This window comes from Miscanthus floridulus, chromosome 8, assembly GCF_019320115.1.
Source record: "Miscanthus floridulus cultivar M001 chromosome 8, ASM1932011v1, whole genome shotgun sequence".
Classification (NCBI taxonomy): domain Eukaryota; kingdom Viridiplantae; phylum Streptophyta; class Magnoliopsida; order Poales; family Poaceae; genus Miscanthus; species Miscanthus floridulus.
The window spans coordinates 27,048,313-27,109,260 of NC_089587.1; the positions used below are offsets into that span (position 1 = coordinate 27,048,313).

At 45.2% G+C, this 60,948-nt stretch overlaps 1 long non-coding RNA gene across 1 annotated transcript; it reads left to right on the top strand.

The window, feature by feature from the left end:
- The first annotated feature begins 51,158 nt into the window (after positions 1-51,158).
- On the top strand, positions 51,159-56,896 carry LOC136471400 (uncharacterized). The gene is made up of 3 exons (XR_010762018.1): positions 51,159-51,534; positions 51,624-51,707; positions 56,809-56,896. It is a non-coding gene; the product is annotated as an uncharacterized lncRNA (long non-coding RNA).
- The last annotated feature ends 4,052 nt before the right edge of the window (positions 56,897-60,948 follow it).

The window sequence follows — 60,948 nt, forward strand, 5'->3', positions numbered from 1 at the left end:
GTTGATGACATTACCGAGCCTCTAACAAAATGTGAGCTGCACATTCCAGATGGTAATGCATCAATCATGGTGGCTGGCGGGGTTGTATCTCCAATAGACCGAACGAAGACACCAAGAATCCATGGGTCAGTTATTCAACCTGGATATGCTAGCGTCTCGGTCGATAGAGTGCTCAAAGGTTACAGCAATGTTCCTCTTGACATTGAAGGCGGTGATGGGGAGAAGACACTAGGAGAAACAGAGAAGACATTTATTCAATGGCGCAAACGCTTCATCATCATTCCTGGGGCGCCACCGCTTCCCCTACCTCACCCTAGGTATGAATGAAAGTGAATGAAATATTATTTTCCATTAATTTTCTATTGGCTTCAAAAATAATTGACACACAAATTGTTTTTATAGCAGGGTCTCTCCCCAGCCTAGCCTAATCATTCATTCCCCATCTCATCACAGCGTCGCAGGGGGCGAGACGACTTCATCCCCACGGCGATCGCCAACTCCTACACCGGCCCCATCGCCTTCACAACGATCTCCAACTCCTACACTGGCCCCATCGCCTCCACAACGATCTCCAACTCCTACACCGGCCCCACCGCCTCCACAACGATCTCCAACGTCTCCACGCCGGTCTCCACCAACACTGGCCTCATCGCCTCCACGCCGATCTCCAACACCGCCCCCACCCCCTCCACAGCGACGCATTACAAAGACGTCTAAGGTCCCGGCGGCAAAGAAGACCCCAAGAAAAAGAGTTATTTCTCAAGAAATACTTCCTGAAAAGACTGATGAGCAAATAGCAGCTGAAGAAGACAAAAAAGTAAAAGATTTTTTTATAGATATCAAAAACAAGAGTCAAGCAAAGCTTAAGGAGAAGCCGTACTTTTACATACCACGAGATGTGCTGAGGCAGAAGGTCGATGCTCACAAGAAAAAGATGATTGAACTTCGTAAGCCTTCGCCACTATTAGACTATGACCGCTCCCTCGTGAAGTCACATGATACAGATAAGAAAAGGAAAAGAGCATCAGGGAAGGATGTCCCACAGCTCGGACAACAGAAGCAACCAATGCAAAATCTTGTTGTTGCTAATGAATATGGTTCCAACATGGAAGTCTATCGACCAGACAACTCTGGAGAAGTGTCGGTTCAAGCCCTTAATGCTTTTTTTAAAGATACTGGTTTAACCTTGGATCAATTGACGGGCAAAGCTCCAATCCAGAACCTGGAAGTTGATACCTGGAAGACTTATAAATATGGCAAAAGTCTATACAACCCTGCGGCTCTGAATGAATTGGGTACGCAAATGTACTTGCTCAACAAGTGGTACATGCAGGCGTGTGGCAGGGGTGAGCAGTGGATCTTTGTCAGATTTAGAGACCATCATTACTTCCGTGGCGATGACATCTTACATATTAGTTTCGAAGAATTGCATCAACTATTCCACTTGGACGCTCTGGACAAATCAATCATGAGCTCCTTTTGTTTGTAAGTGATTCTTACTTTTATTTAATAAACTCACTTCCATGCGTACGTGTATATAATTATCCTCACATGTAACTTATATTTATATATAGATTCCAGATGTCAGAGCTCCAAAGAATACAAGACACCAGTGTTGGCTTCATTGATCCTTATATCGTATTCAAAACCGATATTATTGTCAAGGACCACTGGGTATCTGAAGCACAGACGAATATCATGAAGTTTTTCGTGAAGCAGCACGACAAGACAACAATACTTTTCCCGTACAACTTTGAGTAAGTGTTAATAATAATGTAGTCTACACATTTTATGTAATATCAATACAACTTATATGCATGTACGTGTGTGTATAAACCAATGCAGTTTTCACTGGATACTCATTGTCATTGAGTTAAACTCAAGTCGGTTACTAATCTTTGACTCGTTGAGAAAAGAACGGGCACTATACCAAGATATGATAGACATTATCCAGGGGTAATTTCGATCTCTCGCGCACAACTATTATTGAATAGACTTTGCCATAATTTATTAACGATCGTACATTATTGGTCGCACAGGGTTTGGAAAGAGTTTATTCGGCAACATCGCAAGGATTGCAAGGCACCACTTAATGTAGTTGAAATACCAGTAAGTTGTACTATATACACTTCCCCACGTGTTTAATTACTATATCGTACTTCAATTTACGTGTGAGATGATGAGAATAATCTTCTTCTCGTACAGTGGTGTTTGCGGCAGGAACCAGGTAATAACTTGTGTGGATACTACGTTTGTGAATTTATCACTGCGCACATAAGAAGAACTCCTGAAGATGTCCTCAGAGTACGTATATATCAATTTTTATTTATTTTTAAATGAATATATATACATATATGTGTATTAATACTTTTCCTTTTATTTCAAATGCAAGACTGAATGGTTGAAACGAAGGGTCATGCAAAAAGACCATCTGAAAGCAGTTCAAGAGTCAATAGCAGGATATCTTCTAGAAAAAGTGCTAAATCCCAACGGCGAGTTCTACTTTGATCTTAAGGAATAAATGATGTAAATTAAATGTTTATTGATATCGTTATTTTCGAGAACAAGATTATGAAAGTGTTGTATATATACATATATATATATATATCTATAATATATATAGTTTCATACTTTATTCGAATATAATAATGCTCAAGATGAGAATTAGATGTAATTATATGCATGCGTGTATTTATATTAGCAACGTAGAATACGTACATAAAAACATATTATATATTAAACAAATACGTGTAACTGAACTGAAAACAAATTAAACAAAAAAAAAGAAAAAGAAAAGGAACCTTTAGTCCCGGTTGGGGTTACCAACCGGGACTAAAGGGTGAACCATTAGTCCCGGTTGGTAACCCCAACCGGGACTAAAGGGTGCGCCAGGTTCGCTCGGCTGGAGGGCCTTTAGTCCCGGTTGGTGTTACCAACCGGGACTAAAGGTCCCTCTTTAATCCCGGCTCGATGACCTGGGACTGAAGGTTCCACCTTTAGTCCCGGGATCGTTGTCCCGGCGCGGTAACCGGGACTAAAGGCTGTTACCGCCCGGGACAACAGGTCCATTCTGTAGTAGTGACTACTGCTGATCACATGCTGCACGCGTGTCGAGTTAACAGTAGAGAGGTCGTAAATGACACTGTTAATATTGACTTTCTTCCCCTTAAAATGCTGATGCGTGTATGTGTTCTCTCAATCCCTATATATATATGTGCAAAAGGTTTAGTTAGTAGTCACGGAGAAGATAGACGTTACATTGTGCCACATGCATGTATGTTCATTCCGTGCATAATGGCATAGCTACTGCTTCTGGTACGCACGTACTATCTCTATCCGAAATTATAAGTCATTTTAAGTTTGACTAAAATTATAGAGAAAATTATAAAGATTTATGACATCAAACAAGTATACTACATACTTCATCTGTCCCTGAATAAATAGATTTCTAGGGTTGTCTTAAGTCAAAGTTTTTAAACTTTGACCAAATTTCTTGAAAAAAAACATTAAGACTTATAATATCAAATTTGTATCATTAGATTTACCATAGAATATATTTTCATAAGATGCTCATTTTATGACATAGATGTTGTTAATTTTTTTCTATAAAGTTAGTTGAACTTAAAAATATTTGACTAGCACGGATTCTTGAAATTGATTTATTTAAGGACAGAGGGAGTATAAAAATATAATGAACGAAGAATCTAATGATACCTATTTGGTATCATGAATGTTAGTATTGCCTTATTGGATACATGGGGACAAGAGTTTATGTATATAATAAGAAGCTTCATTATCATGCATCGTTGGACGATCATAACAGTGGACCAAACAAACTAAGTCCACTGGCTACTGTCTTGTTGAGAGAGAACGCCAAAGGACCTCTAACCAGACGGGTTAGATGGCTCCGGCGGCCCACGAGGATGAATTTTAGGTTTGAGGGTAAAAAAATCCCCTCGTCCATCCCACATCAAAGTACAGGTCTATGGCCGTTCCGTCTCACGGGGATACATGTGACGCTGTATATGGGTTGGGCCGGGGTTCGAGGATTTTCTCAAGCTGTTTGAAAAGTTCATCTTCTTAATGAAACATCATGGGGACGTCTCTCCCTATGGCTCGAGAGTTGAGAGAGAACGTGTACTTGGTTCTTAAGAACGAATATCATATCAGCGCATAGCTTAAACTAAACAATACTCCCTACATTACAAATTGTAAGTTGTTCTGGCTTTTAATTCTAGTACATAGTTTTTACTACATATCTAGATATACATTATGTATAGATACATAGTAATAGATACTCCCTTCATCCTGTAATATAATGCATTCTAATATTCAAAATTTATTCTCAAATATAATACATTTTAGAGAACAAAAACCAATTTTACATTAAATACTTTCCATTTATCAACCAATCACCATTAATCATATTGATGATAGCGTCTGATTAGAAAATAAAATAGGGTACATGCGGCTTTTATGTTCTCTCTTAATTTGTCTTAAAATTACTAGAAATGCACTATATTACAGGACATGGAGAGTATGTATGTAAAAAGGTCAAAACAACTTACAACTGAACGAATGGAGTATTGGAGTATATTATTGCGTGATTACATTGTTTGCTTGCTTCAGTAATTATGTTGGGCATATAACATATATGCATATGCATACATGCTTGCAATTAAAGTTGATGATGCAGGCGCTAGCTCAAAACTTGATGCCGCCGGAATGAAAATTCAAATGGTTTCAAGCCTCTATTTACACGAATTACCTAGTTTTGTCGCCGTCGCCTTCAGGATTTGAAGTCGTGATGTGCCGGTATAGCTCAACTGCCTTCCATGCATCCAGTGGGTGCAATAGAACATTAAAGACAGCTAGCAGCTCCGTCCATATGCCTTCCATGGTCTCTATCTTGACTAGAGAGATAATGTTGGGTGATGAAGCAACAGCAATAGGTAATTAATCCCCTTTGCGCCGCACGACACACAAGTGCAAGTGTCCAACGGTTATGTTCCCACATTCCCACTCCATGGATGATATCGAGAATAAACCATGGAAGCAAGCTCGCGCGTGTGTGTGTCTATATATATATATATATATATATATATATATATATATATATATATATATATATATATATATATATATATATGAGTGTGGATTTTCTAGGACAGGGTGCAGCTATGCAGCCTTTTCAACATCCAGACGAAACAATTGCAACATCCATTAGGAATACCTAAAACACTTAAAACATGCAGATGAAATACCTATAACATCCGCTTGAAACACCATTTGCAACATCTCGCTTGAAACACTCAACATTTAGATAAAACAATTATAATATCCGCTGTGAAATACCTTTAAAACATATCAAACACTTGAAACATAGACTTATTACTGTTGAAACATGTTCGAATTACTATTGAAACATAGGGTGCGTAGCTACACCCCGTTGCACGCCAATATTTCCATGGATCTATATCTATATCTCTTTAGATATAGATAAATACACCTAGACATGGTTATTGGTTGCTTGCATATATACATACCTTTGAATTATATATGGTACTGGTAACAGAAAATTTCCAATCGGAGCGGCTTCAACGGCGAGCGAAGACCAGTCCTTGTATGTGGAACGCGCGCGCATGCATGCGACCCGGCAAGGAGCTCAGTGTGGAAGTATGCATTTCATTACTTGGATCGGAGCTTCTTGAAGACGCTCGATGTTCGCTTCGCTGAAAAATAAGTTGAAATACTGTTCTGACTAATTTGTTGTGGGAGAAAAACACTGTTTCGACTGAAAAAGACGGATGAAAAAACAAGCCTGCTTATTGTGGCTTGCTGGTCACTGACTCACTGTGGAGCAGCACAGAGGAAAGGAAAAGGAAGCTTGGTTCCTGTGTGTGCGCCTTCGCTGCGCTTTGCCACATCTCGATCGATCGCAGTCGATCGCGTCCAGGCCGGCCGACGCGGTTCTCGCTTAATTGCTCGTCACATGGATAAGCTCGATCGTGCCTCCGCTCCACCATCCGATAGATCCGCCTGCAAAGCCACGTAGAAACCTGGAAAAATTCAAGAATAGGACAACATGCACAATGTTTGTGTGGAAAAAGTGCACAGCGCAAGTACGACAGCGTGTACTGCGGCTAATAACAGTTGGTGGATGTATGACAGATAGCGAGGTCTGTCAAAACAGCCGCTTACACAGATGGTTCTAGGAAAGATGGGCAAACCACGTGTTATTGTATACAGTCTGTATAGTACAGGATGTTCTTAGCTACGGATGGAAACGGTCAAAAATCATATCATTGTTTCTCAATAGAATAATTATTGTGGCGATTGGAATATACAATACTGAAAGAAAATAGAGAAAGCCAGATTTTATATATTGATAATAAGGGATGAGAAAGGGTCATAAAATGCATCACTTTTACGTGAAAACAAATTGTAATAAACGGGGTTTTCCGATTCTTCTTTCTCATCCCTATTTTTAGAAAACATTCTGTAAGGTTTAGTCCCACCTTTAATTGATGGTGGTGGAGCACAATATATAAGGCGGGAGCAACCCTCACATGGGTGCTGCCTTGTGGGTAGAGCGGGCCGGGCCGGATCCACTGCGCACTCTAACGAGTGGTATCGAAGCCCATGGTCAAAAAAACCTAGAAAATCTTAGGAATCTCAGGGGTCACATGGTGATGGAGAGCCACGCCTTGGAGGTCATACGGGTTGGTGATGGGGAGCCCGTTAATGCCTCGGAGATCATCCGGGTTATGTGTGATATGGAGCACGCACGGGGTTGTGTGATGTGAAGAGTTAGGCTCGATGTGTGATTAGGGAGATTGTTAGGTTTAGTCACACATCAGTAATTGATGGTGCGGAGCACAATATTATATAAATAAGGCGAGGGCAGGGCATTCCTCACCTGACTAGTCTTTTGGGTTGAGTTATCAGGCCTAAAGCCTTAGTATGTTGTGGGCTCTGTTGAACCTGGGCCAGAGAGACGCCGGTTCGTGGATATATCGAGCTGGGCTGATCCGTTGTGCACAACACATTTTTTCAACATGGAAGCAGAAGAAGAAGCTGTCCCTCTGGCTAGCCACCCTAGCTGGGTGTTTACATTAGGTAAATCCAGCTCTGGACAATCTATTTGATCCAATGCAATTTGTAGTTACTGGTTCATCATTCCGTGTTTCTATATATCCAACCAATTTTTCAAAAGACAAGTTGTTAGAAATTTATGAATAAGAAGCTGAGCACCTATTTTGGTTACACACTGTTCACCACTGTTCGGTAACTGTCCATCCACTTTTTTTTAACTAAAGTTCACTGGGTTTTTCTACTCTCTAGCACAGCTCACGAGCTTTCTTCTACTTCTCACGCCATGTTTTGCACTTCATCCAGCTCTTTAACAAGCCCGCTCGGCGGAAGCGCGCGTGTCAGGCTAGTATTACAAACCTGTCATAATCCTGCTCAGTCGACCTAGCTCCCATGCACCTTCTATTTCTTCAGTCTTCAAGAATGGCTAGCTTGAGACGACTTGCGAGGGAGACCAAGAAGCAGCAGGTCAGCATGACAATTGAATTTGGCTGCAGCTTGAATAATTCTAGCACAGCGTTCTTGACGTTCTTTTTCAAGAATCAGGCGATCGAATTGAAGAGGTCCTGTCCTAGATTGGGTGTGCAGTGTGTTAGAGCAGTTCTGGCATGGTGTTCTCCGATCCCATTGACATTGTGCGCTCCTGGCTCTCTCACTCTCTTCGGCTCCCAAAGTTTCAACATGTCATCCTCAACTCATCATCTTCCTTCGGTCACGCACGCCAAGTTGGCGTTGCCTAGTAACCACAAGCTGGGGTGGGCCATGTGCCGGTGCCACTACCTTCCGGTTAATTTGTCAGAAGGAGTGACTGAAACCAGAGCAACAAAAAACAAGTGAATTTTCATATTCTAGCTCAAGTTTCACGTTTGTAGTGGGAGAGGAAGTGATATTATATGTTGTCACACTCTTTTGGACCACTGAAAAATCAAACAAGAATTCTTACTGCCACACACTAGTTTTTTCCGGCTATCATCAACTTTCAACAAGGGCGTCCGAATGAGTTGTACTACGAAGGTACAATGCAGGTACATTATTGTCATTATTCTAGTTTCGTGTTTCTCATGATTGACCAAGCATACGAGACCACCATCAGCCACTAATTTCGTAGATTTCGACATATACAGTAAACACCAGCAAGCGCAGGTTGTTGACCTGCTCCTGGACCAGAGCCTGTTGCCGCCCTGTTGGACTAGCTTGGTGCAACATGTCGTGGGGCCCTAATCCAGTAATCACCAAGATTATTTCCGCTCCACAAGTGCACGTACTCGTGGTCATCTTAGGCCTCTTTGGCACGGCTTATGTCAGCTTCGGCTTCATCTATTTTGCGCAAATCGAGGCACTGTAGCGTGAAGCCGTTTTTTAAGCCGGGGTTAAAATAAACTAGAATTCGAAAAAAGCTAGTTTTTCTGGTTTCATCGGCTTTGTCTTCACCGGTGAAGCCATTTTAGATGAGCCGTGCCAAAGAGGTCTTTAGACTTGCATTTCTTTTTTTCCCCTTTTTTTCATTCTTGCGAGACTTATTAGGCCGTTCGGTACTGCATGTGTCTATAGTGATGCTAAAAAAAGAGAGAAGATTTTGGAACCATTTTTCCCATTACAGCTGCAGACTAGTGAAGCCAAGAAAACACGGGGCGGTACAAGTCCTCGTACTGATGCCTACCGGTGCCCAACCAATAAAAACTAAATTTGTTTTTGTCTCTCGCGCGTGGAACCATAAAGGGAATACGACGTACCTCGTCGTATATGGATCCATGGACCTGATAATCTCACAAAGGACACGATCTTAGAATCTAGGTGTAGTTGTAGGATTTGTTTGTATACTTATGGTGTGAGTGAGTATGGTGTGTGTGGCGTTGGTGTGTGTCTTCACGAACAGATACTACAGTTGTACCTAGATGAGAGGCGCACAAAAAAAAAACTAAATTTGTTGGTCGTTCCTTGTTCACGCACGAGCGCTGCGACAGAGGTAGTGTTTATTTTTATTTCATGTGGGTCCCGATGTTTCATATAGCTTGGATACCATGTTTTCCTCAACTTGCAACTTTGGTACCATGAGGCCCAATTTCATCATGGCCCTGTTTTTTAAGGGCACCGCTAGTATATTGTGGAGGGCCTTCTTGGAGTTGTCTTCTTTGAAAGATACTCCCTTCGTCCCGGTTTATTTGCACCTCTGAAGTTTAAAACTTTTCCTAAATTAATCGATCACGTTTGGAGTAGTAGAGCGTAGCAGTGGCATGAACCATCATAGCAGTGCAGCACTAGACAGTCATCCGTACATGACAGCCACATAGCGCCAGCGTATCCGACCAAAAAATAAATAAAAAATACTCAAAAACAAAAAGACAAATAAACGGAGGCTCCGTCGTCGCGGCCCATCCAGAAGTTACCCGTGGCCGCTGACCCATCCTTGCCGTAATAAAATAGTAAAAAAAGGCTGCTGTCCTCAACATGTGAAATGACGCTTCCTGTAACTCTCTTCCGCCTCCCCCACAGCCATCGGTTCACCACTGCAACCGGCTGACATCTATAGGGGTATTTTGGTAATTTCCCATCTATCTTGGTTGTCTTGCCCCGTTCTAGAAATGCAAATATTTTAAGACGGAGGGAGTATATAGCTAGTATTCTTGATTCTTTGTTAGTGCTATAGAAAGCTTCTTTGATTTATCACAAGTAATTCATAAGAAATACACGTTAGAGAGAAAAGAAAAGAGAGAGGGAGAGAACATGAGATATTTTGGTCACGAGGACCACACTCTGGGTCATAAGGAATACACGTTAGAGTACGTGAAAGTGTTTTCATGAATTTTGGTGAAATAATTATGTCATTCCTCTTGTATATAGTAATTTTAGATGTGTAGTCAATGATCATCAATACATTTTATCTCTTAAGCAAAAAGAAAAAGAAACTATCCGTGCTACTTACAATTTTGGTTATTGGAGATGGGCAAAAACCTTTTACCGAGACGTACGGTTGGGACAGACCGCCTCAAGATTGTAGACGGGTCAACTGCACCAAGCCACACACTGGCGCTAGATCTCTACCTCTCCTTCGGAGGGAAGGGGAGATAAAACCAAACTTCGTGCCTGTGCCTGACTTGACCTGCGTGCGCTCAAAGTCCAGGTCGCCTTCCTAGGGCTACTACTAACCTGAGGGTCATATCTCAATGTACTAGCAGCTTCCATGTTAATGCTAACCACTAACCCTAATTCTAAGCTGATATTTTCCGACACTTCCACTCTATGTCTAAAAGCCTATAGCCTATAGCCTATAACAGGTACGACTTAATTGTCGTGTTTCAAACCACCGGCTAGTAAATTTATATCTGCGCGTCTAGCCCAGATGGTGTGCTCGGAGGACACGTACAAAGATTTATACTAGTTCGGGTGAAATGTCCCTACGTCCAGTCTGCTGCTGCTCGTGTTACCGGCACTAGTTTATAGTAAGGGTTACAAACAGACGAGAGAGGGAGAATGTCCCAAATCTCTGGTGAATAGATCGAACGGAGTTAAGTCTTGTTGAGCTCGTTTAGCTGTGTGCTCATGCCCCATCTCTATCCATGGGGCGTCCTGCTTCCCCTTTTATAGGTGAAGGGGAAGGCGCAAGTTACAGAGAGAAAAAGAAAGAGAAAAGGTGAAAAACGTGGGAGAAGAAGGCCTCCAGGGTCGCGGTGCCCTGTAGATGATGACGGGGACGGCTCCACGTCGCGGACCTGTTCGTCACTGGCGCTATACGCAGGCGTCGTCAGCCGGTCGCGACGCTCCACTCCATTCCGGTGGGCGGCATGGTCAACAGGTACTCCTGTCAGAAGCCATAAGGGGATTAGGTAGTACAGCGTCAGCACGCCCGACACTATTGACGACGTGAGTCCCCAGGTATGGTCCGACGTGGCCACGGGTCACGTCGAGACGTGCCCGCTTCCCTACTGGTGTCAGAAGTTTGACCCTGGGGTCGTACTCTTAGACCCGCAGTGGTTGTAGGCGGTATGGATCCCGTCGGACAAGACGGAGCCCACGCCCTCGGGGTCGGGCGAGACCTTAAATATGTTTTGGACCATCCGGCCGAATTAACGTTCATGGCCGTTAACTTCCTTCCTCCGGGTATCCCTAATATCGATACCCGTCATTAATTGTTTGGAAATTCTATAATTAATGCATGAAATATACCAGCCAACTTATTAGGTCCAAAATATCATTGCATAGCTTGTGGTTCCAAATCCACATACAGCAAAAACTGCATGGCAACAGTTACGCATAACCTTTTTTTACAGCTCCAGTTTCATGGCAGGAAGTAGACCCAATCAGATTTGCATCAACATGTGGCTCATTTTATTTGATACATGGTTCTTCAAACTACATCATAAAAATTTGCCTTGATGCAGAAAATATTTTTTTCAAAAAAAAAGGCATTATACATAAGGCCTTGTTTTGATGCACACGCATACATCTCAATCAATGTGTGTTGGAGTGGGTTGAGGTGGAATTGAAACTAAATTCCACCTTAACTCACTCCAACACACATGACTCGAGATAAATATATGTGCATCTGAACAAGCCCTAAGGTGGAATAAGTATTGTATGACATGAGTCCACGCGTTGCAATGGATCTTCACTAAATAAAACTAAAATGAACCAAATCATACATCACTCACAAATTTATAGTTTTGTAACTAATTATATTATTATGATGGTTAAAACCATATATGAGCACAGTTGACTAAGAAAGATATACTAGCTCCTACACAGAAATGGACGGACATTCAGTGCAAAAAAATTCCACAAATATACAACCAACACTACCAACTCACTCTTTTAAATCAAATAAATAAAAAAGCATAGAAGCATCTCACACCACTTCTCAAACACTGTGTGGTTGCCCATCCTCTCATCCACTGCCTCCTAATTCCCACCTGACCTCCTACCGTCCTACTCCTACGTCCCATGGACCTCCCACACCTAGCTATATATGTCTTTGTCTATCACCCTTCACACCACCAACCAATTTTTTATTAGATACATAGTGTAGCGTATATTGCAACATGTGTAGCAAAAGCTGTATAGCATGGGACATGTCACGACCCAAACACGTTCCAACTAAAACCTTTTATTAGAACCTCCTTGATAACCTTGCACAATCCCTCAAACACCCAAGGATCACCTCATCACTCTCGTTAAATAAATTCCTAGTGTTCTCTACTAGGACAAGGACTCCAAATTCGCAACTTCCTCATTCCCCACTCCCTCATTCCCTATCTCTCTCAATCTCTAATTCCCCCACTCCCCCCCCCTCAGCAGATTCAGCTCAGCTACCTCTTCACTCTCTCATTCCCCACTCCCTCCCTCTCCCTCTAGAAAGGATGAACAAGATGAACTAGAGTGAGAAAGTGAAGGAGAAAAAATGAAGGAAGGGAAAGAAAGAAAGAAAGGAGAAGAAGGATCAGCACCACCTCAAGCTCATGAGCATCCCCATCTCTCTCAATCCATGGTTAGCTCATGAACACTCTCTCTTCTCATTCTCTTGAGATCAATCCCCAAACCCTAACTCTTGATTCTCTCTATGCATGAATGAAGTGTGAAGTTTGGAAGTTGCTTCATCATCTCAAGAGTAAGCTCAAGATTGTCTCTAGCTCAATCCTCTCATGCATCTCTCTAATATCTCTCTAATGCATTTCTATGAAATTTTGCAAGAAATCTCATGGATGTCAAAATCCATCTCTTTTGCTTGGAGACAAGGTTGAGCAAGACCCCATTTCTGATCTTGGTGGCCTAAGGATCAAGATTTCTCAAAATGAGTTGACATCCTCACTTTCATGAATTAATCCCTCTTTTCTCATGATTTAGTCGATTCTCAAATCATTAGTTGCACTTGATAACTAGAGCTCAAAACTTAACTATCCCTTGCCCAACATGTCACCTAAACACCCCTACTAGAAACTTTTTGCACATGAATGGTGAAGATCACTCATAACTTAGGTTTGAACCAAACTTTAGCAACATGAACAATGAAGAACATAGGTTCTATCAATGTGTTTATGGAGCGTCCGTCACATTTCACGGACCATCCCTCAACACAGCACTTCGCCAAAAATCCATAGCCCAGCACTTAGTCTTCACTATAACTAGATTTAAGAATCGTCCATCAAAACACACGGATCGTGCATCAAGTTCTAAAATTAATTTTATAGAGAACCTAAGAACACAGAGTTCACCATAGAGTGTTCGTCAAATTATACGAAGCGTCCATGAGCTTAAACCTCCCCAAAATGACTAAGTCCTAACACCATGGATCATTCCGTGCAACCACCCATCAAACCACGTAGCGTCCGTCAAATCCACCAGAGCCTTCGTCACTTCACTTAGAGCCCAAAATGAATTTGTTAGAGCCTCCATTGATGTCCACGGACAGTCCGTCAAATATTTTATAACGTTAAAAGGTTTAACCCTTAACAATAGGACCTAACCGCCCTATCACATGCTTAGATGCAAATTAGTACAACACTAATCCATTGTTAGATATCTCTTCCCAAGATCCTAATCTCATATCACTCTCATATGCTCTTTATCTCTCAATCCAGACAATGAACTCGTCTCCAACTCATCCGATGTCTTCTTTCAAGTTAATCTAGGATGTGAGGAATGTGAGTGAGTAGTCATGATCGCCCTCAGTCATCGGGACTTCATGATAGGCAGGCAACCCACTATTAGTACCCTATTTTGGATGCTTATGTACTATTGCATTACGAGTTTGCATTTCATCTAAAATGGTGAACTACTAATCTTGATCCACTAAATTAGATCAAACCACCTAATATAATCATAGCCTTTATTTAACCAATGGGGTTGAATCGCTTAATTGCTTAGATGACTAGAGGCGATAGAGGTCGAGTGTGAGAAGGGAACTCACTCTCGCGCGTCTAGGAGCTACACCAGGATAATTAAACATGAAAAACTTGCAAGGGTGTCAACTTGACTCAATTTGCTCAATGTGACTAAGGACCAACCTTAACTTAAAGTGCTTAGGTGATTATCAACTTTGGTAATCTCTACTCAAGTGAGGGGTAAGGTCACTATGAGTGTTGGATCTCAAGTGACGTAGCTTGTGGAGTAGCTAAGGACCATTCATGGGATAGAAAGTCTGGAAAACCACCCATACAGACCACATATCGCAAATCGGGGTGGTAAGCGAAGTAGTTGGTGGTGACTCGCTCATCACGTGAATTCGGCATGAGGGTGATGCGGTGTAGATGCGATGGCATTACACATCGGTACCCAGTCAAACCATTCATTGATTTGAGAGCCACATTGAGGAAAGGTTAGAACCATGAGGCAATCCTTATCTGGGCATGGGTATGGTGGTTCGTCCTTGGTGTCCTTGTGGGTATAGTTGTACACCTCTACAGAGATCCTTTCAAATACCTAAAGTCCTTTAGGACAGAACCATCTTGGTTGTTCATACTTCTAGATTTAGTGTAGCATTGATGATGAAAACTTGATAATGAGATGGATTATAATGTTGATCACTTATTAACCATGTTCTTCATATTACTTGTCAACTTTACCATACTTGATAGTAATTAAATTATGAATCATCCACATGTCATCTCTTTAATAAACTTCATGCTCTTTATGCAATGTTACAAATGCCTATTAATCCCCTGCATCCATCAAATATGTATGTGATGGATTAAGCCCTATGAGTATGCAATATACTCATGGTATTGCCGATAAGTTGTTTTGCAGGTACTTCGGCTTGATGACAACTGAGCCAAGTTCAATGAAGTCAAAGTGTAGTAGATCTCAGGATGGGCATCCCCAAAAGTGAGCCATAGTTACTCTAAAGTTAGTGTCAAAGAGACCAAGAGTAAACTTAGTATAACAATGGGTTACTAATTGAACTTGTAGAGGTTAATGTTAAGATCAAACATCAAAGTATTTTCTTTTATGGTCAATGATGTTTCAACTATTAAGGGCTTATTTGGTTCGCATAGCAATAGAGCCTAACTCATATATGAGAGCCAGGCTCACATGGGACAAGCTGAGGGCATGCAACGCTGCCATGTTTGGTTGATTGTATCTACTCAACCTAGCTGAGAAGAGATGTTTTTGGTTGCTTGCACGAAGACATGTTGCATGGAATAAAAACATTATAAGGTCATGATTATGATTTTTTTTCCAAATACTACACCCTTAAAGTTCCGGAGAAGAAAAGCGAGGGAGAGAGAAAAGGAAAAAGTGAGGGAGAAGAAGGCCTCTAGGGTCGTGGCATCCTTCATCTCCTTTATGCGGGTCCCACTGGCCCTATAGATGATGATGGGGACGGCTCCATGTCATGGCCCTATTCATCACGGGTGCTATACGTAGGCGTCGTCAGCCGGTCGTGGTGCTCCACTCTGTTCCGACGGGCGACGTGGTCAACAGGTACTCCTGTCAGAAGCCGTACGAGGATTAGACAGCATAGTGCTAGCATGCCCCACACTATTGGTGACATGAGCCCCTAGGTATGGTCCATCATGGCCATGGGTCACGTCGAGACGTGCCCACTTCCCTCCTAGTGTTAGAAGTTTGACCCTAGGGTTGTACTCTTAGACCCGTAGTGGTTGAAGGTGGTATGGATCCCCGTCGAGCGAGACGGAGCCCACACCCGAGGGGTCTAGCGAGATGAAGCCTGCACCCTCAGGGTCGGGCGAGATAGAGCCCACGCCCTCAGGGTCAGGCGAGACAAAGCCCACGCCCGAGGGGTCCAGCGAGATGGGCCCCACGGCCTCAGGGTCGGGCGAGACAGAGCCCACACCCTCGGGATCGGGCGAGACCTTAAATACATGTTGAACCATCCAGGCGAATTAACGTTCATGGTCGTTTACTTCCTTCCTCCGGGTATCCCTAATATCGATACCCGATAGTAGCCCCCGAGCCTGCGAATGAGTAGAATACTCCTTTGGAGTCTTTTTTCAGGTGGGAGAACTCTGAGGGCCTTGGTCTCCCATTGTAGCCCATGGGGTGTCTTGGTAGGGTTGTGATTCCTTTTTGTTGTGATTAGACTCCTTGGGAACATGTAGCTATAGGATTCAGAGGGTCAGAAAAGATTCCTCTTGATTCCAATCCCTCCCTAGGATCCAATCTATCCGCCATCGTCATGCGACCATGTATTCGGTCTTCTTATGAGTCCAACTTCCCTCGAGTCCCCGCACGTAGCAGGGGTCTAGTTGTGGGGTTAGCTCATCTTGTGATCGTCCTCCCTCAAACGTTTTTCTGATAAAATAGAGGGGCTAAGCCGTGTGATGTTTTCCTCGATGGATGAATCATGATGCTTGGTGAGCTGTTAACGGGCTAGTCCAAGTGGGGCACTAGCTTCCCGTTCGTGGGGGTCCGACATGGGTTAGCTGGTAACCGACTCCAGATTCTTGGCGGCTAATCCATATAGTTCTTGGGTCCATTCGACCAGTCCTAAGGGCTCGCTGCCTTTCTTCGAGAAAAAACCATGGATTGTGAACCGACCAAGATTCAAACGTTGGTCGAGATGCCTGCAGCATTTGTGCGCCTGGGTACTAGCCGCTAGCGGGCCCATCCCTTTCCACCCCTCACTCTAAAGGCACCCCAGAGCGGTTGTGAACCCGTCGGTGGGCCAACCTTAGAACTCCTGGGCCTAAATGGGCCGTGGGAGTATTTTTAGCTTCATATCCCTCCTTACCTATGGTGGTTCTCAGCCCATCGAATGGGGTGAACCGGCATCCGGTGCATCCTTCGAGAGAGTGGCCAGGGCTTTGCGCCCGGTTACTCTAAGGCTGAGCTAGAGGATATCGAGGAGACGGTGGCCCCTGGCACAGGACCTATCTATCAAGATCGAGGATGAGGTCATCCCCCTAAGGGGTTAGTTAGATAGGCCAGGCAGCGAACTTGTAATAAGTGGACAAGTTCTTAGTTCTTTTGTGTTATAAAAAGGTTACTGCATTTTGACCCTTTTCCGTTATTAAGGCTACAAAGCTTAAGGCGCGGGTGAAAGAACCCTGATCATGGTGGTGAGCAAGAATGCCATAGCCACTAGGGCGTAGGTTCCTTGCAGTCCGACCAACTTACTCAGTGTTCTTTTCCATAGCTCTCGCTTTTAGATCTTAACGTGAGAAGGGGTTAGGCACAACGATTGTTTATGAATAGGTATGCTCTTATCAGCCTCTGAGTGAGGCCTGGCCCTATGCCGTTGCAAGGGTCGGGTGTCACTAAGGATCGAGGATGAGATAGCAAAAAAGAAAGCATTTTTGTATTTTAGAAACACTATTATTAGTTTTCATGGGTATACGCATATGCTAAGGGTAAAAAAGACATAGTTGTTTGGTGTTCCATATATTGACGAAGACCTTGCCGTCGATGGTCTTGAGCTTGTAGGTGCCGGGTCGGAACACTTCTACGACAGCATACGGTCCCTCCTACGGCGGAGAGAGCTTGTGATAGTTTTTGTTGCTCTGGACAAGGCAGAGCACCAGGTCCCTGATGTTGAAGGCCTGACCCTGCACCCGACGGCTGTGGTACCGGCATAATGCTTGCTGGTACTTGGCTGAGTGGAGGGGGGCAATGTCACGCACTTCATCGAGCTGATCCGTGGCATCCTCAAGGGATGCCTCAGCTCCCTACTCGTTGTATGCCCTGACTCTTGGCGCTCCATAGATGAGGTCGGTCGAGAGGATAGCCTCAAAACCATAGACCATAAAGAAGGGTGTGTAGCCAGTGGCCTAGCTGGGGGTTGTCCTCAGGCTCTAGAGCACCGTGGGGAGCTCCGTGACCCATCATCCACCAAGTTGTTTCAACCAATTGAAGATCCTAGGCTTGAGGCCTTGTCGGACCATGCCGTTCACACGCTCGACCTGCCCATTCATGCAGCGGTGCGCCACGACGGCCCAACCGATGCGGATGTGGTATTCATCGAAGAATTGGAGGAACTTTTTCCTAGTGAATTGTGTGCCATTGTCCATGGTAATGGAGTTTGGGACTTCAAAGCGATGGATGATGTCAAAGGGAGAACAACATGGCTTGCTTGGACTTGATCATGGAGATCGAATGAGCCTCTATCCACTTTGTAAACTTGTCTACGGTGATAAGCAAGTGCGTATAGCCCCCGGGCGCTCTCTTGAGAGGTCTAACCATATTGAGCCCCTAGTCCCTGAACGGCCACGTGATGGGGATCATTTAGAGTGCTTGGGCCGATAGGTGGGTCTGCCAAGCGTAGTATTGACACCCTTCATAAGTGCGCACAATATGTTCAGCGTCGGCTACTGTGGTTGGCCAGTAGAAGCCCTGTCGGAACGCATTTTTGACCAGTGTCCTAGGTGTGGCATGGTGCATGTAGACCCCCCCTGTGGATATCTCTCAGTAACTACTTCTCTTGTTTGATGGGGATACAGCACTGTAGGATCTCGGTGTGGCTTCACTTGTAGAGCCCCCCTAAATAACGACAAAGGACTTGGTGCGACGCACGAACCGCCGAGCCTCCGTTCTGTCCATCGGTAGCACCTCATGGAGGAGGTAATCGAGATAAGGCGTCCTCCAGTTAGCAAGAGGGTCGAGCTCCACCACTGGGTCTACGTCAAGCTCTATGACCTCGAGGTCAGGGGGTGCTGAGGGTTGGTCAGCCCTCGAGCCGGGGGTTAGCAGCTTGTCACTAGTTCTTTCTTGCTCCTGGTAGTGGACCAAGGTGTTGCTTGTTCTTCTTCTCGTTGGGGCGGTTGGAGGCACCTTCATTGTCGTCCTTGTCCCGATTCGCCTTGCCCTTGGGATGGTCAAAAATTGCTCTAACCATGAGTAAACTTAGTATAACAACGGGTTACTAATTGAACTTGTAGAGGTTAATGTTAAGATCAAACTTCAAAGTATTTTCTTTTATGGTCAATGATGTTTCAACTATTAAGGGCTTATTTGGTTCGCATAGCAATAGAGCATGGCTCATATCTGAGAGCCAGGCTCACATGGGACAAGCTGAGGGCATGCAACGATGCCGTGTTTGGTTGACTATATCTACTCAGCCTAACTGAGAAGAGATGTTGTTTGGTTGCCTGCATGAAGATATGTTGCATGGAATAAAAACATTATAAGGCCATGATTATGATTTTTATTTTTTCCAAATACTACACCCTTAAAGTTCTTATTTTATCTAATTATGTCTTAAACATTTTGAACATACATTGATATCACATGATATTTACTAATCATACACTAATATATCATTAGTCAAGTAAATAGCTGCACCCAACGAGCCTAGCCTGGCAAAAACGATTGATTCGGGCGTTTCCCCGGAGCCTAGCTAGGGGCCACTTATTGCACGGCCAGAGCCTGGCTCGACATCGTAAGTAGGCAACCAAATGAGGCCACCCTACATCCGGCTAGCCTGGTTTAGGCAGATGCAGGGAACCAAACAAGCCCTAAGTTGCTTTCTCTCATATGATGATTGTGATGTACAAAATGCTTCACGAATGGTTCACGTGGTGTAACTCAACCGCAAAAGATCCTGAAGCGGAGGTGCGGAGGCAATCTCCTAAGGATCCTCGGTGTTGGTTTAGGCTAAGGTGGTCGGTCAAGTGAATGACACCTGGTGTTGTCATTTCTTAGCATCACTCTTAACTATGTTGTCATCCGTAGCATGATGCCAGAAATGCGTTGTTGGTAATTATGAGAACATTTGTAAACTATATATATAAGGTATCCACAAGCGCACAGATAATTTACCATTGTAGCATTTCACCCGGGGGTATACTGAGTATCATTATTTATATTTTATCCACATGGAGGAGCTATGGGGTTGTGTTGGCATAGAGATATTATAAAATATGTATACTTATGATAAAACCACTCTCATGCTATGGCAAGGGTAAGTCAAGTGATAAATAAATGATAAGTGCAAGGTAATAATGGTATTCCAGAGATAGAAATAGATACTCATAAAATATAGTAAGGCTAAGCAGGAGATTCGTTCAGAGCAAAAGATTCCTAAGTCATTACTTATCTACTAAGTCTTTTGTACACCCAAGTATATACACTCTCATCTATAGTATAACTAACTTTGCGAACATATGCATAAATTCATCATCAATCATAACTATATCAAGCATACATCTAGAGTAAACTAGGAACATAATAAATAGCAACATAATATTGAAGTAGCATAAAGTCATAAATAAAGAGATACAATGGCTATACCAGTCTCCAGACGGCAGATCCGGAATCCTAAGCAATAGCCCAAACTCTACTTGAACCTTGTTAGCTAGCCTATACTAGAAACTTGAAGAATTGGAGCTCTATTCTCTTCTCTCTGGAAACCCTAATTTTTGGTCTACTCTTGACTTGTGACAGCGTGTCCTAGAGGGGCGGCAGGGGCTGGTTATATAGGCCAGAACATCCAACTTGAGCTCTTGGATCAAACCAACTTGAAGGACGGTGTAGATGAATCATAGGAGGCGGTGGGAAACCGACGTATGAAGGAGGCTAATAGGTGGGTCCCCTAGGGGCCGAGCAGCCTCTAGGTGGAGCTAGCCATTCCCACCTAGCAGTGGCTTGGCCCCCGCTTCGGTGTAGAGTCCTCTCGAGTCTTCTGGAACCTTCTAGAGTTGATTTTACTGTGGATAAGTGTGATTTTATTTGACGATTTGATCCTCCTTGATGGTTTTCTAGAATAAGCCTGCTAAAAACACAGATTCACCAAAACTCGTAGAAATTATCAGTTTAAACCCCTAAGTCTATGTTGGTGATCCATTTTATGCATTTATTCATGTTATGTTGATTATTTATGATGGATGGTAACTACCGTCAATACCTTGGTTGGTGTGCAGGCATTGTAGGACCCTCACAAGATAGATGGAGTAGAAGGATTTTTTACCTTCACATTTTCATGTGGCTTGAATATATTTTCAAGCAAATTTAGATGATTGGTGGACCATTTTTGAGATTTTTGTATCATGACTTCTATGTGTCTACAAAATAAATAAAATTAGTCTTATTTATATTAACAAACTTTAATTTAAGTTACTACATATACATATATTGAAAGAAATATAAGATATTTTTCTAAAGATTTAAACAAATAAGTAAAATTACCTTTAACACTTTGTTCCACCACTTCTCATCTTTTTTAACAACCGACGAATTCACCACTTGATCTTACACCATCAATATGTACAATAAGTTTGTGGCCCTGTTTTCAATTTGTGAATGGTCACATTTGCTCTATTTTTGTTGTTCACACCTTAGATTGATAGGCACACGATGTTATTTCATTGTTTAATTTAACCATTATGTCATCTACTTTTTTGTACTTGCATTTAGGTCATAAAAAGAGTCAGACAACAAACTGGGCACAATGTGTCAAAAAAGTCCAATCAAACTATTGTTGTAAGTTTGGGTCAAAACATCAACAGAAGGTCTGCTGCTTATTTGTTTCGATATACCTATATAGCCATTAGTCCCTTATGGTTGTTCACAAATAACTCAAAAAATGATGGGCAAGCCCGATAGCTACAAAGTTTGATAGCTTTGGTTCCTTCAAATCAATCACCTTTACAACTGATAGATGACAAATGGGAAGTCCTACAGAGAACTGGATCTCAATTGGTAATTTTTACAAGTGATAGATGACAAATGGGAAGTCCTACATAAAACTAGATCTCAACTGGTAAACATGGAGGTATGTTATAATGTCAATATATTATTAAACATGTTATCCGTTGCAACTTTCCATGGTTCTTAATCTAGGTTTATTTCTTGTGAACAACATTGGTCACAACTGATTTAAACAGATTTATTTTGACTAGCAACAGATGTTGACAGGATCTAATTTATCTGTTACAACTTTCCATGGTTCTTAATCTAGGTTCATTTCTTGTGAACAAACATTGGTCCAACCAATTTAAACAGATTTAGTTTGACTTGCAAAAAATTTGGACAGCCTCTTATTTCTAATTTTCTTGCATGTCTTATAGTGTGGTGAAAAAAAGGATGCTTACTTTCTATCGGGAAACACTTCAGATAAGGCCTTGTGATAAAGTATTATGTAGAATGCACCGACCTATTTAACCCAAAAGCTTAAGATGGTGGGGAGAGGTGGGCAATTCACTTACTCCAACACTCCCCCTCATGTGGAAGCTCCCTCAGGTGTCGGCCCCACATTTTGAGAGTCCTTGAATACACGTATTTGCGCTAGGATCACGCACAAATATGCTCAACATACACAGAAATGGTACACAGATTTAAAGGAAAACTACCAAGCTTTATTGATGTTAATAAAAGGGTCTTACAACAGTGGCCCAAAGGGCATAGTCGTGGGCTTACATAACTAGCGGAAGTCTATTGCCACGAAGCGGCATTTTATTACATGGTGATCTCTAGTGTGATGGTATAATACAACGTAGCGATGTCCTATTCCACAGGCAAGCTTGAGCGCAGTCGAAACCCTAGCTTCAATGTCATCTTCCTACGATTGTAATCCTCGCGTAACTCCTAATCCTCATGGTGCATCTCCTCATCGTAGTCATGGTCTTCCTCGGTGCCAAAGTCTCTGAGTCAACAATGGGTGAGTACATACATACTTAGCAAGCCCTAAGCATAAGGTGGAAATAGAAGTGTAGTGGTGATTATAATTAAGGGTGGGGTCCTAATGGAGCATTACCATTCCCACTAGTCCCTTGGTTAGCGTCAAATTGCATTACCAGTTTCATTACACATAAAAGTAAATCTAATCATCGTATCCCATCCTAGCATCTACCCATTCCAAGGACATGGCTATTCGAATAGGTTTAATAAACTCTGCAGAGGTGTATAAGTTTTCCCACATGATAGGCACAATCCCTTCCATGATCAGTGGACGTTAGATTTAATGAGACCCCGTACCTGCTTGGATGCTACCCTAGATTTCCATATAATTCTACCGCAGCTTCTTAGGGGTTGGAAAACACACTAATCTTGGGAGGATACTTAATCGCCCCATCTCATAATCCCGAATGATACCACATCATCCCATCATATAATCTTGGACGATACCAAATCGTCCCAACATAATAGTGCTAATGATACCAAATCATCAAAATAAACAATAATAATATGGGCTCAAACGGGGTGAAAATTAAGGGGCTTAATGGGGTGTGAGATCAAGTCTACCCATATTAGACATGTGGTTGTACATAATATCTCACTAGGCGAGAGGGACTACGAACCGGTCCTTATGTGACCGAGGTGAGTATCTCCCATAGGAACCCTCTCTAGGTGATCCTTCTAAGGTAACTTATCCCACATAAGTTACCTCCACTCGCCCCCTGTCGGGGTTTAGTTCAGGTTTACCAATTTTAAGTTCCACAAATTGTTATCCCTAAGTTCATTCATATCATGGAGTGCATAAAATAACAAGATAGCTATCGTGGGGTCGAAACAGCGGCAAGCATGTTGTTCGAGTCGGTGTTAGAGTACAGGGTCTCCGATGGCTCGGGTGGACTCAGGAACACAAGAATCACATAGAGAAGACGCATCGGTTTATCTTGGTTTGGGCCAATTTGGTCCCTATGTCTAGCAGCTAATGATCCTTATACTCAAGAGCACCCAAAATCTTGGTGGTTACAACAGAGTGTAAAGGAAAAAGATTTGGTAGGGGGTAGCTCGGTGCTCATCCTTAGGTTGCCTCACCCCTGGTGGAGTCTCTCCCTCATCGGAGAGGAAGGAGACGGTGGGAAGCAGTGGAGGAGAGGCTCTTGGTGTCCCTCTCTGGGTTGCCTTGCTCTCGGTGTGAAGCAAAGGTAGATGGAATGGAATGGTGTCTAGTGATCGAACTGGGATCTCTCCCCTTTAGGTCTGATCTTATCCCTTATATAATGAGATAGGTCGGGTACATGGTGGTTTGAGGGTTCTAGTCTATGGTCTACATGTGTCGGAGTCCAGGAGGGCCTTGTAGCGGTGCGCCATGGACCATTGAGGTGTCTTAGAGCCGAAGAACCCTGGGCGTTGTTCGGCTGCTCTATTCTAACACTTTGCATGTCAGAGGGTGTTAGCTTGGACCAGCCTACCTCAGGTGAGACCTTCTGGAGTCTTCTTGGTGGCGAAGGAGGTCAGCTCTAGGGGCTGATGTGCTGGCCTAGAAGCCCCTGAGCCCTTGGAGGCCACGCGAAGCTTTATCTTCTTGTTTGATGCCCTGAATGTGACCCTATCGGAGGAGCAGTTGGTAGGGGCATGCCTTGGGAGTGACAATGAGGAGCCCTCGGGCATCGATAGCCTAGGGCTTGTATTCTTGTGCTCGGGCCTTGGATGGCATCGTTAGCCAGGCAGGAGCTAAGGCCTAGGCCCAGAGATGTCGTAGATCGGGAGCACAAGGCTTGGGGAAGCCCCTAAGCCCCAGGTAGAAGCTATGGTCGAGTCAGGCTTGGTCGGGTCTCTTTGCCAGAGGGTACACACAAGTGTGCCTGATGGGCATAGCCCCCGAGCCCCTAGGTGATCCTGAAGGGGTCAGCCGGGGGGTCTTCTTTGTTTGGGAACCATTAGACCCGAGGCTTAACATACTTGAACATGATGAACTCATCAGGAGCCCCCAAGCCCTTCATGGCCTCACCTGGCATGATGGCGATGAAGGGATAAATTCGATCTTCTGGTGACCGAACCCTCTGTGGCAAAGATGGCTCCTACTAGCAAGATCGATGTGCCCTACTGGGGGCCGTCTTCTCTAGTGTGATGTATGATGCTCGGCTGTCTAGGATGAGCGAAGATGATGCTGATCCCTTCACGAGTCCATGTCGCATGGGTCTTCAACTCGAGCGAGGGCTCGGTTGACTCGTCTGGGAGTTGCCGACTGTAGGCCCGGGGCACCCTCCTTTTTTATCAGAACCTACCATGGGTCGGGCGATCAAGAGTGTTGGGCTCTGGCTCGGGGCCATCTGATCATTCAGAGCTCCACGCCCTTCTGAGGGCTGCAATAATAGGCCCCGATCCTTTCAAGCTGGCCTTCTAGGGCCAACCCTCTGTAGCCATAGATCGGGAAAGTGGGAGCACACCGAGGCTCAGACGGAGGCCCTCATTGGGCCCACTACTTAGTGGCTCCCGACCCAACTCCACACAGTTGGTTTGTTTCTAGGGGATGCACCACCCGAGCGCCTATTGATCGGGGGTCGGGCTGCTCTGTATGTGGAGCTGGCGTAGCCCCCGAGGCCATTGTGGGGCCTCCTTACCTGTGAAGGGGATGGCTTCTAGGCGTGTCCTATCTGCTGACACCTTGCGTAGGCGGTTGATGGCGTCTGGGCTATCGTGCCTGGTGGAGGAGTTATGACACATGCGCGTTCCCCTGCGTAGTCCCGTTAGGCCATGTGGAGCAGATCTGGTGGAGGAGGACACGCAGCACTTGGTGCGCATGGATCTGAGCCGTTGATGATAGCCGGTGGGCCTAGGGGGAGGCGAATCCCCCCAAGTCCTGTAAGGAGGCATGCATGGGGAAACTGGAGCTGGGACTTGACTCGTTGCCAGTGGTTCCCTGACTCCACCTTTACTGTGTGGCCATCATCACGCAACCATGTAGAGGCATGCTGCGGGGATTGAAGAGATGCCTAGCAGTTCCCCGGGGACCTTTATAACTGCTCATGGCTGATCAGAGAGCCCGGAGCCACTCATAGCGCACCACCTTTGCCTATAAAGGGAGGCCCCCATGGGAAGCAGCATCTTCAATCCCTTCCTTCGGCCCCCTCTTTTCTTCCTTAGATCCATCTTCTTCAGCAGCGAAGGTGGGGATGATGAAGTGCAACGCTTCCCTCCGAGTGAGCTTGGTGTTGTCCACCGGGTGACTACTTCTTTGAGGGTGGAAGGACTCCAGCGAACCTCAGGGCATAGGCCAAGGCAGTTAGGCCCATGATCTAGCAGCTCACTGCCGGTGTGGCATTGTACCCATGCCGGTATGGGGTAGCAGGCTGCCAGGCCCATGGTCCTGCATCGCCTCTATAGCTTCATCACCAGAGGTGGTGGCGTCGTGGGCAAGATTGCACCGCGCGGACACCCACATGCTTCTGGTCTCCTTGAGGCTCGAGGACGCCAAGGCTTCTTGCTATGGTGTTCTAGTCCTATGGTCGGGCCAGACATGGTGCTTTTCAGAGGGCTCGGGCTACTGCGGATGGTGTAACACCCTAGGTGTTAGCCTTGCATAAATTGACTTGCATTGCATGAGCATGAGCATCAAGCATTCATATTTAAGCTTTTACAATTGAAACATTTGATTGAAACATATGCAACATTGCTTGTTATTTTATGTTTCCTTGTATATATGCATATGATCATGAGTGAATACATGTAAATGATGGATGTGAGTCACTAAAACATATTAGCTACACTTATGATGACTAATGGAACATGGTTCATGAAGATCACCTTGGATGATCAAGTACTTAAGTGAGGCTATGCATGTTGACCTGGACAGCTTTATGTGTAACCAATATATGAAATGATTGTGTGACCTTACAAATAGCTTAAACATGTTTAGAATATCATTATGAACAACTTTGGTATTCATGGTTAGTGCTAAATTGGTCACTAAGTCATAGTTCATGAAGAGGTCATCTTGTGAATGTAATGTGTTTGACCAAGTTTGAACCATATGATAGAGACCTTGTATGGAGGTGGTCACTAAAGCAAAGTTGTAGTATTTGACATGAGGAACAACTTTTAGTTTTGGGTCATAGACTAGTTTAGCTCCTAACATGCTTGAATTAGGCTCTCAAAAGTCATCAATCCACTGTTTTCAACACTTGGCAAATTTCGCTAAGTCTTTCTCCACTGATAGTTTGACAACCTAAATTTTGGGATGATATTACTCGAGATTGGTTGTGAATTAGCACTAAGTCCTTTAATAAGAATTGGAGCTGGTACATAGGTCTACAATTTATGTTTCGGATGTTTGCACTAACAAGCTATGAGCCAGGAGATTTTGATGCTTGAAATCACGCTGTCAGGCTTGCATTGCGGGCTCTAAACTGAACTGAACCGGGCCTTCAGTGGCCGATAGGCAACAGGACATGGCCGCCACATGGAGTCGGTGGCAAGCCGCGCGTCACCGCTGGTCTGCCCTGTCAGGCCGCGTCAGGCCAGAGCACGTCTTTATCACCCCCATCGCTCACCCGAGAAGCTCGTGCTCCCATTTTTCATTTTCTGGCCTCCTCCTTCGCCGTTCGTAGCAGCGCAGCAACCGCCGCGGCACAGTTAGCACCGCCATCGCCATCAGTGGTGCTAGCTCGCTTCACCTCACCCATTCACCACCGCAGCCACTCCACTACCATCACCGAGTCTCATCGCACCCACCTGTGCTCACCAACAGTGCCTGGTAAGCCGCCGTGCCATGCACGACCTCACCGGAGTATCACCGCCGAGCCCCGTCGTCGTGGCCGCACCATCTCCATCCACCATTGGCTATGTTGTCTTGTGTGCTAGGTTCGCCATGGTCAGTAGATGCTCGTCCAAGCTTTAGCTTGAGTCACCGTGGTCACCTCCGATGTATCGCCGTCGACCGCGTCCACCGCGCCGCCATGGCCGTCGCTGTCGTCCTTCGCGCCGTTAATCCGCCCACCTAGATAGCCTAATGTGTGCGCGAGGTCTAGAGGGTCACCGTAGACTAGGTGCCGTCGCCGAAGAAGTCACCGCCGACGAGTTAGCGCCGCGCCGTGTGATTCCTCTGTTTTGGTTTCACTGACGTGTGGGGTCACCGACCAGCGGGTCCCAGCTGACAGTGACTGTTAAGCTTAGGATAGTTCATTTATTTCCTGTTTTAGATGCAATCTTTGAAAATTGATAAATTGAGCTATGGAGATCCAAATTTTGTGAACCAAATTTTGTAGTGTTCCTTAGGAAGTGTAGTATTTATGAAAAATATGATATTAGAATTTGTAGTAGAGTTTGTAGAAGATTTAAAATGAAACTTGAAATGTGTTTTTAAATGTATGTAAACTTGTTTAAATTATATCTAGAGTTCCTGTGCTCCAAAAATTATGAAATTTATGTGGTGAGCTGTTCTTGATAAGTATAAGCTCTGGTAAAAATTTGAGGGTTAGTGCATGAATAGATTTTTAGTTATAGATTTTCCTTTTATAATTAGGTGATCCTTGTATGAACTTTTATAAATTATTTATGAATCCAATACTCATGAAATTTGTTGGAGGTTATTCTAGTACCATATGGATGCTAACAAAAATATAAAAACTATTGCTGACACTTTTCACTAGAATTTCCTATTTATGCTATTTTAAGCCTTTATGCCTTGTCATTTTTTTGCATAGGATGTTTTACTTGGTAAAATGGTATGAAACTTTTACAGTAGTCTATTAGTAGCACTAGTAAGCCACTGTAAATTTTTGAGAATTTATGATGCACCTTTAGTATATGTTTAGTATTTACCCTTATTATTTAATTAAATTAATAAAGGCATTTAAATAATTAGATTGTGATTAAGCATGATGTTTTCTTTGTTTCTTATGATGCATAGTAATTGTTGATGCCAATGGTAAGGCTTAGAAGCCATTGATGGTGTACAAATAACTAATTATCGCTTTATCATTCAAATACAAGACTACATATATAGTTTTGATTGTCTGGATGGTTTTGTATGGATAAATGTCTCTGCTATAAAACTTGTTAATAACAAAGTTGTAGATAACTTACTAATCTACCTTGTGTTAAATTTTCACAGTCATAGGACTTAGGGTTTTCGAGTTCTAGGTGTTACAAGTTTGCTGTCCGAAAGGTTTACTTCCTAGACAGATTTGATTGAATGAATTGTTTTTCCTATATAACTCTTGAATCACAGTAAGAGTATTAAAGGAAAGTTGTAGCTAATTTTATAAGCTTTCCATAAAGTTCAAGATCACCACATTTGGATAAGTAGAACTTCAGTTATAAGTAAAATAAGTAGCTGTTGTTTTGTGGTATAGTAAATGCATTGTTGAAGTAGTTGATTAAATAATCAAAAAGAGATATGCACATACTCAGTAAAATATGATGCACTTGTTATTACTTTAACACCATGTTGTTAAGAATACTTACAAGAATCCATTCATCATGTATCACCATACTATACTTGTCAACAAGAATGCATTCGCAATATCTTATGTCATACTCATGCATCTAGGATCGACGGAGGAGATAACATTGCTGGAGTTCAACGAAGGAGAGGAAGGGGACCAGTAGGAGATTCCTCCAGCTGCAGCTCCTGAAGGCGAGGAGCAGACCCTAGAAGAGCTTCTAGAGTGCCCTGACCACCACCCCACTTTCTTTCTAAAAGGCAAGCCCCAGAGCATTCTAAGTCTCCCAGTATTTTACAAAATATTACTCAAGTCCTTATGATTGATGCATTAAGTTATAAGAGTTGATTGGAACTACTTGATGCATATAAATTCCTTGTCCAGAAATACTACCTTTAACCCTATATAGGTCCAGGATCGAATATATGCTTAGCCATGCTTAGACCGGTAGAAGTCGGGTGATTTCCTGTCACCTGCGAGATATAGGTGGATACCGAAGCACGGTTGGCTATATTTGCTATCATGGAAAAGAACCATGGGATAAAAGTAAATCAAGACCGGATGGAGTCTATGTGTGGGTTGACTCATGTGATTCCATCTATGCCGATTAAGGACCATACCGTTGTTGGACCTTTTGACAAGATTGAACGCATGTCTATCACTTAGCTGGCCGGATAACTCATTCCGACCACAAAGCCGAGTAGCTCAACTTAGGCTGGGCCCTGCTCTATAAGAGTGCGCACTCTAGATGGTAGTAAGGATGTGTGGGGAGCCGGACTGAGCCCAAGGGCAGGCTAGGCCTGAACGTCCTGGCATTTGGTTGTCCCTGATTGTGCGGCGCTGGGCGAACCCGCAAAATGTGTACTTGAGTTGTACCAAAGGTGACCTAAGGTGACTGTTGATCTGGTCTACCCAGGTTTGTGTTAGGAACAAATTCCTAGCTGGTTGAAATCGATTCGAATCGTCGTCTCTCCCGGATAGTGAGAAACTTGGCTAGCTCCAACCTCGTAGTAATTGTATTAAGGAATATGATGGTTCGGATAAACATGGAATTACAATACCTGCTATGGTTACTATTGTATGCTCTTAAAATGATATACCACATGTTTGGCATAGGATAGTTGCTAATTTAGAGATGGATAGATATACATAACTTGATAACGGAATTATAATTGTATAAATGAGTTAATCGCTTTCTATGCAAAATGTTGTCAAGCTATATCCACTTATACAGCCTTGCATGATCCTTGGAGTCATTTTATTTCTGGTTTATGATGGGTAAGTCTAGCTGAGTACCTTCTCATACTCAGGGTTTTATTTCCCATCGTTGTAGATGGCACTGTGTATCATGGTTATTGCAAGAGTTGCTTCTATCCCGCTGTGGATGAGGAGTAAGCCTTGGGCTGGCTTCTTTATTAATCCTTCTACCTACTTTTATGGACTGTGATCATATGTTGGCACTGTATTAAACTATGTTGGCAAATGCTATTTTCAAACTTAATTTGCTTTCGCTTTTATCTATCAAACTTGGTTTGTAATAACTTTGTTTTATACTCTGATGATGGAAATGTATCTGTGAACTTTATGTAATATGTGACATGTATGTTGAATCATGTATGATCTTGGTTGTTGTAAATCATTTATCGAGACCCGTCGTGGTACTCGACAGACTACCAGGTTTATATGGGTTCAAGTATGACAGTGTGACCGCTTGTGGGCTACCATTGTACTTGTACTCTTATAAATTGGTCGGTTCTGTGATAGATGGCGCCAATCTCCAAGTAGTGGATGGGAGATCTCTGCCTCTTCTTAGTGCGTTCTGCCCCTCCTACGAGCAGCTTGTCGAGCTTCTGGGTTCGGGGCCCCGACCTCCCCCTTTAGTCTCAATGAAGACCAACCTTCAGGGGAGGCGGGGTCACTTGCATGACCAGTCACTAGTGGGCTTTCCCGGGTGCCCAGCCACGGTGCTAGTACTCCGCATCCTGTAGCAGTTTTTGCCACCGTATATTGCAATCGGGTGTAATTCCATTTTGCTCTTGAGTCATGCTTAGAGACTTGATCCCTCATTGGGCTAGGCTATTATGATGTTGGCCTCGTTGGCCAAGATCACCATGCCCATGCTGCTAGCGGGAAAGTCCATGAGAACCTTAGGTTTATGGTCATTCTGCGCCTAGTCACGTCCCCCAGAAGGGAGATCCTCGACTTCTGGACCGAGCCACTCGTATAGTTCTTGAGCTCATCTGTCAGCACCTGTGGGCTTGCTGCCTCCCTTGTTGGCTCACCACCAGTGCCTCAAGTTAATACTCAGACATTGTTCATCGACAGTCGGGACACTTCTGAGCGCCCTAGCTACAATCGCGTGGGCTCACCTCCCGAACATCCCTTGCACTTTTGGTTTCTTTGGGCGACCTTGAAGCCTAGTGGGCTAGCCTTGAACCCTCAAAGATGCCCCTTCAAGGGGGCCCTAGATTGGCATACGGTGGGGTGGAATGATCCGATGAAGGATCAGGAGATAGGCAGATAGATGCAAAGAAAAAATGGAATGGACATAATAGAGGGGAAAGAGGACATAGCTGTTAATGCGAAGGCTGAGGCCGCTCCATTAGCGCCTTATCGATCTTTCACCTGCTCCTCTTGCTCTGCCTGTCCTGTCCTTGCCTTGCTCGGGGGACTTCCACAGCGGTCCTCCTTTAGAAAAAGGTCAGCAAGTGGTTAGCTCAATCGATCCTCTAGTGTGGCCATGCTATCACTAGGATGGCTCGGGGTAAGGAAGATAGCAAATAGAGGGAACAGAGGTACACAAAGTAAGAGGGTTAGGAGGATAGGACTTATCTTGGTTTTTGTTGTCAGAGAGGTAGGCCGACGAAGGAAGTCGGCAGGCGGGCCATGGCTCAGGAGGCGTCACTTCTGGGCGGATGGCTCGGCAATCGCCTTCCCTCATGGGGAAAGATTGGAACTCACCTCGATTGGGTCAGCCCCATCTGGGGAGCCAAGTGCCTAGATGGAGGGGCTAGCCGAGCCACCGCTGCCACTAGAGGTCTTGACCACCTTGCCGATGCTTGGTCAGTCGAGCACCGCCGCCATCTTGATTGCCTCCTCCATCAACACTCTTCCTACGTCACGGCTAGGGCCGTCGAGAGCATAGGGGGCGATGAGCATGACCGCTTAGGCGATGCAGTCTTGCTCATAGTAGTAGTCTTGCTCAAAGCTACCCTCGATGATGATGACCCCTTCAGGCTAGGCATCTTGAGCTTGAGGTTGGTGTAGTTGGGGATGGCCATGAACTTGGTGAAGCATAGTCGACCGAGGAGGGCATGGTAGACACCAGGGAAGTCAATGACCTCAAAGGTGAGTGGCTCCTTGTGGAAGTTGTCTAGCTAGCCTAAGGTGATGTTGAGTCAGATGCGCCCGAGGTGCGCGGCTTCCTTCCCCGGCATGATCCCATAGAATGATGCCTTGCTGGGGCACAGGCTACTCCGAGGGATGCCCATCTTGTCAAGGGTGCTGGCATAGAGTATGTTGAGGCCGTTGCCCCTGTCCATCAGCACCTTGGTGAGGCGCATGGTGCCCATGATTGGGCTAACCATGAGCGGGTAGCGCCCCGGATGAGGGACACAATCGGGGTGATCTTCTTGGTCGAAGGTGATGGCTATCTAGGACGATTAGAGCCATGTCAGGGCGGTGAGGGTGTGAATGGCGTTCACCTCCTGCTCGATGATGTAGCGCTACCGGTGAAACTCGTACACTAGGGAGCCCCCGAAGTTCATGAGGCAGCGCTCGGCCTCGGGGAACCTGTTGTCTTCCTCCTGGGCATCGTCCGTCAGGTCGCTGGCCTTCAGGGTAGGCTTCTAGGCCTTACCCTATTAGCTAAGGGTGCTATGGATGTAGCCCTTCATGGTAGCATAGTCCTAGAGAAGATGCTTCACCTACCACCTGTGGAATGGGCAGGGGGACTTGAGCGCCTTCTCAAAGTGTCATGGTCATGCAGCATGCCCATGGGGCTAAGGTCTGGTGGCGTGATCCACCACAGTGACCATCTCCTCCCCACAGCGCTTCTAATCCTTGTTCTACCTGTCAAAGTGTTGCTGGGACAAGGGGGGTCGTCAGCACCATCACCACCACTGAGGTGGCCGGCGGCCTTGTCTTTCCCACTGAAGTTGGCTTGGATGGGCTCCTCACCGGTAGCGTACTGGGTGGTGATGTCCAGGAGCTCCCTCGTCATGTGTGGGGTCTCATAGCCTAGCGCGTGGATGAGCACCTCACAGGTCATGCCATAGATGAAGGTGTTGATCATGTCGGCATCAGTGATGTTTGGGAGCTCATTGCGCTTCTTGGAGAAGTGCTGAATGTACTCTTGGAGGGTCTCGTCGGTCCTCTGCTTGTAGTTATGGAGATCCCAGGAGTTCCCTGAGAAGGTGTAGGTACCCTAGAAGTGACCGATGAAGACAGCACAGAGATCACCCCAGCAGCGGATGCTGCCGAGCTCGAGCTACTCGAGCCAAGCTCTGGTTGAGCTTGACAGAAGCAGAGGAAGGTACTTGTCGGTGCAGAAAGTGACCAACAAGTAAATATTTGTAGTTTTGCCATATGTTGTGATCAGAGATGGCCTAGCATCAATGACATAGGATTTATACTGGTTCAGGCAACGTTCCCTACGTCTAGTTTGAGTCGTCGATGACTTTATTCCTGAGCCTAGGTGCTCAAAGTTTGCAGTGGGGTTACAAACGAGATGGAGAAAGATGGGGTGCACGAGAGGTCCGATTGGCTCCGGTCAGAAGGGTCGAGAGTGACAAGAGCTCCTCTATGAGCTAAGTGTTCAAGCATGTACTTGAGGTCCGAATCTGGTGGTTCTGTGGTTGTGAACTAGTGAACTTGGTTGATCTAATGAATCTGGAATGACTTGTATGAACTTGAATCCACTTAGTCTCTTGGGAGAGAGCACATCCCCTTTTATAGATGAAGGGGACGGCCTTACAAGTGAGAGAGAGAGAGAGAGTTCGTATGCTTCTAAGTCTTGTTGCCCATGCCAGCGGGTACAGAAAGATGGTAGGCGCCCACAACACTGTTGGATGTCGGTTGTATGTGGGAGGTTACATCATCTTGTTTCGGGTATGGTAGATGTCGACACCTGTATATACTATTGATGCCTAGAGGCATGTGAGGAGTCTCACCATGTTCACTTGGTACGGTAAATCCCAGCGCCTGCAACACTGTCGATTCCCAAAGGCATGTGGGGGGCCTTACCATATGGGAGTTAACAACGCCCATAATACTGTAGAGGAAAATATTAGCGCCTACAATACTATTTGTGTCAGGGCAGTTACAGAGTACTATTCCTATAGGTGACAGGGTACAGTCCCTGGTATCATGGTTTGACTTGAGTGCCTTGCTTTCTCCGTTCATTCCTTGGTCCCTTCTAGGCGGGCGTCCCTGGTCGGTTGGTCCCAGTCAGCTCTGGTTGTGCTAGTTGGAGAAGAGTAGTGAGCAGGGTCTTTGCATACCCCGGTCGAACATGTGGGGTCAGAGTCGGAGGTAGTGCTTTGCCAGGCCTTCTGGTTAGAGAGACCATCCAGAGGCGCTGGAGACCAAAGTGAGCGCTCCGGTTGGAGAGGTGGGCCAGAGTCGACAAGCGGGCGATGTTCCTCCTCGGCCTAACCTTCTAGTCATTGACTGGACTGCCCTCCTGGCCTATTGTTTTAGACACTTGGGCTGGCCCATGAGTTGCGCGCTGTCTGCTTGGGCTGAGCCATTGCGGGGAAGCCGGTCCACGAGGGACCTCAGGTTTATGAACCCGATAGTACTAGATGGCGAAGTCATCGTCTGACCCCCCTACCTTCATGGCAAGACGATAGTCTTCTAGCCAATGGTATGGGTTGGTCTCACCGTCATACATGGAGATGTGCGTCGGTGGCCGAAAGCGCCTGGGGTAGGAGGCCGCCCGAATCACTGCCCCGAACACCATGGGGCCGAAGTGATCTAGAACGGCCCCCTGCCCAGTCGCTCAGGGGTACGAGACTACGCCTGAGCATCAAGCCAGGCCTTGATGGTGTCGCGAACATCGCTGTCGTCGCTGATCCAGTGGCGCATGGGGGAACGCCGAGGAAAAAGGTCATGCCTTCACTCCTACCGAGGCTTGGCACCCCAGGTCCGCTACCGGTCAGAGCTATTGCTAGAGTTGTCACCATTGCTCCCTGCCACCTACGAGGTGTGTGCGTCGGAGCGCCCCCCATTGGCAGTGGCCATCGTCTAGGATGGATGGTAGAGCGCAGTGCGGTGCTGAGAGGCTAAACTCTTGGCCTACTGCTCGAGGGCAACACGAAGGAGCCGCTTTACCTCATTCAGCCGGTCATTGGTCTTCAGGTCCGGCATGTCGGAGATGTCTTCTAGGTGGCAGGCAGTGACCACCATGTTGTACGCCACGTAGGGGAAGCAGAGGTCGCTGGGAGCCCCCATGCAGGCGTTGTTGTCATCACTGAGAGGGTACATAGTCTACTTCCATGCAAAGTCCTACCTTTAGCGCTTGAGCTCTGCCTCGGTGGTCTCCAAGTCCACCTACCGAGCGCGCAAGTGGTCTGCCTTCTCCTGAAGGTAGGCCACACGGCTGCGGGGACTCTAGTTTGGTGATGTGAGCCTGGGTGCCTCCTTAGTAAGATCATCACCATCTACATGGTAGCACATGTACGGCGGGGCATCATAGTCAAGGTCATCGGAGTCATACTCCAGTTTGTTCTTCGAGAGGACCTCAAGGAAGGCATGGAATGAGGGGACATCAGTCCTTGCTACGCTGGAGAGGATGATGCTTCGCAGCGCCTCATGACTGATGAGGTGCTCCAGCTCTAGCTAGAAGGATGCTGTTGTGTTCTGTATCCCAAAAGGCAGGTCCGAGAGGTAGTACCAGAAGTGATCAGGCAGTGAGAGCACCTCACCGGTGGTGATCTGGTGGAAGATGTTGGCTAGCATGTAGAACATCAAGCGGTGATCAAACACGGTGGGGCTTGGGCCTAGACCACGCCTGATGTGATGGGCCAGAACCTTGAGATCTGCTCCTAAGAGTCCTGGCAGAGGAGGTGATGCCGGGGGCTTGTTGCCTACCAGTGCACCCTCATGAAGTGGACAAAGCTCACCATGGTAGTCGATGATGTAGGCCAGGCTCCCAAAGTTGAGGACTTGGCCTGGTGTGAAGGTGTTGGCTATGATAGAGAACTCATCGGGGAAGCGGACACCACCATCTCGGGCGGTCCCTTTGCTCCAGTGACAAGGCGGGTGGCTCCGGCCACCGTAGAGCCAGAATTGCACTTGATGCTACCCTCTACCTAGCGTGCTAGCTGTCGCTAGGTCAAAACCACAGCAAGCATGTTGTTCGAGTTGGTGTCAGAGTACGGGGTCTCCGGTGGCTCAGGTGGACTCAAGAATGCAAGAATCATGCAGAGAAGACGCAACAGTTTATCCTGGTTTGGGCCAATTTAGTCCCTATGTCCAGCAGTTGATGATCCTTATACTCAAGAGCACCCAAAATCTTGGTGTTACAATAGAGTGTAAAGGAAGAAGATTTGGTAGGGGGTTAGCTTAGTGCTAATCCTTAGGTTGCCTCGCCGTCGGTGGAGTCTTCCTCTCATCGAAGAGGAAGGAAACGGTGGGATGCGATGGAGCAGAGGCTCTTGATGCCCCTCTCTAGGTTGCCTTTCTCTTGATGCGAAGCAGAGGTAGATGGAATGGAATGGAGTGTCTAGTGATCGAACTGGGATCCTCTCCCCTCCTAGGTCTAACCTTATCCCTTATATAATGATATAGGTCAAGTACATGGTGGTTTGAGGGTTCTAGTCTATGGTCTATGTGCGTCGTAGTCCAGGACAGCCTTGCATCGGTGTGCCATGGACTGTCAAGGTGTCTTGGAGCCAAAGAAGCCTGGGCGTCATCTGGCTGCTCTATTCAGACACTCTGTGTGTCAGAGGTTGTCGGCTTTGACCGGCCTCCCCAGGTGAGACCTTCTAGAATCTTTTTGGTGGCGAAGGAGGTTGGCTCTAGGGGCTGACGTATGGTCCTAGAAGCCCTCGAGCCCCTAGAGGTTGTGGGAAGCTTTGTCTTCTTATGTGACACCCCAAACGTGACCCTGTTGGAGGAGCAATTGGTAGGGGCACGCCTTGGGAGCGACGCCGAGGAGCCCCCGAGCATCGATAGCCTGGGGCCTATCTTCTTGTGCCTAGGCCTTGGCTGGCATCATTAGTCAGGCAGGAGCCAAGGGCTAGGCTCGAAGGTGCCATAGATCAGGAGCCCAAGGCTCGGGGAAGCCCTCGAGCCACAGGCAGAAGCTACGGTCGAGTTGGGCTCAACCAGGTCTCTTTGCCAGAGGGTGCGCGCGAGCATGCCCGATGGACATAGCCCCTGAGCCCCCGAGCGATCCTAAAGGGGTCGGTCAAGGGATCTTCTTCATTCAGGAACCATTGGACCCAAGGCTTAACATACATGTATGTTAGGATCTCGTCAATAACCATTTATCTTATTTCAACATTAATCATATCACAACAACCAAGCTCATATTCTAGGACAACAATTTAGTTAATCGAGTTTATATGTTTGGTAACAATTAAAGCAAGATGGTAGTAGGAAGGGGGAGCTAGGACTTGCCTTCGCTGTTGTGTCCTTCCGGCACATCTACGTAATCTGGGTCCTCATTCTCCTAGTAGTCACCGTCATCTATCGGGTGTAGCTATGGAATAAGACTGCAGCCAAACACAAAATAAAGGAGCAAAAGCAAGCATAGAACAATATGGTGGTACCAGGTAAAATGCATAGAGCTAGATTTTAGATGAATTTTAGAAGTGGTTTCATGTAAAAAGAAGCTAGGATGCAAAAGTTATGTATTTTAGAAGTTTATTCTATAGTTAACTAACTAGGTGGAATTCTATATGTATTTTTTGGTGCATGAAAAATATGTGCAAACTACATGATTATATTCTCTAATGCATCTAGTTTATTTACAAATTTTCTAGGAATTTTTCTAAGCTAGGAAAATTGATTTATAGCCTTCTATGTACACTAACCGAGTGCACCTAGCATTTACTAATGCGTACCCAGAGCTATGTCCATGCGGCGTGCATGTGTGTGACAGGAGGGGCCAAGGTAGTAACGTCGCTAGGGCTGCGGCCCACGTGACAGAGAGAGAAGGGAAGGGAGGAGGGGTGACGGATGGAAATGGAATGGTAATGGCAACGTTGTTAGCACTCGGTCCCGCATGGCAGTGAGAGAAGGGAGGGGAGAAGAGAACGGTGATGGACGAGGTCACCGTCGTGGTGCCAGAATAGGGGAGGGAGACGCCAAGCTCACCGGAGTGGAGTTCGCCGGCGACGCCAGGCCTCGGTGGTGATGGATGGGTGGCGGGCGATGGTGATGGATGGCGGGCGGTGCTCGTCCACACCCTCGGCCGTAGCTGGTGGTGGGTCGCTGATGGCAGCGGGTGCCCGTGGTAGCGGTGGCGGCTCGCTAGAGTAAACACGGCGGCGCCATGCAGTGGAGGTGGCCCTAAGGGCCCTAATCTAAACAACTAGCTAAGTGTACGTGAGTGCGAGTGAGTGGTGAGTGTAGTGGGGGTGGTGTGGTGCCTAGCTGGGCTTTGGACGACGATAGCCGTCGGCCATGGTGGCTCGGTGGACTCGGTGCACAGCGGTAGGGCTACACAGAGCTACAAACGTTCAACTAGCTATAGAAGGAGGTAGAGAGGAGGCTCAAGGACTCACCTGCCAACCCAATTGACCAATGGCACAGCAGCAGAGGAGAGGAAGAAAGACGGCTCCAAATTCATCGGTGTATCCCGACTTGGGGAAAATTGGGATAGAGCGAAGATGGAGAGGGAAGAGGAGAAGTGGAGGGGAGATGGGGTGTTCCCGCTCCTGGCAGAGCTGGTGGTGGAAAGAGCGAGGTCGGAGCACCAATGGTCGAGCCTATTTATAGGCTGGCCATGGTGGTTCGCCGGTGCGAGATTTTTCTCCGCCCACTAGATATTTACGCTGCTCGCGCACGTGGGAATTCGTAAGGTGGTTCGCAACAACATGAGCTTTCCCATGCATGCGGCCGAGGGAGGTTGGTGGCTACTCATGGTGGCATAGTGAAGGTGTGTTCGCCACCACATGTCGAAGTGCGTAAGTGAGAGGAGAGGCGAAGCGGGGCGAAGGTGGGGCCAGGAAGGTTCGCGAGAGTGTTTCCGCATTCATCACATGTCGGGGAGAGGTGGTGGCGGTGGGGTCAGGGCGCTCGGGCGGCAACACGGTATTCGCATCATTGGCCTAAGGTAGACGATGAGCCTGACAGGGTGGCCCCATGTGCCAACGAGCGAGAGAGTTAGAAGGGGGAGAAAGTGGGCGCGCGTGGGCTTGGGCCGTGCGGTCGACGCCGGCCCAAGGCGGGGAAAGAGGGAGGGGGAGAGCAGGCTGCTGCGTGGGCCGAAAGGTGGAGGGAGAGAAGAAGGCCATGAAGTCTTTTCCTTTTTCCTTTCTTTTTCTTTTTCCTAGATTTCCTATTCTAGGTTTTGAATGCATTTGAATTCAAATTTGGATATGCATGATGCAAGGTGTACCACCATATGTTCAACAAGCAAGCAAACATTCATTCACACAACTCTACACCTAGGGTTTTATTTCTAAGTTGACCTATTTATACTAAACTAATACCTAAGCTCATTATATTTATTAGTTCCTATGCAAAGTTTTAAAAAGTTCACATTTTAGTGGTTTTTAAACTAAGTCAAAATTCATGGTGTTACATCAGGCCTCAGACGTGGAATAGGAGCGAGCAACTATTATTGTGCGGCCTCAGCTCCCTCAGGCCTCAGACATGAAATAGGAGCAAGCAACAATTATTTTATTTAATTGCGCTAACTAGGATTTGAACTCGTGACCCTAGCTTTTATACCATATTAAGTTGCATGCACAAACCAGTCCAACCCAAAAGTTTATTCTAATAGGGAGAGGTGGGTAATTCACTTATAATCCAACATAAAGTTTGAGTTCCATCGAGATGAGTTCTGTTATTAATTATAGATTCTTGGAAATATTGAGCATATAATAAATTGCATAGAGTTTGAGTTTGAAGCAGAGACAAATATATTTATTGTAAATGTTTGGGAATGTTGAGTTTTTTTTAAAAAAAATTGCATATATTTCGAAGCTATAAATTTATTATAAATGTTTAAGAATCTTGAAAAATCCTTTTATAAATTGCTTAGGTTTTGAACCAGACCCAAACTTATTGGATATAAAGAGCCCTCTGTTGGCCACTTCTAAGTGGCTTGATGCTTATAATTGGAAGGAACTGAAACATGTGTTGCTTAAGGTAAAAGAAACAAAGCTTGCTTCATATGGCTGGTTAATATTGTGTATCTAATGTTTATCTCTTGAATTTGGACATACTGATCGGAAAGAACATCAACGTGATCATAATTATCTAATTGCTTTTACACGAAGTAGAGAGACTCTCCACTTGCGTGTCTTTAAGGTATGAAATGTTGCTTTACTTGATGCATCTTTAGATCTTTCCTGATAAGTTGCACCAAACTTTTTCTCACTACATTCTTCTTCTTTTATTTGGTTTGTTTTGTGCTAGATTCATGAGCTTTCTTCATGGCAAAGCAAGAACCAAAGCAAGCAAGTACAATGTGTATCCCCTACGTTCATTTTGAAGCCCTTGGAAATTAATCAATGAAATCCTATTTGATCTCATTCGATTTTCCTCTTCATTGTTCAACTCATCCCTCCCCCTCTTTTACAGAGTGAGAATTCATTAAATTTTGATCAATAGAGTGTACACACTGTTGCCTCCCTATCAATCTATCCTAATTCTTATTATACTATCCTTCCTGGTTCTTTCTTCTACGCTAATAGGACTTTACCCACTTAACAAATGCCTTTTCATTTGCTTTGTTGACTTAGTTTACACTTTATAGCTTACACTCTCGAATATGTTTTTTGTATAACTAACTGTTGGTGTGGCCACTAAACATGAGAGAGTAAAGGAGAGAGAAAGGAAGAGAGTCAAGCGAGTGATCAGACAAGAGTCCCCCTCCACTTCCCCGGCCTCTACCTCTTTTATAGGGAATGTGGGAGGGGAGGTTATCATTACTTCCCCTGGAGGGGCTTATTTAAAAAAAAGCCACTAGGGGCTACAAACAGGCCATAAATATTATTTTCCAAGCTCTTAGGCTATGTAATTGCGCCCTGAACACAATAGTGGGGTCCCTAACATATAATACTACCCAAGACTAACTTTATTAAAATCAAGTACAATCTACACTTAGGAAACCAAAAGGCTCTTGGACTATAGATATGCAAGTTGCCCGAGTGGGGCATTTAGATGTACTATTGTGTAGTCTAGAAGTACAAGTGAAATTAGGTGAACCACCGAAGGCCTATTGTGCTAAGGAGTGCACAGAGGCCTTTTATCTTCCAATGTGGAGGGTTAGAGAAGTCTGTTGAGTTGTAGAAGCTTGCCATTGATTGGTTGTATATCATAAATGATGCATTGGTCAACCGCTTTAGCCATGGGTACCCAATCCACCACTGAGCCTAAACAAAACCCTCCATTGCTTCTTGGGGTGCTGGATTGAGTATGAAGACTCCAAGTCAAAAGCTTGCCGGTAGCGGTAAAGATGCAGTGGCATGTGTGGTGGAGGAGCACCGAGGGATGGGTGAGCTGATTCCTAATGTGTGAGCCCACATGCTTATGCAAGCCTGGCTCCACGAAAATAGAGGGTCTGAGCGTTATGAGCAATGCAACCTTGAACCCCTTTTTGGCTTCCATAATCTCGGCTTAGGGGCTAGCCAGGCATTCAATGCAAATAGACTAAAACTACATTAGGTAAGCCTAGACAATGGATAAGTGTTGATGGTAATTTCTTTATAGTTTTGTATAGTCAAAACCATAAAAAATGTGACCTTTGGAAGGAAATGAGCATAATATGATAGCTTTTTGTAGAAATAACATGGTTCCACATGTACATGTCCTTATTTGAATGTAGGTACAAGAATGGAAGAAATTGGTGGTTATGGGCCCACATAGGGGCGGCTAACCACCCCCATGTGGCCCATTGCCTCTCACAAGCCTCCGTGATCTATCCAACACACTCCCAAGCAATGCCAACCCTTGGATGGAAGTTGTGTTTCCTCTGGACGACTCACAAGCATGTCACATGGATTGGGTGACCCACATCTTCATCATTCAGAGGAAACAAGTGGTCCCACCAAAGAAAACCCACACATGAATATGAGGAGAAGCACCCCACCCTTGGGGGTGGCCCCCACCTATCATAGGGGGCCGACCGACGCCCCAAGGTGGTCGAGCGACCACCCCCAAGCTCCACCACCTCTTGCATGCCTGCATGCAAAGAAACACAAACTTAGAAGATCTCCACCATACAATTTAAGGTGATTTGATCCAAGGGTGGAGGTTTGGAGCACACAGATCCATGGGCCCACACCAAAAGTGCTATAAATACCCTCTATCCCCTTCACTCTCAAGTCATGACCACAAAGAGGAGCTACTCTCACTTAAGATAGGCGAAGCCCTACTCTACTACTACTAGTAGTAGTATGCAAATAGAGAGAGTGAGGGGAGTTTCGAGAAGAGCCGAGCATGTCTGGTGTCTTCTCCAAGCTGTACCACGACAGATGTGGGCTTGTCCATAATTAAGTATCTGTGGAAACCGGTACCTAGAATACTCCTGGTGAAAGCTACATTGACAACGGTACACTTATGGTTTACCTATTTGCCACCTTTGGTGTCAACAATAAGCCACCCTACCAAGCACTCTCGTTGTGTCTCATCCCTGTTCTGTGTGCGCGCAGCTAGTCTAGGAAACCTGTGCAATCTTCATTATCTGCATTTGAGATTAAACTACAGCTATGGTATTATGAATTTGCCAAACAATCCAAACTTTAGCATTGGATCTCTTGTCATTTCTAGCCTTCCAAATGTGGTGGTTATAAGCATCTGCAAATGGTCATCAAATGGTAATTAGAGGTATGGTAATCTATAATGTTAGATAAAATTTTTTACACACCATCATGTTCTTGGGACAGCCTAGAGGTGCAATGGAAGAAGAGGTGGACATCTGTTTCAGTGCACTAGTTCTTGCCTATTCTTGTTGAGAATCATCCTAGGCAAACGCTTTAATGCAAGGTGGCATAGATTTGTGTTTCTAGATTCCTTCGAGGATGTTCAATGCATGTGTGGTTATGCTTCTAGGACCTTGTGAAGGAAGAGTTACATGTACCTCTATATTTAGATGTTGATATTCTTCTTTGGACTCATTAGGAACTATTGGTACCTGCAAGATAACTTGTGTCGCCTGTTGGCTAAAGATGTGAGTAATGAAATCATGATTCCAAGATTTGGAGTTGGGGTTCCAAAAATCTGCTACTGTGTGGGGAAGGGAGTTGATAGTCATTGGTAGTAGACATTGCACCAAGGAGAGTCCAGATACAGGAGTTACCATGGTGTATTTATAAAATAGAGTTATGTTGAAGGGCGTCTTTGACTTGAAGGAATGGAAGACCAAAAAATGGATTTGGGGCTGCTTCTGGTTTTCCAAAAGGTGTGAGGGAAATATTTTGCCTTAAGGATAGAGTGTAGTTTACTATCGGATTGTGGCTTCAACCGGCAAAGATCTTAATTTTCCTATTTTTTATATACATTATTATTACATTTAAATAAAGGTTGTTGTCTAACATTTTACATTTTATGTTACTAGTGCATCGTATATCTCACTGCCATCACACTTCTCATAATTAAGATTTGATATATGCATACATCATAATTAGAAAACCATATATACATACTTAATAGGTAGAGATGAAGTTATTACAAACCAATGTCTCATTACTGCAAACAAAGTGGAGCACACCCACTACTATTGGTTACCACATGCCATGGTATACTCCATGTAGCAGACATCCCTAATGTGTATCCGAGCACAACATTTAAGTACATCAACACATGAATGAGTGCACTCTCTTTTGACTCACAAGAACGAGCACATGGTCTACCAAAAATTAAACATATTGGAGGCACTACAAATGGGCTAGGACATAAAGCAAAATGCAAATGCCTCTACAATCCATGTGAGGTGGGCCTTAAACATGCATAGTACCAGCGGTACCTGAGTTGCTCTATGGCTTGAGTTAGAATGGCATGGAAGCTACACGCCGCATACATCAAATCATGATACAGAACCTGCAAGTGGTGGCAACAAATAGAATATGAGCACCATGAATGCAAAAATTATGTGTGTGTGTATTTATGTGTGTGCGTGCGCATGTGCATGTTTGTGTGATATATAGAGAGAGAGATGTGTTTTTAAGTATTATGGACCTGTTTGGCATGGCACCAGCTCCGGCTACGGCAGCAGCAGAGGAGTCAAAGAAGCCATACCAAACACTTAGGAGAGGAGAAGCCATTTTCTGGTGAATAGTATAAGAGTCGGAGCTGTTTTTGGGTGAAAAGCCAAAGCCACAAAAAGTAGCTGCTCCTCGAGTGCTCTGGCTCCTCCGAAAGAGTAATTGAGGAGGAGTTGTGCTAAACGAGCCCTAAAGATAGCGATATTTTACAACATTTTCAAGATCGTAACCGAAGAGTCATTTGAATAAAGCTAACTCCGTTACCTCCCACAACTGTAACTGGTATGTTGTGTTCCGATCCAATTGATTTTTTCCACTAATTAACTGTACTCATATTACATCCTTGGTTCCATTGAAATGCCCAACCTGCGAGTGGAGGTTCATGTGGTAATGTCGATGAAGACATAAGAGATTAAGAGGTGAGTGTGGAACAGATAATCGTATATTTGTATCTCGTCATGTTTTTATCAAGTTTGTTGTACAGTTATTACACGTAGAATGAAATATTTCTAATCAAACTATATATGCATTTTAGGTATATAGATAGTGGCCGAGATTCACCGGTCCTCCAAACCGCATGCACCTGCGTCGATCGAAAAGCAGGTGAAACGGTGTGAAATCACATTATTAGTTTGTTACTCTATCTAGCTAAGTGTAGCATTATTTGTCATGACCGTTCAATGATGATGTGGAGATCATCGTCAACTTGCTGCTTGGTAGTCCATGGGCATGGGCATGGGCATGCAGTGGAAATAAAAAGAAACGCACGCTTGGTTCTTGGTCGCCAGCGTTTTGCCGTCTCTATGATAAAATCATCGCGCGCACTCGTCCACGGATGAACTAATTGCATCCATAATCCTGTACTCCTTCAGTCCTATAATAAGTGCACTTCTAGATTTTAATTTTTTTCCAAAATAAATGTACCTCTACATATAAGACAAACTAACTCCACTTGTTTTTTTCTACTTTCTCTCTTCCCAAGGTACAATGATTACACTTTTATAGGAGTATATAATTTTTTTACTAATATTAATCTCTTCACCTACACTCTAGAAATGCATTTATTTGGGGATGGATGAGTAGACGAGTCTCCAACCCTACAGCTAGTCCAACCAGCAACTTGCTGGAAAATTCCACATAGAGCAGATGATCAGGACATACACCCCCTGTTCGTTGAAAAAAGTGCACAGAGCCAAGCAGTACAAGATCAGATTGCGCGCGTCTACGTACGACAAGTAGGATGATTCCGCGCCTAATCAGAAAAAAGATGATTGCGAGGTTGACACAAGTGCCCACATGTACACTGGTTAGTAGCCTGCCCATAAACGACGCCAATTATAAGATTAGGAAAGAATATTCAATTCGTGCCTTCTGGCGAAGGTTACCATCGTTGTGGACTGGGCAGAAGCAGCAAGGCCTTGACTCACTCTTCCCGCTCGTCTCGTGGACAATATGGAAGGAAAGGAACGTTCGATGCTTCCGGGATGCCTCTACCACGGTGAGCTCCAAGGCGCATGTTTTTTTTTTTTTGAGACCCAGTTATAGACATAGACGCTCACACACGAGCACACACTCACTCCTATGAACGCACGTACGCACGCACACCCTATATTTATGAGCACTTCCGAAGAACTGAGTCGGACCTGCAAATCTCGACATTGATGAAGTCACCACGGGTGTCTCGCTGTCGATGGACACGTCGTCTACCACTGAAAGAATAGCATCGTTAAATCCTAGAATAAATCCAGGAAAATGCGAGCACCATGTCAAGTCGAGGACTAATGCGAGCGGCGGCGGCGGCGGCTGAGGCGAGCGTGGCGGGGTCGCCCGAAGGCCAGGGAGGAAGGTGGCGAGACCTCTGGGCACCTGCACGCGACGGCTTTGAGGCGAGGGAGGCGGCAGCGGAGGCGAGGGAGGAAGGTTGGAGGGTTGTTTTTTTCCTGCACGGGCAGCACGGACACGCGTACACAGGGAGAATAGGGGCGTGGGGCCAGGGACGAATAGTGGGAAAGCAGCTGTGGCAAAGGAGGCGACGTAACCTAGGTGGACAGGTTCCACCACAAGGAACCCAACCAGCTAAGCCACTCAGTTCGCGCCCACGTGACCTCGAGTGCTTGGCGACAGGGGCATAGCTAGAGCTATTGTTGGTCGTCATTGTTGTTTTGATACAAAATTTAGCCAATTCGTGTCCAATACCGGCTTAGCGCCGGAACTCTTCTGTAATCGCAAACTCTTTCTACATAATGCAATGATACGCAATCCTTTGGTGTACTTGGGGGGAAAATCCAATATACACTTATGTTTTTTTTGTAGATTTTAAAATTATAAATATTTTAAAGCGATTGTCCATCAAAGATCTCATGTATTTTTTGCCGTGAAGGAGTACCACTCAGAAATCCCTATGTCATACTACGAGATCCACCGATGACTATTATTGAAGATCATAATTAATAAAGTTCACCAAATTAAAGGCCTGATGTTTTCTATTATTGTGAGAATTTATCCTTTTTTTCTAGCGCTTTGGTGAGAACCCTTCGTTTGAGCCTCAATTATATTGATAGTAAGATTATTTGCCAAAGGAACTATAACTGATATTTTATTGGCACATAATCAACATAGGTCGACGATGAGACATATGTTAATGTATATCTGCACATACATCATATTGGCCATCTTAATCCAATTAATTAGACCAAGTGCCACATATATGTAGCTTGTAGATTCAGCCACACCAAAATTAAATCAAATCGTCACACTTGAGGTGCACACTACACCAGCGACATCCCCTTTTTTTTATCAACTGATCGATCATCGTCACTACGTACTGATCACATGCTGCATGCGCGTCGAGTTAACAGTAGAAAGGCCGTAAATGACGGCACTCTGTTTAACATTGACTTTCTTATTAAAATGCTGATGCGTGTGTGTTCTCCTCTCAATCCACATGTATATTTAATTTGCAAAAGGTTTAGTGGTCACGGAGAAGATAGACGTCGTTACGTTGTGCCATGTTCATAACCGTGCATAATATATGACCTTTGCTACTCCTAGTACTAGTGTACTACCGATAGTAACAACTCTAATTAATAGGTGATGATGTTTCTATTATTGCTGCGTGACGCGTACACTTGGGAGGGAGGAATTTGTCTTCGATTCGGGGGAGGTACGGTGAGGTGATTGGCTCAAGAGTTCACGCCACCGTGGATCACCGTGATGTGATGGAACATATAGGGGCCGGGATATTAGTTACTTATAAGACTGTCTTCGACTTAAGACACATTCCATGTTTAGCAGCGTTATAGGTAAATAGTTCAATGCATATCTTTAGTCTTCTCCAACGACAAGACTCAAAAGAGAACCATTTCTGCAAATGGGTCTCCAGAAGAGATGATACTTAGATTTCGGCTATACCTCTTCTAACACCCAAAATGGCTCTTCCATATAGGTATCCTGTTAGAGGCTATAGATATTCTGTTGGAGACCCATTTAGGATTTGGGTCTCCTGATAGGTCTCCTGTTGAAGACAGCCTAAGAAGCTTATCATGCATGCATCGCCGGACGATGAAGACAGCGGACCAAACAAAACTAAAAGTCCACTGGCTATGGATTCAACTCTCCGTGGGAGCTAATATTTTAGGATTTAATGGTGTCTTGCTTTTAGTAATAGACGACGACAGCGAGGAGTCTATAATGACTTCGTCAATCCCGAGGATTTACAGACCCAACCTTCGAAAATGCTCGTAAAGATAAGTTTGCGTGCGTGCCTTCATTCATTGTACTGTGTAAAAAACTAGATGCCTGAACGAAAAACTCAATTTTTTAGGCCTCTATTAATTTACACGAATTCACCTAGGTTGTCGTCGCATTCAGGAATTTAAGTCGTGATGTGCCTTGCATGAATCCAGTGGGTCTAGTGGCAGGAAACTGAAGGAAGACGGCACTACACCATGACACACAATTGCCGACATTTATGTGTTGGCAAAGGGGTGGTTTCAACTACACATTATCTGTTGGTAATTGTACAACCTTTTAATGTCATATAATCTGTCGGCAATGATGTTGTATGGCTATAAATCAACTATCGGCATTGCTCTGGGGACACTAAAACTGTCGGCAAACATTTGTAGACACAATAAGTGTCGGCGTAGCCTAACCGAGCCAACAACTCAAGTGTCGACGAAGGTGTGTACGGTCCTGCACTACTCCGCCTTCGGATCTATTCAGGTGAAACAAAAAAAACTCAGAATATACTCCCCCTCTCGCCTACACGCACGGCCCAAACACGCGCGACCTGCGAGTGCGCCCGCCGCCGCCGCCTCCCACGGACGCCAACCCTCGCCGCCTCCCACACCGAGCCTCGCTGCCGCCGCCTCCCACACCGAGCCTCGCCGCCGCAGCCTACCATGCCAGCGCCCGCCGCCGCCCTCCTGCACAGCGCCGCCGCCCGCCGCCGTCCGCCGGAACCCTAACCACGGATGCCCCATCGCCTGTAGTTCCGCGTCGACGCAAGATGTGGCCCATCCTCGCTCCCCATCGGTTGCAGCTCCGGATCTACGCGCAGGATTCGTTAGGGTTTGGAGTTCCAGCGGCTGGCACCAAATCCTCCCGCCGCTGCTCATGCGCTGGGCTCCACTCCGGGTGCTCTCCTTTGTTCCAGGTAAGAGCCCCCCTTGCTCCTAGAGGCTGCACTCTCCTCGATTCGGCCCCTTTCACCCGATTCTAGGATTTACAATATCCCTGGATCTGAATAGTTAGGGTGGCTGTTTGGTGCATCGATGAATATGGAGAAATGCTGGTCAACAATCTTAGTATGTTGGACATGGAGGAACCGATCACGGTGAGTTAAAAATTCTTGGCAGCCATCCCCTCTTGGTTATACACTTTCTACTGAGAAGACTCTGCACTGATGATTCCATCATATATTGTTATGTAGTCTTGTTACTTTCTTCATGCAAATAATTTGTAGGCTATGTTCAAACTGCTCCAAATCAGTGTATATACAATTTTGACAGCCTCCCTTGTGATCACCTTGCGAATTGTGGTTACCTGTGTTATCTGTAATGGCTGTCATTGGGAGAAATTATGTGACCATTCGTTTACTCATATGGCTGCATTTATGATTGATTACAGAATTTCTGCATGTATATAGTTTATAACTCTAGCATCTTCCCTCATTGGCCTTCTCTTTATGTATTTCATTTAGGAGTATTGCTCCTAAAATTTATTAGTGTCAAATGGCTTGGTCAATTCCTGATCTTGTTCAGGTAACAGAATCTGATGCTATGGATGCCGTAGAGGCTGCTCTTCAGCGCTACTCTGCAGATGTTACTACTAGGGCTATGTGTCTTGTCTCTCTTTTGAAGCTTTCCTCCCGGTTTCCACCAACATCAGAGTAAGTTATTGTTGAACTGGAGCTTGTGTCATAGTTAAATACTTTGTACCAAAGTGGGACAACCTAACAAATGTTTCAAATACAATGTCTTTTTGTGTGAAGTAGCAGAGTCTATGTATGTTGACTCACATGGAGTTTGTTTTATACCGGCTATGGCTTTTTTTAAATATGTTCTATTTTTCTTCTGTATATTTGTCCATGAACCGTATGCGCTTGCCAATCATTAAATAAGTATACACTAGGTTCACAATTGTCGCAATAACAGAACAGCAGTCCACAGTTTCCAACTTGGTTTGGTAATTGTGGTCTGTGGATCACATAATTTCTTGTGAACTATATCATTTTGATCTTAGTCAGCAATAAGAACTATATCACATAACAGTCTTTGTTTCTCTTCATGTCTATAGCTTTGTTTACATGCAATGTTAGCTTAGTTTCAAGTCTTGTAATGCATGCCTTGAAACAAGTTCATTAGATTCATGTGATCTATCGTAAAGTGGCTGCACTATTTTTTCCCTGCAGCGTTTATTACAGTTTATATTAATCTAATTGATACTGTCATCATCAGGAGTTTGAGGAACTGTGGCTTGGAAGGATCTGTTCCTGACGTCAGTGGAATACCCCAACTTGGCTACTTGTATGTGTAAAGTCCTATACTGCATAATCACCTTTTAGGAAAAGAAATTACCCTTATTTGTTATTAGGAGAAAAGGTATTAGTTTTTTGGCTTTTTGCACATGGTGTTTATGAGAATTTGGCAAGTTATCTTTTGTTCTCATCTTTGTCCAATGTGTTTCAGGGATCTTAGCTGGAATCAGTTGAGAGGTGCAATACCAGCCAGCCAATTTACGAGCAACATAACTACAATGTATAAAACAGAACCCTTGCAGCCAAATCATAGTATTTTATTTATTATACTAAACATTTGACAAAATCTATCATTTATTGATCATTCTGATTGCATAGACAGTGATTCTCACATATTCATATTGTGCAGTGATCTTTCCCACAATTATCTTAATGGTTCCATTCTAGGAATTTTCTCTGGCCTTACTAATCTCCAAAGATTGTAAGTATGACCTAACCCTTTTTGCACTATTTATGTGTTAGTGTGTGCAACAACTGTTAAGATCTTTGTATCATTTGTAAAATACTTTGCATAGAGGATAGGTTTCTAGATATCGAGGGTAATAACATTTGTGGTGGAAGCACTGATCACAATTGTTTTAAGTATCCAAAATCATGTATGTTATGTAGTGTTTAAGATTACTAATTGTTAGCATGCATGTATACTTGTATAGCGATCCGCTAGATTGAAATCGCTGTGGCGATTGAACTACTGAAGGATGATAATCTTAATTATGTGCTGGGCCTGCTGCTGTCTAGGATATTTGAATGGATTTTTCCCTTATTATTTTTTTGGGAGAGTTTACTTGAACGTATTTTCTTAGTTCAAAGGCAACTACAAGGCTGCAGTTAAAAGAGAAGATACTATTTCTGTGGTGTAGATGGATGCTTTTCTTTACACAGTTATTAAATTGTAAGTATATATATTGATCTTTGGACACCAATCTATTGCAGTCGGTGCACTTGTGTTGCATGGGTTCCAGAGCGTGAAGGAATCTTTGTTGTTAGTCATGCTGATGGGAATCTGTACGTGTATGACAAAGTGAGCCCTTAATGCTCATGGAACTTTGTATGAAGTAATCAAACTTTGTTAAGTTTACTTTGCTGATAAATTTCCTTTTTTACATTCAGTCCAAGGATGGAAATACTGATTGGACATTTCCAACTGTGAAGGATCAAAGCCAGGTGCTGATTTCACATGCAAAGTCGAGTAAGGTATCTCAAGCCACATGATATCTCTTTTACTAAAAATTGCATTGAGATGGCTGTGTATGTTCCATAATTTACTTCAGGGTATTAGTAAAATGTTTTTTCTAGAAATTTATTATGGAGACAAGTGCCTGGCAAAGGTGTAACAACCCAAAATCCACACACTAAAAATCACAACTACAAATTTTTTTTTGCTATTACCCCATGTAATGTTGAGTGATATCTGTAGGAGCCAACCCTAGGAGTTGCATTAGTTGTAAATCAACTAAACAATTTCATGAGCATGGCATGTCATCTGTTAATTTTGTTTGTTTAAATACTGACAAATAAAACATAGCATACATTGTTAACTCAAATGGTGATTTGGATTTTCATTTGTTTTAAGTAAAGCCTAACAACTTCTTTAAAGAAATAAACCATAAAGTAATTATTAATCAAACCAAAGAATAAATGCTTAAAGAGGAAACTATTTCTATTTTTGTATAACAAAACTACACTTATTTTTGTTATACAAAATAGCTAAATAAATTCCTAATATATATAAAAGAATGTTGTGGGCCTCATACCTAAAACTCCAATGAATAAGGTACACCAATTTTGAATTCAAATTCCAAAATCAAATTTGAATTTAAACAAAAAGAGAGGAAAAATAAAAACAGAAAAGGGAAAGAAAAGCAGAAGTCCCGCAGCTCGGCCTGCTCGGCCCGCTAGCGCGCAGCAGCAGCCAGCCAGCCCAGCTTGCGCGCGTAGCAGCAGGCCGGCCCAACTCGCGTGGCCAGCCCAGCAAGCCAGCCAGCGCGCTGCTCATGCCCGCGCACCTCCTCGCTTCGCTTGCTGCCACTGCCACCGGACCCCACGTGCCAGCACGCCAGCACACCATCACCCGACGGAAGCCGCTGCCAAGCGGGGCCCAGGTGTCATCACCCACCTCAGTCCCCCCTGCTTTTCCCGATCGCAGAGCAGAGACGGGAGCGGGAGCTCCACGCAACCCGCCTCGGCCGCATGATCGCGCCATCGACCGATCGGACGCGCTCAAGGACGCCAGCCAGACCGACCAAGTCTAATAGAAGTCACGCCCGTGGCGTGACCCTACCCCCCCCCCCCCCCGTCGCGCATGCCTGCCATGGCCATGGCCGAGCCGTGACCTTGTCGCCTCCCTGTCCCCCGCCTTGCTGACTAAGGAACATGAAAACGGTTTCACCATCGCACCCGCGGCCGCGTCGCGACCCCGTAGCCTAGCCTCGACATGATCATAGCTCCATGCCTAGTCGAGCTTTGCCATCCCCAGTCACTCGCTCCATGCCTAGTCGCGACCCCTTTGCCATCCCCAGCCGCTCGCTCCATGCCTGGCCGAGCTTCGGCTATAAAAGCCCCGGCCCTGGTTGCCCAAGTGCGTCCCCATGCCCCGCCGCCACCTGGTGGCCATCCACCGCACACCCAAGCCAAGAGAGAGAGGGGGGATAGAGGAAGAAGAAGGAACGAGTGAGGAGCAAGGAGAGGAGGATCGGAGCCACTCGCGTGCTGTCGAAGTCGTTGGAGCCAAAGACGACGCCGTCGTCTCCATCACTGTTGCGGATCGGCACTGCACTGCTTTCGTCTACACGGCTATGACCCTCCACTGCACCGCCATCCTTTCGTCTTCGACACCGGCGGTGAGTCCCTCGCTGCTGAGACTCCTCCTAGCCCCATGGACGCCGTAGCAGAGCATGCGCACGCCGTGCTCACGATGCCGCCGTCATGGCGTGGCCACCACTGGCGCACCTGGCCACCTCGCCGGACTAGGACGTAGTTGTAGCACCACCGTGATGCCCGGAGGGTAGCCGCGTAGACCGAGACCCCATTAGCCGGCCACAGCGCCCTGGCCATGAGCACGGGACCTCGGCCGAAGCTCCGCCGTGCACCACCACCGCTCGCGGACTCCGCCACGCCTTTTGGTCACCATTGTCACTTCACCCTGTCGCCCGCTAGCCGTCTGGACGGGAACGGGGCACCAGGACCCCTAGAACAGCCCCTAGCTGCCCCGCCGGCGGGCACCGCCACGACCAAGCCGCCGACCACCGTGGCCAACGCCCTGGAAAGCCTTGGCCACCACCTAGACCCCACCACCGTGTTCGCCGAGGCCTGGTGAAGCTTTCCCCCACCTTAATTGGACTCCAGCGCCGCTGTAAGAGCTCGCCGACGAGGTACGCCACCGGCGGGAACCCACCGCATGGAGGAAGGGGGGAAAATTTCCTCCCTGGACCACCCACTCGTGCACCCGGTGCACATAGACCACAGAGAGACGAGGAGAAGGGTGGACGCGGTTCACCGGAAGGAGAAGTGGTCCACCGTAGACCAGCGCATGCGTCCACCGTGGACCGCGAGCCGTGGACTCGAGCCTGACCCGAAACCCGGAAGGTGATGTGGCACTCTATGACGAGGCCACGTGGCGGGCTGAGCTCGGCCCATATCTAGGCCCAACCGGCCTAGTTCGGACCCGGTCCGTGTTGACCATTGACCGGTCACCGTTGATGGTTGACCTGGCCCCACATGTCAGCAACACAGAGACTCCAGACCCACTGTCGGTAAGTGATGTCATGCTGACGTCATGACAACATCACGCGGGTCTCACCTGTCAGTAACAACACAGCCGAGCTGACGTCATGCTGACGTCACGATGACGTCAGCTGCTGATGTCAGCAGCCCTGGCCCCACACGTCAGTGACCATGACCCGTTGACCATTGACTCGCCCATTGACTTGACGTTGACTCTGACCAGACCCACAAGTCAGTGACCCAAGGGACCCTGGCCCCACCTGTCAAAACGGATGACGTTGATGACGTCATGCTGATGTCAAGCTGACGTGAGCAGGACCCCACCTGTCAGCTCGAAATCAAGATGATGACGTCATGCTGATGTCACACTGACGTCAGCATGCCACGTGGACCAGTCACAGCGTGACACGTGTCAGCCCAGGATTAATTCAGCCTTTTCCATTTTCAGAAATGATTAAAACTTCAGAAATTCATAACTAATTCATATGACCTCAGAAAAATACGAAACCAGGACCAAAATTCATCTAAAATCGAGCTTTACGCAATGAACCCATGTTTGAGTGCATTTGACTCTTTTGAATTTTCATTACTTCTTTGTGCTATTCTATAGACGTCGCTAACGTGACTATAATTCGATCGTATGTAGACTCGGAGGAGAACCAGACGGATGAGGATCGTGAGTACCGTGAGGAGTACGGAGACGACTACACTGAAGGTGCCACATCCCACCCAATCTCGTAGCACCTATTACGCATGACTAATATAGAACTACTATTGCTTTACTTACTGTTATAATCATACGATTATAGGACTTGCATGGTAGTATGCTTACTTGATGGCCTTTACCTTGACGCAACCTTACCCCTACATACCCTGCTATTAGGCTAGACACATGCTTACTGCTATATTTCATTGCTTACACTTCTACTACGCTTGTACTACATTAATGCGTGGTGGAAACTGGTGTTATCTAGACTGTGGGGAGAGTGCTGCGTGTGTGACTTGGGTGTGTGGAGGGTGAGGGTTGTGTCGACCAAGTTGGAGTTTACGACGAGCCTGGAGCAAGTCTTGCCATGGGGTGCTACCTGGGCACCCTTGGAATGGATATCTGTGGTGGGTAAATGGTATATGAGGTGGTCCTGGGTGTGAACCTGTGATGGGAGGAGCCCGGGGTGAAGGTGTTGTGGTGGCACGGTAAATGGAAACCCTGATGAAGACATTCTGGCTTGGTCATCCCTAAGGGCTTACTAGTACTCAGATTCACCGGGAAGCCTTACGTACCACTCGCCCTATATGGTGCGGGACGGCCGGACTACTTGATAGGATATTGCCACTACTGCTAGGTTGATAGCGGACAGTGTAAGGAGGTACGGGGCGTGGAGGATTTTCCCCACACCCTTCCGAGACTTCATGGAGACCTTGTGGACCCAGCTCATGACTCACAGTTTCAGCCACCCCAGACTGGACTTGGGGTGTACCAGGGCTGAATGGTAGAGTGGCATTATCCTAGGCTAGCAAGCGGCCGGAATCAGCCCAGTTGACGACGGTCAGTGAGGAAGGTGGATCTTGTGGTTATGTAAAACCTCTGTAGAGTGTATGGTTGATCGATCGATACATGTGCCGACTTGTCGGCTATGGACCTTTTCTGGGTTTCGCTTAAACTAGATAGTGAGATGAGTCCTTCTCTTCTTCCCACGTGAGAGAGTGTCGGACGTAGCTAGGGGCTACGAGCCTTGAGACAGTGCCGAGAGGGAGTTGGCATGTCGACTGAGCGATGGTATGGTAATGGTGTGGATGGTGCTATATCGATCCCAGGATCGAAACCTGGCTTTGGAAAGGGAATGGGGTGGAATGTGTGTGGGGATGGTGTTAAAACTTGACCAACTATTATTATACACTTGATATGCTAAAACATAGGAAACCCCAGCCTTATAGGTTCCTTTTGAATATATCCAACTTGCATCCAATTTCTACAAAGCAATGCTCATAGGGTGGGAGTGGCCAGTACAAATTGTACTGATAAAATTTGGCACACAGGTTTTGCTGAGGAGTATAGCTCCGAGGAGTTTGATGGTTGAGGGGTTCGTGCCTACGCTCAAGTTTGGCGATCTTATCTTCAAGCTGTTCTGAATGAATGCTACTTTGATTCAGCCAATGCGGCGATGTAATAAATTATGTAATTCCGCACTATTTGTACTCTGATATTATCGTTGTATGGATGTGGTATTCGACTAAAAATTTGGGTAATATGATCTACAACGGTCGTATTACACTTCGACTCTGTGGATTTCCCTTCGTGGAAATCAGGTCGCTTCAAAAGGTTAGGTAAGGCACACCTTGCTAAGCGAGGAGAGCCAATCTGGCTCTCCCTCAAAAGCAAGGGAATCCCCACCTTGCCCAAATTCAAACCAAACAAAGCTTCATGCGTTTTTCTCCTCTACTTTGCTAGGCAAGGCTAGGCAGGGGTGGGCAAGAGAATTAAACATGCCCTTAATTGGAAATTCTTTAACATCATTAAGTCCTAATGTTGCGACTGCTATGATTCATTCTGTGGTTTAAAATTACACTGCAGGGTAATCCAATTGCAAGGTGGCACATCTGTCCAGGTGCAATCAATGGCATTTCCTTTTCACCAGATGGTGCTTACTTGGCAACTGTTTTAACTTGTGCAGTCCTGATGACTGATGACTAATATGTGAATCACTATATAGCAAACCTATTCCATTCTTTTGGTCATCGAATCATTTTACCTTGTGAAACTTCTTAGTTCTGAGATGCATGTCAAAACTCAAAATTAGTAAAATTACATGGGCATAATGTATAGAGTTTTAGAATGGATAGTGTATAGCAGGCTAGAGGCAAGATAGTTGGTGCACCTGCTCGGCAGTTTTTCCTCTTCCTAACATACAAAATTAATAAAATAATATTGCAATATAGAATCCCATACAATCTGTCAGATGCAAGTTTTCTGTTATTTTAAGAATTCATGATTACAAGCATCTAAATGGAAAATCTAAAATTTTTGGAGAAAAAATAGAAATGGCAAGATGGGAATAGGTAAATAACAAAGTAATTATAAGTCGAAGATGAAGGATGAAGGCACATCTAGTACAATGTATAAATTTGAAGTGTGGTACATGGTGGAAATGTATAGGCTATTGGGTTGTAGCAGCTTCTACAATGACACAGGGCCATGGCTTATATCTCAGCTGACAACAGCCATTGCTTAGTATGATATACTGCATTAACAAACAATATTCTCAGCTCAGTGTAAAGGTGGACTACATAGCCACATATGATACCTGATCAGCTAGATTGCCTGAAATATTATGTTGGTAATTCCAATTCCTCTGCAATTTTTTTAGAGACCTGATTTACTGTGTATGTGCCGTCTTCGCATGTCCATCTGGATCCAAATTAACTTGGTTGCAAATGGAGGATGGAGAGAGTTAGCTTTCCCTTTAATATAATGTTTATTTACCCTTGTGTTATGCATCATGTTTTCCACAGCAAAACTGAGTTGCTTATCGTTTAGCGTTTCATCCTCATAGTCAAATTTGAATATATTTTTGTTTGTTGCAGATGGATCGATTGATTCACGGGCTAAAATAATAAATGGGCAGATGACACTAGTATCACATCATTGTTGAACAATTGGAGATATATTTGTTTTTGAAAGAAAATACAAGCACATATGAGAGCCTAGGTTTGGGCGTCCAGTCCGCTAACATGCATTAAACTTAGCATTTTGCTTTATGTAAGAATTTCAGTTATGAAATCTATTATCCGCTAACATGCATTAAACTTAGCATTTTGCTTTATGTAGGAATTTCAGTTATGAAATCTATTATATCCCTGTAGTTAACTTTTTGGTGGACATTTGTATAGTAGTGCCCAAAACACCTGTGATGATTTTATTCTAATGCAATGTACTGTGATGATTTTTTTCCTCATGTTTATGCAGGACATCTGGTGTTACATACATTCCTTAATGCTAATGCAAGATGCTGCACGAGTTGAACAGGCAGGCTCAAAAATATGAGCTAATCATTCATGCAAGGAGCAGAGGCGGGAGCTAGACAAGGAGGCAATTGATATGCTTTTAAGTTTAGAGCTGCTAATGATCAGTTAGCACAAGACTTGTAGTATATGTCTATATATGTCTTCTAGTGGCTCATCTATATCCTGGACTTGTATATGTATGGCTCTGTGTATTATGATCGTCACTTTGACTTGCAATATCCATTTGATGTATGTATGGAATATTTAATATATTATTTCTATAAAATCAAGTGAATTTGCTCAATGTGATGCCTTCTCTATGAACAAAAGTGGATTTGTCGAATCATTCAAATTGAATTGATATCTATATTTGCTATATAGTTTTGCCAACGGTTTACTTGCTGACGAGGGCATGTTTCATAAAATGCTTGGAAATGGTTTCGCCAACATACAAACTGTCGGGAAAGGTCTTAACTGTCGGCGTAGGTCTTAACTGTCGGCAAAGGGTTAAATGTCGGCAAAGGTTTCAACTGTCGGCGTAGGTAGACCATTTGCCTACACATAAAGTGTCGGGGATTCTGTTAACTGTCGGCAAAAGTTTCGCCGACGGCTTCTAGTGCGACTGTTTCTAAACTGTCGGCAAAACTTTTCGCGGGAGCTTATCTGTCGGCAAAGGTGCCCTTTGCCTATAATAGAAAGTGTCGACAAAAGCATGCTGTGTTATAGTGCGGACAGCTGCTAGCTCCGTATCCTCGGTCTCTATCTTACTACACAGGGATAAAAGGGTCACAATGTTGGGTGATGACTGATGAAGCAACAGCAACAGGCAAATGGGCAATAATCCCCTTTGCTCTGCAGGATACACAATGTGCCTCTGCATGCATCCAGTGGGTCTAGTGGTGGTATAGGAAACTGAAGGAAGACAGCTGCTACCTAGACAGCTACTACACAGAAGGGACACAATGTTGGGTGATGAAGCAACAGCAACAGGCAATATATAGTCCCCTTTGCGCCGCAGGATACATAACGGTTGTGATCCCGGCCCACTTCACGGAACGCGCGCGCATGCATGCGAGATGCATGCTTTAATTTGCTGCTAGAGTGTTTGGTGCTCCGTCCGTAGTAGTGCTCGATCGGCGCCTCGTCAAGCCGCCGCCGTGGATCGATCGTGATCTTGTACAAAGCATTTCATTGCTTGGATCCACAGCTTCTTGAAGACGGGGTGTGTGTCTCTCTCTGTATAGGGAGAGTATATTCAGTAGTCAGCTATAAAATAAGTTATTCTGTAGTCATATCTATTTACGATAATTTTATATACTAATTTACGATAATGTCAATACATATTTACGATAGTTGGGCTACTATAACACAGGTGGATATTTCCTATAACGTTATGGTAAATATTTCCATGTGTTATAGTAACCCAACTATCGTAAATATGTATTGACATTATCGTAAATTAGTATATAAAATTATCGTAAATGGAGGTGGCTACAGAATAACTTATTTTGTAGCTGTCTACTGAATATACTCACCCTATATATATATAACCTGCTTATTATTGGGTTGCTGGTGACTGTTGATAAGCAGCTAGCACAAATTCTAGAGGAATTTGGATGGTTTAGACGAATGCTTGAGGAATTTATGAGAGAAAAACATTGTTTCAGATGAAAAAAGAAGCGGATCAAGCCGGGTTTAATGGCACGTGAACAGAGCCATTAAACCCAGCTTGATCCACTTCTTTTTTTATCTGGAACCGTGCTTTTCTCTCATAAATTCCTCCAGCATTCGTCAAAATCATCCAAATTCCTCTAGAATTCCTCCGAGCAAACAGGACCAAAGGAAGAAACTCCTGTGCGCCTTCTCCGCTTTGCCATCTCGATCGATCGCAGTCCTGTCCAGGCCGGCCGACACATTCATGCTTAATTGTAGTGGCTTGCTGGTCACTGAGTCACTGTGGAGCAGCACAAAGGAAAGGAAGCTTGCATTGGTTCCTGTGTGTGCGCCTTCGCTGCGCTTTGCCATCGCAGTCGATCGTGTGCAAACTGGCCGACCCATTCTGGCTTAATTGCTCGTCACATGGATAAGCTCGATCGTGCCTCCGCTCCACCATCCGACATGATCCACCTGCAAGCAAAGCCTCGTCCTAGGAACCTGGAAAAAAATCAAGAATAGGACAGCGCAGCTTCAAAGTTTCTGTGGAAAAGGTGCACAGTGCTTGTACGAGAGCGTGTGCTGCGGCTAACAGATGGGTCCAAGTCGAAGGCGTGGCGGATGAATGACAGTGAGGTCAAAACAGCCGCTTACACACAAGTGTTTTTAGAGTTCCTCTGGCCTTGTTTTCTAAACTACACTTTAGCAAGAGCTCTCAAAACAGGGTCCTTGAATTCACTTTAACAGAGAATAACATATATATGACTCACTTGTCATCTTTTTCCTTATCTTCTCCCCATTGACCGACACGGCCATGCTCACAGCTGACATGGAAAGCACGGCCGGGGGAGGGTCGCAACTATGACGACGAAGGGGCACGGCTTCGACGAGGAGTGCGAGGAGGGGTACAGCTCCGACGGGGTGCCGGAGGGGCGTCACGGCCCGGGGGAGGGGAGGGGCTCCAATGGTGAGGGCCGGCTCCCACGGGAGTGTCGACCGGGCACTCGGTGGTTCTGCGGCTAATTGGCATCACTCGCTAAGCCCACACGTTGGGCGT